The sequence below is a fragment of the Bos indicus x Bos taurus genome, chromosome 5, assembly GCF_003369695.1.
Source record: "Bos indicus x Bos taurus breed Angus x Brahman F1 hybrid chromosome 5, Bos_hybrid_MaternalHap_v2.0, whole genome shotgun sequence".
NCBI classification, from domain to species: Eukaryota; Metazoa; Chordata; class Mammalia; order Artiodactyla; family Bovidae; genus Bos; species Bos indicus x Bos taurus.
Genome location: NC_040080.1, coordinates 10606948 through 10660554, shown reverse-complemented (window position 1 = coordinate 10660554; position 53607 = coordinate 10606948). Strand labels below are relative to the sequence as shown.

The following is a 53607-nucleotide window of genomic DNA, read 5'->3' as shown; positions in this document are numbered from 1 at the left end:
ATATTATTCAGCCATGAAAGAGAGAAAGTGCTGATACATGCTTCAACATGGATGAACCTGGAAAACATGATGTGAAGTGAAAGAAGCTATACACAAAAGGTCATATGTTTCATGGTTCCAGTTCTATATATTTAAAGTCCAGAATAGGCACATCCAGGAGAAGGCGATGACACCCCACTCCAGTGCTCTTGCCTGGAAAATCCCATGGACGGGGGAGCCTGGTAGGCTGCAGTCCATGGCGTCGCTAGAGTAGGACATGACTGAGCGACTTCACTTTCACTTTTCACTTTCATGCATTGGAGAAGGAAATGGCAACCCACTCCAGTGTTCTTGCCTGGAGAGTCCCAAGGACGGGGGAGCCTGGTGGGCTGCCGTCTATGGGGTTGCACAGAGTCGGACACGACTGAAGCGACTTAGCAGCAGCATAGAGACAAAAAGAAATTAGCAGTTGCCGAGTTGAAGAAAGGGGCATGTAGAGAATGGCTGCCAGTGGGGATGGAGTTTCTTTGGGGAGTGATAAAAAATATTCTGGAATTAGACAGTGGTGATGATTGCACAATTTTGTAAATATACTTTAAAAAACACCCACTGAGTTGTACACGTTTTCACTTGCCACGCTACATGGCTCATGGGATTCTAGTTCTCCAACCAGGGACTTGAATCCAAGCCCTCAGCAGGTACAGTGCAGGATCCCAACCACAGGACCAACAGGGAATGCCTTGTACAACTTTTTTTTTTGGCCACACTAGGTCTTTGTTGCAACATGTGGGCTCTTCATTGCATGTGGGATCTTAATTCCCTGACCAGGGATTGAACCCATGTCCCTTGCAACAGAAGGCAGATTTGTAACCACTGGACTACCAGGCAAGTCCCACCCTATTTTAAATGAATGAATTTTTTGGTATGTGAATTATATCTCAATTTTTTATTTTTTATTAACATCATTATTTGAAATTAAATACAATCTAAATAAACCGAGAGCTATCTCATTTTCATGGACTAGAAGCCTCAATATTATAAACATTTCAATTCTTCTCAAATTAACTGCCAGATTTAACACAAGCCCAATTCAAAAATCCAAGAAGTTTTTCCCCTGAAGTTAACAAATTGATTCTAAAATGTGTATGGCGATGCAAAGGAAAAGCCACTGATACAAAAAGAAAGAATAAAGAACAAAACCACAGAACTTACTGTACCAGACATCAAGAACTATTGTAGGAACAGGAAGTTGAACAGTGTGGCCTTGGTACGAGAGCAGACAAACAGGCTGAGGGACGATCTTTTCAGGAAATGGCGCTGGGTCAGCTGGATAGAATACTGTGGGGAAATGCATCTGGACCCCTCTAATGGCTTCCTGTGGCTGCTGTAGAAATTACCTGAAACTTGTGGCTTAAACCCACAGAACTTTATACCTTCAGTCCTGGAGGTCCGACATTCAGAATCAGTATCACTGGGCCAAAATCAAGATGTTAGCAGAGCCAACACCTTGGGGGCCGTCAGAGGGAATCTGTTTTTTGCCTTTTTCCACCTCTGGAGCTGCCGGCACTGCCTGGTATGTGGCTACATCAATCCAGTCACAAGGCAAGCAACTTCCAATCTATCTGTGTCTGCTCCATCTTCATAGGGCCTTCCGTGTGTGTGTGTGAAATCTCCCTCTGCTTTCCTCCTACAAGAATGCATGTGGTTGTATTTGGGACCCAGCTAGATAATCCAGGATAATCTTTCTTGCTCAAGCTAACCCTAACCCTAACTTAATCACTCTGTAGACACTTTGACGTAGAAGGTAACAGTTCCAGGAATTAGGAGGTGCGTGTCGTTGGGAGACCATGTTTCAGCCTAACGTAACCCCTACCTCACACCATCCACCGCTGCCGCTAAGTCGCTTCAGTCGTGTCCGACTCTGTGCGACCCCGTAGAGTGCGGCAGCCCACCAGGCTCCCCCATCCCTGGGATTCTCCAGGCAAGAATACTGGAGTGGGTTGCCATTTCCTTCTCCAAAGCATGAAAGTGGAAAGTGAAAGTGAAGTCGTTCAGTCGTGTTCGACTCTTAGCGACCCCATGGACTGCAGCCCACCAGGCCCCTCCGTCCATGGGATTTTCCAGGCAAGAGTACTGGAGTGGGGTGCCATTGCCTTCTCCAACCATAAACGGAAGTAAATTCCAGACCTAAATGTGAAAGAGTAAAACAATAAAGACTTAGAAGAAAGCATTAAGAGAACATCTTCATGACTTTGAAACAGGCAGGCTCTTCTTAAACAATAAACAGAGGAGCTAATAATTTTTTAATGGACTATATCAGAATTAAGAACTCTTCTTTAACAAAAAATACATTTTGAAGAGTTAAAAGATGACCCAAAAAGTGGAAGAGGATATTTCTAATGAAAATATACAGCAAAAAACTTATGCTTGAAATATACATAGAATTCCTACAAATCAATACAAAAACACCCAACATGAAAAGACATCCTAATAGCAAAATAAATCAGCTATACTGCTACTGCTAAGTCGCTTCAGTCGTGTCTGACTCTGTGCGACCGCAGAGACGGCAGCCCACCAGACTTCCCCGTCCCTAAGATTCTCCAGGCAAGAACACTGGAGTGGGTTGCCATTTCCTTCTCCAATGCATGAAAGTGAAAAGTGAAAGTGAAGTCGCTCAGTCGTGTCCGACTCTAGTGACCTCATGGACTGCAGCCTACCAAGCTCCTCCGTCCATGGGATTAAATCAACTATACTCCAACAAAAATTTTTAAAAAGAAAAATAGGCAAAAGACTTGAACAGATCAAAGAGGATACCCAATTGGCCAATAAATACATGAAAAGGTGTTCTACTTTATTAGTAATCAGGGAAATGCAAATTAAAAGCACAATGCCATAGCACTATACACCCACCAGAATGGCTAAAATGAAAAAGGCAGAAATATCAAGGGTGAGAGAAGATATGGAGTAATCAGAACTGGTGGGAACTTCAACTGTTACCATCACTTTGGAAAACCTTTTGGCAGCTTCTGCTAAAACAGAAGGTGTGTGGGTGCATGCTTCAGTCGCTCAGTCGTGTCCAACTCTTTGCTGTCCCATGAACTGTAGCCCACCAGGCTCCTCTGTTCATGGGGGTTTTTTCCAAGCAAGAATACTGGAGTGGGTTGCCATTTCCTCCTCCAGGGGATTTTCCTGACCCAGGGATAGAACTCGGGTTCAAGTCTCTTGGGTCTCCTGCATCTGCAGGTGGATTCTTTTACCACTGAGCCACCTGGGAAGCCGAAACAGAACATATGTAGACCACTGACCTAGAAATTCTGCCTCTAAGTATAGATCCAAGACGTTCACCAAAAAGACACAGACTACGCTAGAATATTCAGAGCACACGATGTGTGATGGGCAAAACCTGGAGACTATCCAAATGTCCGTCGACAGGAGAACAGACGAAATAAAGCGTGGTGTAGTCACACAGTGCAACATTACACAGTCGTGAGGATAAATAATGTGCAACACAGGCAACAACATGACTGGCTCCCACAAACAGAAGGTTGAGTGAAAGGAGCCGCCGACAAAAGAGACATGATGCCATTTACACGGAGAATAAAGACATCAAAATCTCAGAGGTCAGAACAGTTAGTTGCGGGGAGTCGGAAGAGGGCACTGAGGAGACTCATGGGGAGCTGGTTGTGTTGTGTGTGTGTGTGTGTTCATGTATTTATCTTTGCACTGGCTGCCTGTTGTGTTCACCCTGTATACACTTATGACATAGATGCAGCTATCTGGTGGTTCAGATGGTAAAGAATCTGCCTGCAATGCGGGAGATCCTGGTTCCACCCCTGGGTCTGGAAGATCTCCTGGAGAAGGGAATGGATACCCACTTCAGTGTTCTTACCTGGTGAATTCCATGCATAACGGAGCCTGGCAGGCTACAGTCCATGGGGTGGCGAAGAGTTGGACACGAGTGAATGACTCACTCACACACACACACACAATCCTGTGGATCAAATGTGAAAGTGTCATTAAGTGACAAAAGAAATGCAGAATGTTGATTGCTTGCCACTGTTTTTTTTTAAATGGGAGTGTGTGAATATACATGCAAGGGCGTGCACATGTGTATGTAGACATACATATATATATATATGCATATGCAGGGGTCATTCCTGGAAGCATGTGAAAGAAACTGCTGCCAGCTTATTGCCTTTCAGAGGGGAACTGGAAGCCTGCATTAAGTTTTTAATACAGTAAGTATATTTTTTAAACTATTAAATAGTTCACACATGTGAAAATGTTTAGAGAAAAACAATAAACACCTAATTGTTTTGCTTTGTTTTTTAAGACCAATGTTTGGAAAGCATGAAGCAGCAGCGAGGTCCACAGACTATCTCAGCAAAAGGCTGAGTTCTGGGTTCTTTGGGTTTCTCTGCAAGGGGCTGCCTGGGGGGCTCAAGTGCATCCTCGCCCCTCTTACATTTGGGCAAAAGAAGACCCTGAAAAGCCTCGCAGCCGCCGGGGTGGACAGGTCCCGACCCCAGGCCGGTGCATTTGTCTAGTTTGTGCGGTGCAGCTTTGGAGTCAGACGGGGTTGGAAATTATGAGACCTTAGCAAGTCACAGCCTCTCTGAGCCGAGGTCTCCTAGTCTGGAGGATGGGGTTTGTCCCCCACTTCACACTGAGGCTAGCAGAACCCACGTGTGAGGAGCTGGGGGACCTCCAGAGCGCTGTAAGTGGCCACACGCTCCACTTGTCTGCAGTGCAGGGACTGCACTGCTCCAAAATGAACACAGGGTGGCGCTCACCTCCCACAGGTCCAGCCAGGTCCCCACCTCTGAGGGCGTTGGCCGCTGAAAGAAGTGAGGCGGGTAGGCAGCTACTTCTGCACACGTGTCCCTACACTTCTGGGCCCTGGGGATGGAAGGGTAAACAGTGGGGCGTCCTGCCTGATCCAGGAGGCACGACTGGAGGGACCGGGAGCCCCGAAGCAGGGGAAAGAGGAAAGATTCTCCATCTGGGAGGAAGCACTGAAATTAGAGTTTAGGACCTTGTGGTGTGTTGAATGGTAACCCGCACGCCCCAAAAGATAAGACCACCTGGAACCTGTGGGTGACTTTATTTGGAAAAAGAGTCCTTGCAGATGTAATTAAGATAAGGATCTTGAGGTGAGATTATCCCGGATTATCCAGGTGGGCCCTGAATCCAACGACAAGCGTCCTCATAAGAAAAGATGCTGACACAGAGAAGGTCATGTGGAAACAGACGCAGAGTTTGGACTCTTGCAGCCACAAGTAAGGAACACCTGGAGCCACTGGAAGCTGGAAGGCTTGTGAGGGATCACAGCCTTGCCAACACAGCAGTGAGAGAATAAGTCACTACTGTTTTAAAGCAGAGTAACTTAAGGCACCCAGGTTGTGGTCATTTGTTTCAACAGCCACGAGAAGCTAACAGAGATGATGAAATCTCTTTCCACCGCTCTGCCTTCTGACTCTCCCCCAACCCCAGTAGCCTACAGATGACACCCAAGGCCCCCCAACTCCTGAACCCCACTCTTTCCTCCCCAAACCCACTGCTTTCACACCTTCTGCTTTTGGTTCCACCTGTCTGGGCAGCCCTTCCCTCATGGGTCCCCTGGGCAACTCCTATGCACCCTTCAAGGCCCTCCTTAGGTACCCTCTCCTAAGTATATTAGTATATTCTGAATCAGTGGCTCCCAACACGCCTGGACTCCTCCATTCCCCCAGCCCACAGTGTCTATTCACTCACTGTATTGATGATGCGTGTGTTACTCGCTTAGTCGTGTCTGACTCTTTGCAACCCCGTAGACTGTAACCCACCAGGCTCCTCTGTCCATGGGATTTCCCAGGCAAGAATACTGGAGTGGGTTGTCATTTTGTTCTCCAGGGGATCTTCCCAACCCAGGGAGATCGAACGTGGGTCTCCCGCATTGCAGGCAGATTCCTTACCATCTGAGCCACCAGGGAAGATTGATGATGTTAGATGTCATGGAAGAACCCAAGTGAACTTTCTGGTCAACCCAATGTCATCGCATCAGTTCAGCTATGAGTCCCCCTGACACTAGTCCTCATCTCCAGGTTTTTCCATCCCCACAGCTACTGTGCTCATTCAGGCTTCCCTGTGTCTCACCAAGACCCTGGTGCCACCTCCTCACTGGTCTCCCTGCCCCAGTCTGGCCTTCCAGCCCATCACCACTCTGCAGTGCTCAGATCTGCCATGTCACTCCTCTGCTCAAAAACCATCTGTAGCTCCCCGCTGCCCTAAGGAAGGTGTCCACAGGGAAGGACAGTACTTCCAACGATCCTTCCCACCTCTCACTCCACCCAAGAGATGTCCCTCACACCCAGGTGCACCACACCCCTGGGCCTTTGCATAGACAGGGTCCTTCACCAGAAAGCCCTCTCCCTGTCTGCCAGGCATGCTGTGACCTGTGTGCTGACCACACACCAGGGTCTGTTCTAAGTGCTTTACATGAGTGAAACCCTTTAACTCTTAAAACAGCCGCAAGAGAAAGGCTCCATCGCTGTGTCCAAGTCACAGATAGGAAAACAGAGGCCCAGATGGGAGAGGAACCATTCAGAGGTGGCAGAAGGATCTGATCACAGCCCACACTGTCATTTCCCTGGCGTGGGCTTCAGAACTGCCAATATCTCACCCCACCCTCCTCCCCATCCATGCCACAACCACGCACCCCCAGATTAATGGCTCTCTCCTCTGTGGATTCTGAGTTTGGTAAACCCGCACCTCACTGCGCTGTGCAGGAATTAGCCGATCTTACGGTAATCTCCGTACCAGGAAGCTTCTGGATAACTTCACTTTATTTCTCTGGGCCAGTGGTAACTGGCGAAGAGTAAGGGGTTCAGTAAACTAGAATGAGTGAATGGTTTCCAGGGATGTCAGGTCCTGAGGCTTTCTCACCCTCCTCAAAGAAAAGAATACATTATGCAAAGTTTCTGATGCCAGACCTCTTCCTTCTCTCTCCCCTGCTCCCTCCTCCTGCCCCCCTCCCCAGTTTCTGGGAGGGCATTGAGCTCTCCAGAAAATGCCCCAGGCTCTCTAGTGGTGTGTTTCCTGATTACTGATGAAACCAGGGCTTAAAGCTGATGAATCATGAGCCGCAGCCAGCCAGGGCATGTTGGAGTGCCAAGCGGGAAGGGAGAAGCCAGGCTCCCCACCAACCTCTCTTCCCCTGTGGCCTCCCCCAGCCTCTGGAGTCCTGGTGACACTGGCTGGAAAAGGACTACCCCTGGGGACTTCCCTGGTGGTCCAGTGGCTAAGACTCTGCAGTGCCAGTGCAGGGGGCGTGGGTTTGGTCCCTGGTCGGGGAACTAAGATCCCACATGCCATGTGAGCAGCCAAAAGATTTAAAAAAAAGAAGAAAGGAAAGGAAAGGGCTAGCCCTGGAGGTAGGTGACTTGAGCAACTCCTAGATTGTCCCCACTCCCCCCACACCCCCACCTTGGCCACTCCCAGGTCCAAAAGAACCCACAGCCCAACAGTTCACAAACCCCTCCCCGTCCTTGATCTCCTGACTTGTTGACGATACCTAGGGAGGTGCTGCAACCCCCTTTAGAGGTAGCAGAACCAGCTCAGGGAAATAGAACTACCAGAGACCCCCCAGAGGAAGTAAGCCATGCACAGGAAGTTGAATCCCAGTTTTCTGCTTCCCAAGGTGGTTTGAAGCAGGACTGGCCATTTCTTGATTCAAAGGTCACACCCTTAGAGCAGGGGTTTCCAACTTCCAGGATCTAATGCCTGATGATCTGAGGTGGAGCTGATGTAATAATCATGGAAATAAAGGGTACAATAAATGAATGTGCTTGAAGCATCCCCAAACGATCCCCATTCTTCAACCCCATCTGCGGAAAAACTGTCTTCCACAGAATCAGTCCCTGGTGCCAAAAAGGTTAGGGACTGCTATCTTAGAGGATAAAGGAGCAAAAAGTATGAACCCCCAGCTCTGACCCAAGACACCTGGAGGAATCTTATCAAACGGCCCAGGGGCTGGAGGCAGGTGGGGAAACTACACCCCAGTGGTTAAGGGCTTAAGTCCAGGTTCAAGTCCCAATCTGACTCGTAACAAGTCACAGAGTTCCTGCAACCTTGGACAAGTTTCCCAGTTTCTGTAGGCCTCAGTTTCCCCATCAGTAAGATGGGAGCAATTCTGAGTACCTGCACATCACAGGATTGCTGTGAGGATTGTCTGAGTTAACACAGAAAAGGCTTAGAACAAGTGAGGCATACTCGATAGACAGCACAGGTTTTTTAAAGGATGTTTTGAAGGAACTGTCTCCCCGAGGAGGAAGCACTTGGACTGAATCCTTGTCACCAGAGAGGAATGTTCCCCACATGCCTGATAGAAGATCCAGGCCTGGGGCCTCCTTACAAACCCCAGGGCCTGTCTCACCCCAGACCTGGCAGGTCAGGGACTAGGGGCGGGAAGCCGGGGTTTTTAAATAAGAGGCCCTGGGGGTGCTTGGCTCCCGAAAGCCTGGGAATCCCAGGGGCTGAGTTCCATGTCTTTTTTTGTGGACTCTTCTGGTAAAACACCTTCCACCCACCTGTCATCAAGTCCTTGGGAGAAAACCGATTTTCTCTTTTTCCCAATTAGTAATAATATTTAGCTTGCAGTAAAGACTCACGGGGGACTTCCCTGGTGGCTCAGTGGTAAAGAATCCACCTTCCAATGCAGGGGACTTGGGTTCAAACCCTGGTTGAGGAACTAAGATTCTACTTGCTGCAGGGCAACTACTGAGCCCACACACTGCAAATAAGACCTGATGCAACCAAATAAATTCTTAGTTAAAAACAAAAGATTAACGAGTGTCAGGTCCTGTGTTGGGCTTCCTAGGTGGCGCTAGTGGTAAAGAACCCACCTGCCAATGCAATAGACAGAAGAGATGTGGGTTTGATCCCTGGGTCAGGAAGATCCCCTGGAGAAGGAAATGCTAACCCACTCCAGTATTCTTGCAGGGAAAACCCCATGGACAGAGGAGCCTGGCGGGCTATAGTCCATGCGGTCTGAGAGGCGGACACAACTGAAGCGACTTAGCACACAGCACCCACAGTATCAGGTGCTCTGCTGTATGTGATGCTCAGTCATGTCCGACTCTTTTCGACCCCATGGATTGTAGCCTGCCAGGCTCCTCTGTCCATGGGACTCTCCAGGCAAGAGTACTGGAGTGGGGTGCCATTTTCTCCTCCAGGGGATCTTCCCGACCCAGGGTTCAAGTCTCCTGCATTGGCAGGCAGGTTCTTTACCACTGGCGCCACCTAGGTGCTATGCTAAATTAATTCCATTCACCAACGGCCCTCTGAGGCAGGTCCTCTCTTTAGCCCCATTTTATAGAGCCCAAAACTGAGGCCAAGGAAGTTAATAACTTGCCCAAGGCCGCCACTGTGGGCAAGTGCCTAGATGCTCTGGCTCAGAGCAGGCCTATCAGGAACTGGAAAGTCTTCAGTCTTTTTTGGGCAGCTTTGCAGAGCTGAGGCCAGGGTCCCTGCCCCAGGCCCCAGCCCTTTGCCCTCACCACATAACAACACTGAATCTATCTCAGTGGTTCCTTTGCCTGATTCCCTTCCACCTCCTGACCTGGGGCAAAAGAGGGTGCTCCAGAGCCACAGAAAGTCCAGGCTTTGAGGCCCTGAAGACTGATCTCATCCCCCACCCCACCCATAATCTCCCCCTGGCTCACTCATCTGCACCTTTTTCCAGGTCCATCATGTGGTTAGCATTTCTCTGGAAATGTCATGCCTTTGGTCAAGCTGTTTCCATGGCCAGGCACAGGCTTCCGTGTAGAGAGGGTAGCCTCCTCCAGGAAGCCCTCCCTGACTGCCTTCTCTGGGTCAGCTGGCTCCTGGGGCCCCCACTGCCCACTAGGGGATGGCTGCCTCCAGCACTAAGGATGTTGTGTCCTTTAGGTCTGTCTCCAGTTTCTCTGAGTGAGAGAGTGGGATGTGGGGGAGGCGAGATAGAGGACAGGTGTCATTGACCTCCTTCTGGGTTTGGTGAGAGAAGAGGACAAAGTCAGGTCTCCCTCTGCCCAGCCTCTTCCCTGGCCATGACCCTCAGGCCCTCGATCAGTACCTCCTATTGGGCAACCACAGGGTGGATTGGCTGGGACTGCCTGGAGGTGAGGAGGGCAGGAGCTATTTGCTTCCCCACCCAGAACGCTTTGGCCGGGCCCCACCTCTGTCTGCCCTCACTTTCAGCTCCTCAGACCGGGGGCTTTGAACAGAGGGTGATACCTCTGAAGGTGTGAAGTGACATCTTGGTCCCATTTTTCTCTGGCTGGTCCCAAGCCCCCTGGGGGCCCTGCCCCATCCTCCCCACATGGAGGACACAGGGGAAAACATGGTGCATGCAAGATGAAGCTGATGGAGTTACTGGCCCATCACCCCCACCCAGAAATGGGGACTGAGGCCACCAGAGCCAGGTCCAACCAGAGCCGAAGCCTTGTGGCCCCGCTGGGGCAGGATAAGACCTAGCCTCCTTCTTCCCCAGCTCTTTCAGGCCTTCCCACCGTCAAAGCAGGGGAGGGCCTTGGAGATGGGGAGGAGAATGGGGTGGGGCATTCAGGCAGGGAGGAGCGGGGCTGGGTCCTGGAGCCAGGGATGCTTCCTGTGGACACTGGACACTCGACTCCCACATTCCTGGCTATTCCAAAGACTCAGTCCTCCTTCCTTCTGGCCCTCCCCAGCAAGCGGGGGAGGGCAGTGCCTGGGTCTGAGCTGGCTGTTTGGGGGCCCCTGCAGGGAGAGACTGGAGATCTAGACCAGAGGGGCTGCCCGGGCCGCCTGTCCAAGGCACCTCCCTGGGGGTCCTTCGGATTCTCATAAACAGGAAGTCCACCTCCCCCACCCCGCCTCCCTGTCGACAGGCCCCTGTGTATGCAGACACTGGACTCTGGAGGCCCAGTGCCCCTTGACCTCTCCGGCTGCTTCCTGTTAGCCTGGCCAGAGGAGAGAGAGGCAGAGAGAAATGGCCTGAGATCGGGGAGAGGCCTGGGAGAGTGTGAGCGCAGAGGAGAAGAGCCCAGAGAGGCTGAAAGGAAGGAGGCCAGCACAGGCCTGGCACATAGTAGGCACTCAATAAATCATCTGGCTTGAGGTCAGAGACGGAGGAGAGAGTAGCGCCAGGGAGAGCGGCACGGCTGGGAGAAAGAGAGGCTGGGGCTTCTCAGCCCACGGTCCCTGAGGCCTGGCACATAGTGGGCGCTCAGTAAACATCTGGGTCGATGTTTAGGATAGGCGTGGAGGAAGTGTCCTCGGGAGGGCAGCACGTTGAGGGGGGCAGGGAACGGCGGGCGCCCCTGGCCCGGTTGCTCTCTGTGGGCGGACAGCCCCCGAGAATCGGCATCCCATTGTCCCTGTCTGGCCCCCACCCCGCCCCATGGCCGGCTGGGCCAGACCACTGTCTCAAGGCCCTTTATTTTTAAAATCCCTGCGGTGTTCCCACCCCAGCCCGAAGGAGCAGTGCCAGCCACAGATCCGCCTGCGGCCTGGGCTTGGGGCCCGGAGGCGCCGGGGGTGGGGCTTCCGGCCACCCCACAGCTGCCGCTGCAATTCTGGGAGGGCTACGAGGCCAGGCTGGCCGGCCAAGCTGCCGCTGCAATTCTGGGGGGGCTACGAGGCCAGGCCGGCCGGCCAGCCAGCCACTCCGGGTAAGGAGGCCCCGGCATGCCCCGGACACTGGCCCAAAGGTGTTAGGTGTTAGGCCAGGGGCCTGCTGGAGGAGCAGCCGGAGGTATACGCTGCATCCAGTGGCCTGGGCTTCCCAGGGGGCTCAGTGGTAAAGAACCCGCCTGCCAAGCGAGTTCGATCCCTGGGTTGGGAAGATACCCTGGAGGAGGAAATGGCAACCCACTCCAGTACTCTTGCCTGGGTAATTCCACGGACAGAGGAGCCCGGTGGGCTACAGCCCAGGGGGTGGAAGAATCAGACACGACTTGGCAACTAAACGACAAAAACAACCCAGTGGCTTAGTCTCCGTAAAGAGAATCAAAAGCTTCAATTTTACAGACTCTTTAGAATCTTTCCCCACATCTCACCGAACAAATAAGTGCGCAGCACCCACCGTGCATAAGGAGGGAGGCTGGGGTCGACCTCATGGGAGTGACCGACTCGGAGGAGACAGGCAGTGCAGTTGTGGGGCCAGTTCTGGAAAGAGCGCCCTGACCAGCTCCACTTCTTCCAGGCTGTGTGACCTGAGACACACCATTTGACATCTCTGAGGCTCAGGGGTCTCCCCTGTAAGAATGGACAATAACAGCCACCACGGAAGGCTGTGGTCTGTCTCCTGACACTGTGGTGAACAAGGCTGCTCACTGCCCCTGCCCTCATGCAGCCAAATGTTCTAGGGGAAGATGACCCCCATGTGAACAAGGTCATGGTGGCTGTGAAAGACACAGAGGGGAAGGGCGGGTGCTGGTGGGGCGAGGGGCTGGTGTGGGCTAAGTCACCTCCGTCGTGGCTGACTCTTTGTGACCCTGTGGATAGTAGCCCGCCAGGCTCCTCTGTCCATGGGATTTTCCACGCAAGAATACTGGAGTGGGTTGCCACTTCCTTCCCCAGGGCATCTTCCCGACCCAGGGATGGAACCCATGTCTCCTGCTTTGGCAGGCGAATTCTTTATCACTAGCTCCACCTGGGAAGCCCAAGTGGGTCAGGGAGAAGTTAATTTAAATGAGTGTTTGATTGACTCCTGCAGAGGTGACATTGCAGCTGAGAGGGAGGCAGCCTTTCACTCATCTGGGAAGAGTGTTCCGGGCAGAAGGCACAGCAGTGCAAAGGCCCTGAGGCGGGAGGGTGGGGACCTGAGGGAAGGGATGGAAGAACTTGGTACACTCTGAAGGGCTGTGCGCTTGGGAGGAGGGGTCACTCCTGTGACTGTCATTATGTCAGGGCTGGGGAGGAGACAGGGATGTCAGGCAGACATGCCCCAGCTGAGAGCTGCCCTGCATCGCTTCCTGTTCATGCAATCCACCTCAAGAATGCCCGGCCAGCTGGCCAGCCAACATGCCCAAGTCCTTGGGCCGCAAAGGGTGTTCACTCCGGCCAGACTCGTTTGTTTCTTTGACCCTCCCAGTAGCCGTGTGGTAGGCTGGCCAGGCTTATCGTCGTTGCGTCCATTCGGTGGACAGGGAAACTGGGGCAGGGATGCACACGGGATGGTGGCAGTGGCTTGCTGAGGTCACCCCGCTCAGGCACGGTGACGCTAAACCGCACACACGCTCAAGGAGCTGGTTCTCGGGCTGGTCCATACTCCGGCCTCACCCCAGCATCTGGCCCAGCACCCACAGACCAGCACACAGCCTCCACCAGGAGGTGCCAGCCACCCCCCTACCCAGGCTCTAGCCCAAGAAGAATGCAGCCTGACCCTCCCCGTGGGAGCTCTGGTCAGTAGGCCTTGGCAGGAGAGAGGCCGGCTGAGTCAACAAGAGGCTGGCAGGGGCTCAAGCTGCCCACCGAGGTGGAGTCAGGGTCCTGGAGGGGGCGGCCCACTCCCACCCCTCACTGTCCGGGAGACCCTCCCTCCTGCTGTGCTCCAGCCCTGTTAACCCCTGCAGGCCTGGCAGGGGAAATGGCCTGTTGAGAATCAATTGATCAATTACCCTGCAGAAAGCTGCTGTGGGACCTCAAGTAGGTCACTTCACCTCTCTGGGCCAATTTCCTCACCTGTGAGATCCTTTACTTACCCATGAGGATGGTGTCAGAGTCTTTATGAATTAATAAATTACTCTGCACAAGACCCTGCTGCTGGGAAGGATTGAAGGCAGGAAGAGAAGGGGACAACAGAGGATGAGATGGTTGAATGGCATCACTGACACGATGGACATGAGTTTGAGCAAGCTCTAGGAGTTGGTGATGGACAGGGAAGCCTGGTGTGCTGCAGTCCATGGAGTCACAAAGAGTCAGACACGATTGAGCGACTGAACTGAACTGAACTTTGCACATAGGGCTTCCCAGGTGGCACTAGTGGTAAAGAACCCGCCTGCCAGTGCAGGAGATGCAAGAGACCCCTGGATTGGGAAGATCCCCTGGAGGAGGAAATGGTAACCCACTCCAGTATTCTTGCCTGGAGAATCCCACAGACAGAGGAGCCTGGAGGGCTAGAGTCAATGGGGTTGCAAAGAGTCAGACATGAGTGAAGCGACTGAGCACACACTCACGCACTCTGCACATAAAACTATACAAGCCATTGCATCCCCCCTCTGCAAGCTGGGGTGCAAAGTCCTCAGTCCAGAGGCAATGGCTGTGCCCTATTGCCAGGTGCTGAGGAGTTACTTAAAGAGTGCTTGCCATGACATGACAGTTCAGTTCATGAAACATCCCAGAACAATACGAACAGCCTAAACATCTGCAATCATTATGACACACCCCCAACCTGTTTGTAGAGCTTCTTTCCTAGCCATCTTCTTTGATCTCAGGGGTTATTATTCCCATGTTACAGGTGAGAACACTGAGGCACAGCGAGGCCAAAGAACGTACCGAAGATCCACAGCTGGGACTGGTTGGAGCCGGGTCTCCTGATTCCCGGCAGACATTTGGAAAGGGGAACTTTGGGGGCATCTGGGTGCAGCCCCAGGAGGTGAGGGACGAGCAGTGTGCAGAGCTTATGGGGAGCTGATTTCTGCTTCACTTTAGGAGGGACCTCCCAGTCACCAAAGAGAGATAAGTGGAGGCAACATCCATCAGTCAGGGAGGCTTCCGAACAACCCAGCGCCAGGAGGATGTGCGTGCGACATGCAGGGTTCCTCCCCAGGTCCTCACACTGGGAGGACAGCCCCCCTTGATGGGCAGCAGGGAACTATGGACGCCGCAGACCGAGGCTCATATCCAGTGGGGCTGCTTCCGAGCCATGAGAGGTTGAAGAGGTAACGTTACATCGTTGGCGTCAGTTTCCTTATCTGTATAATGGTGTTGTGAGGATTAAGGCCAATGCCAGTAAAGCACCAAGCCGAGTTCAAGCTCGCATCTGGCACTAAGCGGGGGGCTTCATTACCACTCCCTTCAATTCTGTGTTTTTTTTTTTTTTTAATAATTCTATTTATTTTTGGCTGTGCTGGTTCTTTGTTGCTGTGCAGGCTTTGCCCTTGTTGCAGCCAGCAGGGCCTACTCTCTAGCTGTGGTGCACCGGCTTCTCACTGTGGTGGCTTCGTTTTTGGAGCCCAGGCTCTAGGGCCTGCGGGCTTCAGTTGTTGCAGCACGTGAGCTCAGTAGTTAGGGTTCCCGGGCTCTAGAGCACAAGCGCAATAGCTGTGGCACACGGGCTTAGTTGCTCCGTGGCATGTGGGATCTTCCCAGATCGAGCTCGTGTCTCCTGCATTGGCAAGCAGATTCTTTACCACTGAGCCACCTTCGGGAAGCCCTCCTCTCCCTTCAGATCATCCTTCTCTTATCATCCGTGCAGGAAAGAGAGGAGGAAACCAGGAGCTAAGAAGCACTGTGGGAAGGGGATCATGGGATGAACCCAGGATTCAGTGCCCAGGGTACCGGGTTCGACTCCAGCTCTACAGACAACAGGCAGGGGCCACAGGCCAGTGGGAAGGGCTTTCCTCCTCCATTTCTGCATCCATCACACAAAGGAGATCATGTTTGTACAAGCCCCGCATCCACCAAAGTGGGCCGGCTTCTGTTAGAATAAAATAGATGGACCCATGGATCCAGGAATGAGTCCGTAGTTGTGGGGGTGAGGAAGGAGCCCCAAGGGCGGGGCTGGGCTGGAGGAGGCCATGCTGGAGATGGTCAGGACAAGGCAGGGCTGGCCTCCAGCCCACCGGCCTATCTCTCAGGCCAGGCGGGGCAGCAGAGAATAGGCCATTGTTTCTGCTCCTCAAATACTTTTCCTGTCTCCCCACCCGCCTCTCCTTTCTCCATACCCACCCCTCCTCATGTTGAGAACAAAGGTCTCCTGGAGGACCCCACCCCCACCCCAACACTGCCCTTCCAACCAGGTCTCCAGCCACCTGGTCCAGCTTTGAAGAAGCCACCCCATCACCCCTGAGATGACAGGGGCACCCGGCCTGGGCCCCTCTGCTATCCCTCGCCACCCCCTGCAGCTCCAGGCACCTCAGATGCCCACGCCCCCTTCCATCCATCCATCTGACTGTCTTCCTCAGGGGTGGGGCTGGAGGAACTGACCCCACATCCTTCCTTAGCTCCCCCCCTCCTCCAACTTCTTGTCCTGTTCTCCAGGAGAAAGGGAGCCTGTGGGGGGAAGGGGCTTCCCCTCCCCCATTTCCCTGTGGAGCAGTGAATAAGGAACCAGAGCTGAGTTGGCCTGGAAAGCTCCGGCTGAGAAAAGTCTTCCATGCGGCCAGTGCTTTTTCCAGAGCCTGGAATTCCAGAGGCGTTTCCGGCCCTGACAGCTGCCTGCCTCTGGGAGCCATGCTCTCCCTGTAGGCCTCACAGTCCCGCCCTCTAAAATACCCTTGGGATTAACTCCCATCCTGACCCTGCTGCTCCCAAGAAGCCACTGCCACCCAGGCATCACCTCAAGAAGCAACCCAGCAGGGACAGCCAGGGACTCATCTGTCATCACCCAGCCCCCAGGCCGGTCCCTGGCACCCCAGCAACTCAGTCATCACTCCAGTTGACACCCTCATAGCACACACACCCATGCCAGACACACACACTCGGTGTACCCACCCCGCCTCTCACACCTTCTGGTTTGCACAGCTTCACACATCTGCGTAGAGCCGCGTCCCACCTCCTCCAGGCAGCCTTCCTGGAGCCCTGCCAAGTGTGTGCTCTGTCTGAGCCTTGCTCTCTGTGACCCTGTCTGCTTTGTCCTATTAGGCTGGGCGCGGGCACACAGTAGGAACTCAGCAGATGCTCCCTCACGCTGAAGGCAGCCGTGGGGTCTGTGGTGGCCGGGGACTCCAGTCCCATTGCTGACTCGCTGTGCAGCCCTGGCAAGTCTCTGGGCTTCAGTGTCCTCAGAAGCCCACTGAGGCCCCGAAACTTCCCACCAAGTGTTGACTCTTGGGGGTCTGAGTAGGAGGAAGGAACTAGAACGGAAGGGCTTAAGCTTCCTTCCAGGAGGGTCTCCGTCCCCTGACTTCCCTCAGAGCACATTCCTATCCTCAAGGTCAGCCAGGAAAAAAAAAAAAACAAAACATGGGGCCAGCTTGCTGCAGACCTCTGCTAATGAGAAAGCCCAGGAAGGATCCCAAGACACCCCAGGGTCTGTGACACCCGAGGGCAGCCACTGCTGGGGAAAGGGCAGAAGCCCAGCCCAGCCCACACGCAGAGGGCCAAGCGCAGTATTCAAGGCCTCTCTCCCATCCTCCACAGCAGACCATCCCCAGCTCATCTGCTCCCTTCGTGAGACCAACTCTCTCCCAAGCTCACCTGTGGGCACTCTTATCCCAAAACACAAGGTCCAGATCAAATGCCACCTCCTCCAGGAAGTTTCCCTGGACCTCCTCAATCAGTCCTCTGCCTGCCTGGCCCCTTCTACTGCTGTTTTGGCCCTTCAGCCCCCACCAATTCCTGGCCTTGATCTTTCCCACCAGACCAGACAGATCGCTGATAACAAGGAGTGCATGTGGCCTGGCCCACAGCAGGCACTTACTTAATGTGTGTTAAGTGAAACTGTCTCCTGGGGAAAGAAAATTCTAACAATAGTAATAACTATAGCTACCCTTCCTTGACCATCAGCTACAAGTCAGGTCGTGAACTTGACAGCTCATCACAAATGAAGCCCAGGTAAGGAAGTGGCTCATCCAAGGTCACTCTGCTAGGGCAGAGGTCCCCAACCTTTTGGCAACAGGGACCAGTTTCATGGAAGACAATTTTCCCCTGGAATTGGGGTGGGGAGTGGTTTCAGAATGATTTAAGTGCATTATATTTATTGTGCACTTTATTTCTATTATTATTATATCAGCTCCACCTCAGATAATCAGGCATTAGATCCCAGAGGTTGGGGACCCCTGTGCTAGTGAGAGGCAAAGCCAGGATTTGAACTTGGGTTGGTCTGATTTGGAAATGCATGCTGGATGCTAGAATTGAGAAACATGGGGATGGCACCCTTGGCCCCACTGCCAGTCTCCCCAGGCTGGGGAACTAACCCACAGCATAGATCACTTGGAGAACGCAATGCCGCCCACTTCCCTGCAATGCCGCCCACTTCCCTGCAATGCCCAGGTCTGTCTGAGCCCCTGCCAGGAGTCCAGCCCATAGAGAGTGTTCCTGGAGAGGTCCAAGGAGGGGTGTACCTGCCCTCGTGACGGTGCAGACAAGTTGGGGTGACAAGGACCTGCTTCTTATGCTGGCCATGGGGAGATGATATTGCAAAGCAGTTTTCAAGGATGTTTTGCCTAAGGGTGACCCATTGATGAAGGTGAGGGAGGTGTGTGCCTGTGAGAAAAATAAGGACATGCTCAGAAACTCATGCTGGTCAGCAGAGGCCAGGTGTGAGTTGATATAAGGTTATCATAGGATGGACAGGCAAACGAGTGCATGAGACCATGGAGGGACAAGCAAGGGGTAGACAGTGGGGGTTGTTGGCAGTAGAACAAGGATACTGGATGGAAAGGTGGGGGAAGATATATGGGTGGGTAAATGGATAGGGGTGGGAAGAGGGGTGGGCGGGTAGATGGATGGATCGGTGGGGGTAGATAGATAATGAGTAAGGGTGTAGGCAGTGGGTCAACTGAAGATTAGTAAGTAGTTAGGTGACTGGATGGGTGTGAGTGGTAGGTTAACAGATGGATGGGTAAATTGGTGGTTAAACAGATGGGTAGAAGGATAAGTAGATGGATGGATAGGAGTGTGGGTGGTGGATAGATGAGTGGACACTCAAAAGGCAGTCCTCACTGGGAATTCCCTGGCAGTCCAGTGGTTAGGACTCTGAGCTTCCACTGCAGGGGGCACAGGTTAGAACCCTATCTGGCTGCAGAACTAAGATCCCACATACTGCATGGCATCTCCAAAAAAAAAAAAAAAAAAGACAGAAGACTGAGAAGACCAATCGAATCGGTCAATGAGCATGTGCATAAGCTGACCAAAAGCCAAGCCAGACTTCGGGATGGAAAGGATGCACCCTCTAGGGAGTGGCTGGGATGCAGGCTGAAATATGTGGCCAACTCCCTCAGCTCAAGGCTCCCCCGCCAAACCTCACTGGAGCCTGGTGGGCAGCCACTGGTATTCCTGGGTCCCCAAAGGGGAGGCAACCCCGTTAGCTGTGCCCTGCCTCCTCCACTTGAGCGCCAGAGAGGACTCCCTGCCCAGAGACCGCCTCCTTCCCATAAGCCCCGTGCCTCAGCCCACCCAGCCTGCAGGGTGAACTGAGGGAGCAGCTGAGCTCTGTGATTACAGTCCAAGGGGCCTGGTTCCTCAGGACAGGGGAGGAGGGGGCCTTCTAAACTCCAGGCAGCCAGTCCCACCTAGCAGCTCTCAGTCCCCAGCTGGGAGGCATTTGTTCTGCATTCTGCACGGTGATTATAGCTCTGCCAGGGTTAACCCCTGCACTCCTGGGCACAGTCCCTTGACAAGGTAAAGAAGAGGACCACAGGAAATTGGGAGAGGAGAAAACCACGGGAAATGAGGACTGTCCATCCCTGCATCTTTCACGAGGATGCCCAGACTCCTCCCTTTCTCCCATTTCCAGAAAAAAAAAACTGAGTTGGATCCTTCAATCAGGAGTGGAGCCAGGAACAGGAATGCAGCCTACATAGAGAAGTACTTCTATCTGGAGGGAGGCTTAGAAAGAGGGGAAGTGCCTCTGGCCTCAGTTTACCTATCTGTAAAATGAGGTGCAGAATTTCTGACTCACAGAGTGCCTTACAATGAGCTAGCAGAGACAAAGTGACTGGCACAAAGTAGGAAGTTCGCTAAGTCGTGTCCAACTCTTTGTGACCCCATGGACGGCAGCACGCCAGGCTTCCCTGTCTTTCACTGTCTCCCAGTTTGCTCAGATTCATGTGCATTGAGTTGGTGACGCTATCTAACCATCTCATCCTCTGCCACCCTCTTCTCCTTTTGCCTTCAGTCTTCCCCAGCATCAGGGGCTTTTCTAATGAGTCGGCTCTTCACATCAGGTGGTCAAAGTATTGGAGGTTCAGCTTCAGCATCAGTACTTCCAGTGAATATTCAGGGTCAATTTCCTTTAGGATTGACTGGTTTGATCTCCTTGCAGTCCAAGGGACTCTCAAGAGTCTTCTCCAGCACCACAATTCAAAAGTGTCCATTTTTCGGCGTTCAACCTTCTTTATGGTCCAACTCCCATATCCATACATAACGTCTGGAAAAGCCAAACCTTTACTATACAGACCTTTGTCGGTGAAATGATGTCTCTGCTTTTTAATACGCTGTCTAGGTTTGTCATAGCTTTTCTTCCAAGGAGCAAGTGTCTTTTAATTTCAAGGCTGCATTCACCATAAGCAGTGATTTCGGAGTCCAAGAAAACAAAATCTGTCACTGCTTCCACTTTGTCCCTTCTATTTGCCATGAAGTGATGGGACCTGATGCCATGATCTTAGTTTTTTTAATTCATTGAGGGCCTCTGACATCACACCAAACTGCTTCCTTTGCCAGATGCTCTGGACAATCTTCTGACTAAAGTGATGTATAATTTATTGTCCAACCAGGTCATCTTTGAGAGTGAAAGGAAGTCTTATTAATAATTATGCTGGGATATTGGGCATCATGTGGGACTCTCCTGGGCAAACCAGGACATAAGGACAACTTGCCACAGCTGGAGGCTTTGGGAAAGTCATTTTGCTTCTCTGCAAAATGGACATGATGGCAGTATTGTCCCTACAGGGATCTCATATGGATTCAATGATGAGCAGGTGAGGGGCGATAGGGCCTGGTTATTGTTCTGATGTTGTTTAGTTGCTAAGTCATGTCCAACTCTCAGTCCTGCTGTTACCTCAGTAAGTGCTGGAATTATCTAAACCTCAGTTTCCCCATCTGTCCTGCTGGGGAAATAACCTCCTCCCTTGGTGGCTAGCATGTGCATTCTGGGAGCCCAAGTGGCACTAGTGGTAAAGAATCTACCTACCAAGGTAGGGGGCTTCCCTTGTGGCTCAGCTGGTAAAGAATCTGACTGCAATGTGGGAGATCTGGGTTCGATCCCCAGTATTATGGCCTGGAGAATTCCATGGACTGTATAGTCCATGGGGTTGCAAAGAGTCAGACAGGACTGAGTGACTTTCACTTTCACTTCACTTTCACCAAGACAGGAGGCATAAGAGACTCCATCCCGGGGTTGGAAAGATCCCTGGAGGAAGTGGCAACCTACTCCGGTATTCTTGCCTGGAGAATCCCATGGACAGAGGAGCCTGGTGGACTACAGTCATGGGGTCGCAAAGAGTCAGACACAACTGAAGCGACTGAGCACACACATGAAGGAGGTGCAGCCAAAAAAGCTCCTCTTTCCATGTGTGTGTAAATACGGCCCCTCCTCCTCCAGCCACACCTGCCTCCTGCAAGCGGATCCTTAGTTCTAAGCCTTTGCTTGTTCTGTCTCTTGCCAGGTGTGTGCACATTCCCACTGCCCTTCCCTCTGCCTGTGTGTCCTTTACAGCTTAACTCAGGTATCACCTCTTCCAGGACACCTTGCTGAGCCCCGCCCCTCTCTTGTGGACTATGTTATGGGGCTGTGTGCAAGAACAGCCCCCAGATCTTCCCGCTTGTCCTTAGGAGGCTCACGGTCCAAGAGGAATATTGTTCCTGCTGTTTAGTCTCTAAGTTGTGTCCAACTCTTAGGGAACATTGAAACAGCATAAGCTGGGGATCAGAGAGAGATCCATCTCCCCTCCTTGAGGACAGCACAGAGTCCTGTGCCTGGCTGATTCCCTGACCCTCATGGGTGGAGTTGAGGAGTGCTCAATGAAGCTTCGGGAACCCACCCATCGGAGATGTGACCTCATGTAATTAATTGTTCAGCAAGTCTGCTAGGTGCTGACACAGCAGAGAACACTGAGCCACATAACATCTTATGCCTGCTGTTATTATCCCATTTTACAGATGGGAAAACCAAGGCACCGAAAGGCTAAGCAGAGAGCAGCACAGGATAGGAAACCAGGCTGTTGGGTTCCAGCCTCCACAGCCTTGACCACAACACCACACCACTCGACCAGTGGCCTGGCCCCAGTGTGGCTCATGTCTGTGTTCTGGTAACCGCGGGGTGGGGGTGGGGGTGGGGGAGCTGTACTGGAGTAAAAAGGAAAGGGGGGTTAGGAGAAAGGGAGTGGGTATCCCAGCTTATAGAACTTAAGGTTTAAGCAGGAGTCGGGAGTACAGGGCCTCGCAGATCTGGCTTCCAGGTTCCCCAGACTCCCACAGGGAGCGGCTGGAGAGCCCAGCAAGCGAAGTTGTCACGTCAGTCACCCCAAGGCCCTGCGAGGAGACGGTGGGAGAGGGTTTGGGAGCTGGGGACCCGAGTCACCTCGCCCGGGCAACCCGCACGTTCCTGGTTCCCCCTGGCCTAAAAGAGCCTGACCTGGCGCCCCCTCCAGCTTTCGCAGTCGCCGCTCGGGGCGGCCCGATCGGTGCCCGGGACTGGGGGCCCCGCCCCGCCCGCGGCCTGGAGCAGAGAGGCGGGAGGAGGGAGCGCGCCCACACCCCGCCCCCGCCCCCGGAGCCAGCCCGCGGAGCCCGCGGCCAGGGCGGCGCAGACCGGCCCAGCCACTCGCCAGGGCTGCGCGCGGGGACACGCTGCCGCCGCCGCCGCGTCCGCCCTTCACCCCCGGCTCCCGGGGCGCGCGGAGAGAAGGTAACCGCGAGCTGGCCCGCTGGTCGTCCAGCCCAGGGTGGGCGTGGACGCGGGCAGGGGGATCGCGGCGCCGAAAGGTCTTGGCACCCCCTAGGTTCTTGGGACCGGGGCGGGGGAGGGGGCCAGCCTGCCAAAGATCGCCCCGAGTGCCAAGGGACAGGCCGGGAGCGCCGGCCGCGGGAGCGGCACGGGGACGCTCCAAGTTTTCGGGTTGTTTCGCGCTGGTCCCGGCGAGTAGAGAGCGGCAGAGAATTGGAAGGTAAAGCGGGTTGCGGGAGGAGGGGGCGAGCAGAAGGCCGTCTACGCTCCTTCCTGCCCTGGGAAAAGAAGGGAAGGAACGGGGAGTGGGGCATGTGTCGGAATGTCGGGCCCCTTGGCGAGGCTGGCGGGGAGAGCGGGAAGTGGGGGGGACCGCCGGGGAGATGGTCCAGGCACCCTGCCCCCTCCCCAACCGCCGCATTCCAGGCCCCAGCGGCGGGTGAGGTCATCCCGTCCGGTTCCCCTCGGGCCAAGGCAGCCAGCTGCCCTCTTCCCCGCGGAGCGACGACCCTCCAACATTCTAACCTCGTTCCTCCCAAAGGGAATGTTTTCTGGCCAAAATCTTTCCGGGACTTCCCATCCCCACTGCCCTCGAGACTGTTCTGTTCTCGCCAAGCCAACCGAGACTCACGAAGTTTGAAGCCCCTTTTCTGGATCGGGAAACTGAGGCTCAGAGTGGCCAAAGGGCTGGCCCGCGGAGGCCACAGCTGGGCAAAACGCGGCGCAGGGTCTGGAGCCGAGGACTTGGGGAGACCCTGCCTTTAGGCCAATCAGCCTCGGCGTCAAAGGCTGATTCGGCTCTAACTTGGGGTCCATGTTGCTCCTTCCTACTGTCCCCCTTGACGGCCTGAGAACAGGGTCTCCGCTGCCACTGTGGACAACGTGCTGTCCTTTTTCTCGGCTCCGTTTCTGCCTCTTGAAATGGCTGGACTTTGAGGAGCATGAAAAGGCAGCCCCCAGAAAGTTAACCCCTTATTCGGGGAGGCTAGAACAGCCCTAACGGAGACAGGGTCCCTCCGTCCAGCGGTAAGGATGGTGTTACTACCCAGCTGGACACTGCGGGCGGGGTGCTGTGAGCAGGGAGTGGCTTCCAGGATGAGAGGTGGTGCCCCCTAGGGGCCTGCGGGTGACTCCCAGGTGAGCCCTAGGGTTCCGCCACCCCCACCCGCGTCTCACCCCTGCCTCTGCCCCCTCCCCCACAGCCATCAGACGGCCCTTGGCCTCCTCCAACCACATGCACTTCCACAGCGGCCCCTGTTGGCCTCTCCTAACCGCGAGGTCCCTAGTTCCGGCCCCAAACCTTGTCCTTGTGGTCACCACTGCTATTGAGTAAGCTCCTACCAAGTACCCAGGCCTGACTATCTGTAGGGTAAACTGAATCTGCAGGGCTGCGTCTCCTGCCTCCCTGGCCTGCCCTTCTGTGCTCAGCGGCTGGGCATCTGCTCAGCACTCCTGGAGCCTTCACCCACTCTCCTGGCATTTACTGTTGAGGTTGGTAGACTCCTGACTTCCCCAATGGCTCAACAGGTAAAGAATGCACCTGCAATGCAGGAGACCCAGGAGATGCAGGTTTGATCCCTAGGTCGGGAAGAGCCCCTGGAGGAGGAAATGACAACTCATTCCATTTTTCTTCCCTGGAAAATCCCAGGGACCAAGGAGTCTGGTGGGCTACAGTCCATGGGGCCACAAAGAATCAGACAAGGCTGAGCAACTAACAACAGTAGAATCCTGAGGAGATTCCTGGCTACGCCTCGTTTTGCTCTCCAACCTGGGACAAGTCAGTTTCCTTTTCATGTCTCGTTTTTTCCGTCTGTAAAATGGGTGTTTGTGAGCATTAGCAGGTAGTATTCCTGGGTTGGGGAGCAAAGAGAGGCCACATACCTGGACAGCCAGAGCCCTGCTTACTCCAGGGCCAGGTGGGGCACACCTAATCACCAGTGATACCTGATGATCAGCTTCAAGGGCCAAATAGGCTACATCAAGGTTGGAGCCTCTCCTTCTGTCTCTCCAGAATGAGAGACATGATTAGTGTAAGAATGTTGGCTTTGAACCCAGCCCTGCTTCAGGATCCAAGGGTTTAATTATAGCGCTTTCCACTCTTAAAACTCTCCTGGGAGAGGACCAGCCTTGTTTTGCACATGGGAAAACAGGTCCCCAGTAGCAGTGTCCTGTCCTCGGCTGCACAGTGCCGCGGGTGTCCCTACAACAGTGGGCAGGGTGGAGACCTTCTGGAGGTGCCCAGAGGCATTTGAGACATGGGCTTATCATAAGACTCGGGCAGAAGCTGATGTCTCAAGTCCAAGTGGCCACAGTGGTGGGGTGGGGACCAGGACCCCTTTTGCTGAGAAAGGAGGGGCTGGGGAGAAGTAGGTGTGGCCACATGATGGACATAGTGACCTCTCCTCGTGACATTTCAGAATGACACTCCGCCCCCCCCCCACCAGTTCCCTCCCCTCTGTCCCCAGATTCAGTCCTCAGCAGAGCAAGGAAATGGCCCATGCGAGGTACCTGCCACATGACCCTGGCCAAGTTCCTTCTCTCCAAGCCTTGGCTCTTCCTGTAAAATGGGCTAACCCTCCAGCTTCGGGGCTGTTGGAGAATCAGATGACATCATGCAGTGGTTGGCCAACTGCAGAGCACTTCATTACTTCGGCAAACATTCCATGAGGACATCTTGGTGCCGGGGGTGCCAGGGAAAGGAATGATTCAGATACCCCCCGCCCCCCGCTGTGGGGGAGGAGTCAGGGTTGGGGGAGGATCCCATGGTGGGAAGGAAAGAGAATGCAGTCAGAAAACAAAGCAAGCTTTGTCTTCTTGCCTCCTTTGTTTTTATCTTGTTATTTAACCTATTTTGAATTTCAAATAACATTTGAAGGGCAGTATTGAGATTTTTATGCTTGGAGGTGGCAGCAATTTTTTTTTTTTAAGTTGACGCTCAGATCTAGGTGTTAAGAATCATTATCAACTTTTATCAGCTCAGGTCCCAGGTCTGGGCAGGTAAATGACTTGCCCAAGGTCACACTGTGAGGCCACTAAATCCTCTACCTGCCCTCACTCGGACGGTGGCAAGGGTGAGCCTTTGGCATGAAGGTATCACAGAGAATTCCTGGTACTGATTGGGCACTTGGCCGTGTGCAGAGCCCAAGCTGAGCGCTGGAGGGAGGGAGGCAGGAAAATCCAGGCCCCACCCTTAGAGTGTGTTGCGATCTGGAGAGACAAGACAGGGCTCCACGAGCCACTAAAAGCCACGTGAGTCAGAGGCTCTGAAATGACATCCCTACTGGTTCTCTTGACGTGACCTTGAAGAAGCTTGGCCTCTCCGGGCCACAGGAAAACCAAATATGGGAGCATAGGTTCATAGGTGTCCTCCAGTGTATACTCTTAGGGTACTAGAAGGGGTGATGTCAAACCAAGGGAAGCTTAGAGAAGATTGGGATGGGGGAGGAGGGTGAGGAAGAGATCAGGACAGAAGGGAGTAGGCAAAGAACAGCTTTTGGCACCAGCTGAGCTTTTTCCAAAACTTGTTCCCTGGTAACAAGGCCTTGACATCAGTTCGAAAAAAATATAATGTTCTTCCTGCGGGCCTTCTCAGAGCCTTGAGTGTGCTCAGACATGTAATAAGCAGCTGGAAAAACCACTTTTGACCACAGGATCCTTTTTCCAGGAAGCATCAGAAAGTGAAGGGTTCTGCTGGTTACACAGCAGTTCATAAAGCCTTTGGCCGTCACCTCCTAGCCTCTGTGAGGGGAAGACAGTTTAACCCAAGAAGGAAGGTGACTTAACTCCACCCGCCAGCAGGAGGCAGTGTAGCTTGGGGCTCAAGGGCTCTGGGGTTGGAGGCTCTGCTTCACCATTGCCTACTGTGTAGCCTCAGGCAAATCCCTTCATTTCTTTGGGCTTCCGTGTCTCCTCTGAAGCCTATAGTGCCTCCCTCGAGGTTAAATGAGTGATGAACGTAAGTCATTGGCACTCAGTAGGTGCTTCATCAATGGGGACCATATAATGACCATTCATAGGTTTTAACCAGTATACAGTTGAAGAAGAGCACAGCTCCGTGAATTTTTTGTGCCCCCTCCCAGTCTATATCTGTTCAAAGGCAATCACAATTCCGATTTCTATCACTGTTGTTTTGTTTTGTTGTTGTTGGTTGCTAAGCCCTGCCCGACCCCATGGACTGTAGCCCGCCAGGCTCTTCTGTCATGGGACTGTTTCACCTGCTCTTAAATTTCCTGGATGAGGAATCATGACACATGGCCTCCTCTGCGGGTCTGTTCAGCATTTTCTCCATGATCCTCATTTATTCTCTTTAGCTGTTATTATTTGGACCAAGATGCCCCCAGGCCCTCCACTACCTTCTTTCTCTTAGGTCTCCACTCCTGGGCAGAAGAAGGACTGTCTACGTCTGAGGCACGTTTGGTGCCATCTATGTCCTTGGCCAGAACATCTGCAGCTCTTTCCACGGGACTGGGAGCCAGGCCTCGGGGCAGACAAGCCATGGACCCCCCACAGCCTCAGCATGTAGGGGCAGCACCTTAGCACAGAGGGGCAGCCTCTGTCCACCCCCTCCCACCAAGAAGGAGGGAGCTGAGAAGTGGACCCTTCACCTAGCCTAGCACTCTCCCCAGGCCCCGGTGAGCATGGACCAGCAGCTGTGAACAGCCAGAGCCGATGCCGGGCCCCCAGGGGGCCGGAGGAGCCCCGGCCATGAACCTGGGCAAGCTCTCACCCGTGGGCTGGGTGTCCAGCTCGCAGGGGAAGAAGCGGCTGACCGCGGACATGATCAGCCCCCCGCTTGGGGATTTCCGCCACACCATGCACGTGGGCCGCGGCGGGGATGTCTTCGGTGACACCTCCTTCCTCAGCAACCATGGTGGCGGCTCAGGGAGCACCCACCGCTCGCCCCGGGGCTTCCTGGCCAAGAAGCTGCAGCTGGTGCGGAGGGTGGGGGCCCCGCCCCGGAGGATGGCTTCTCCGCCCGCACCCTCGCCTGCTCCACCGGCCATCTCCCCCATCATCAAGAACGCCATCTCCCTGCCTCAGCTCAACCAGGCGGCCTACGACAGCCTCGTGGTGGGCAAGCTCAGTTTTGACCGCAGCCCTGCCAGCTCCACGGACGGCCACTCTGCTTACGGTGAGGCCCTGCGCTGTCTGCCCATTTTTCAGGGGCTGAGGTGCAGCGGGTTTGAAGGTTCAGCCAACCCTCCCAAGTGAGCTCTTCCCCACAGTAGTTTGGTCTCCATGGAAGTCAGACCCAAACCTGAGATCGTGAATGGCAAGGGTGGGTCACAGGGCGGGAACCAGTTCACTCCCCAAAACACTGAGGTTGAGAGGTGATGAGGTGGGGGTTGAGTTCTGCCTGCCCCTAAGCTGCCTCCCCTTCTCTGGGCCCTCGGCTAAGCCAGCCCACCACCCTCCTTCCCCTATCCCTTGCCTGCTTCAATGGAAGCAGCTCCCTTGTGTCAGAACAATACAGTGGAGAGGTGGAGAGCCAGGGCCCTGGATTCAAATCCTGGTTCTGCCTGATTCTCAGTGAGCACATTGACCTCTGTGAAGTCAAGTCCTGGCCTATATAATGGGCACATAGGGTCACTGCTAAGATTCAGTGAAATGATAACACATATTCGATTGTGGCCTATAATCTCACACACAGTAGGTGCTCAGGACACGGGAGCTGTTGCTCTGTTGTTATTTGAACAGAGGTTCCTGTAATTTGACAGATTTGGAAAACCCCTCAGAAGCCCTTCCTGCCAGCATGGGGTGGGGTGGGTGTCACCTGGGCTCCTCCTGGACAGCTCACTTGAGAACTGGGGCCCCTGCTGCCACCTGGTGACCGTTCCCTGCCCTGCAGCTTTGCCCGCCACCAGAGGCTTCCTGTGGTGCTCCCTGTCCAGGGGTGATGCTCAGAATCCCACTGAGGACTGGTCTGCGGTCCCACTACTATGTCCCAGGCCTGGTAGTCCTGGAACCAGGGTCTGAGACAGAGGGCATTTAGAAGGCATTTGCCTGTCCTTTGGGTCTTGATTTCTATGTTGTCACACCGGCTGCTGGTTCTATCCTGTGCCCACAAACCAGTACATGTGCTTGGGTTCACAGAAGGGGACCAGGGGTCATTCAAGTTCAGTGTTGGGCTTGAGAGTCAGGAGGTTTGAGCTCCGGGCTCAGCTCCAGCCCATCAGACTTTGTGGCCCTGGGCGAGCCTTTCCCCTCGTCCCAAACTGAGCCTCACTTTCTTCATCTGCAAAATGGGAATGAGGATTATGTCAATTTCCAGGGTTGACAGGAAGATTACTCAAGAGACTGTGGGGTTCACTGTATTGGAAAGATGGAGGAAGCTGCAGTCAGATTGGGGGGTGGTTTGTTAAAGGCCACATCGCAAGCAGGTGTTGGTCCTGGCTCTGCCTTCCCCAATTCCTGGTTAGGGCCCCCAGCTCTGACCCTGGTCCCTATTTCTCTTCTAGGCCTGGACTCCGGGTTCTGCACCATCTCCCGCCTGCCTCGCCCAGAAAAGCCTCGTGACCGAGACCGTGATAGCTCCTTCCCCGCTGAGCCTGAGCTCCGCCGCTCTGACTCCCTCCTGTCCTTCCGCCTGGACCTCGACCTTGGGCCCTCTCTCCTCACTGAGCTCCTGGGGGCCATGAGCCTCTCAGAAGGCTCTGCAGCTGAGACCCCAGCCCCGGCTCCTGCTGCAAGTCCCCCAGCCTCTGTTGCAAACCCCCCGGCCCCTGCCTCAAGCCCCTCACTTCGTGGACGCTGCCCCAATGGGGTAACCACCAGGTTGGGCCCAGTGGCCGAGGCGAGGGCCAGCGTGGTGGGAGAGGGCCCCCGTGCGCCTGCTGATGAGGGCCCCGGCAAGCACTGGGGTGCTGTCTCGGGTGGCAGCCAAAGCCGCCGCCACTACACTGAGGTGGATGCTCGGGCCGAGGGGTTGGGGGCGCTGTCCCAGGCTCGGGCCTCCTGGGGGAGCCTGGATGAAGAGTGGGGGGCATCCCAGGCAGGCAGCAGGACCCCCGTGCCCAGCACAGTGCAGGCCAACACCTTCGAGTTTGCTGATGCTGAGGAGGATGACGAGGTGAAGGTGTGATTGGCTGGGCACAGGCTGAGAACCCTGGTCAGCCTCCGGGCACCACCTGCAAGGAGCCCAGATGCAGCCCCAGCCCCTGGCGGCTGGGTCTTGCCAACGACAGACGGGAGAACCCAAGTTGTCCCCAGACCTGTCCACACCTCTGCTGGACAGACATGGGAGGGAGGCCAGGGAAGACCAGGCTTGTTCTGGAACCCAGGTGTTCCCCTGGACCCTGCTCAGCCACCCCGCCTCCCTCCACTGCCACTCTGGACCTCCAGACCCAGTAGCCATTCCCTGGGCCCACCCTCCACCCCAGGCCCCCAACCCGCTGGAGGGCCCAGCCTCACAGTGCAGCCTTTGTGTTGGGAAAAATGCCCTTGCTGGGTGGGGGTGGGGAGCCTACCACATAGAGCCTTTGTCTCCTCTCCTGAAGAGACCCTCGGCCCCAGCTCATCCTGGAGTTGCCCCCAGCAGGGTCCCTCCTGCCTTTCTGAGAGCCCCCACGGCTGCCTCCCCAACATTCCCATCGCCAGCCCCATGTCCCAGAAGCCTCAGAAACGTCAGGTGTGACCTCACTGGGAGGGGGGAGGGTCCCACCTTCCCGTGCACCCCAGACCTGCCTCTGGGTCCTGATTAAAAAGGTTTTTTTGATAAAACGTGTCCAGTGAGATGCTTGAGGACCTGGGATGACCGTGTCTGCGCCACCTGCTCGAGTACATTCAGCACTGGGTTTGGAAAGCCAAGGACTCCCCCCACCACCCAACCAGGGCCCCCAGTGAGGGGAGGGACCGAGGCAGGGGGTAATGAGTAACCAGACTGGAATGAATAGCCCTGAGATAAGAAGCCCAGGTGGGAGCCCTTATCTGCAGTTCCGGGAACAGCCCCTGGCCCAGGTGCCTGGAACTGTAATCCCACAGAGCAACTTGGCACTTGTCCTGGTGACAAAAGGGGACTCGCAGGCAGGACTAGTGGCTCAGGGGTGTTTGGAGCTCATCCCCCACTGGGCAGCCTCAGTTTCCTTGTCTGTATCAGGAGGACGCTAGGAGCATCAAGATAGTGGAAAACACCACAGTTGGAAAGACTATAAAGGTGGATTCTTTTGTTGGTTCTGAGCCTCAGGGGATGAGGGCGGAGGATTAGGAACAGTAGGTGCATCGCAAGGGTCACTGATCCCACATGAAAGGACAGCTCTGGGTCAGGAATCTGCTTGCAGGGACGGGTCTTGCTCTCTGGTGAGGTGCTGCCTCACTCTAGCTTGAAGGAGGAGACGAGGAAGTTCTGCACACCCAGGTAGCTCAGGTGGCTGTGGCCCAGCCTGTTGGGAAAGGTCAACTGGTGGCCATCTGGCAGCTTCACCTTGAATTCATTGTTCTCGAAGGTCACGATGAGCTGCAGTGGGAGGGAGGGCATCAGGGAGGCAGGAGGCGCCCTGGAAATGGGCCGGGGCCATGCCTGGTGACTCAAACAGTCCCAGCACGTGTCTAGGCCAGGGTGCCCCCACCATCTGTTCTCCCCCCTTGAGATCTGTTTTCAGGCCCCTTTCCCCTTTGACCTCACCTTGACTTCTGACCCTGGGCTGAAGCACATGTGATTGTCCCGTTGCTCCGCCCCCCAGCTGTTGCCATCTCGTGAGTTGCAGACGATGGTGGATTCAGCAAAGCGTGGGTTGAAATGCAGGTTCAGTTTATCTGTCCCCTGGCCCAAATTAATCACAAAGCTGCCAGAGAAGGAGTAAGAAGTGAGAATAAGGGGCCAGCCCTGGGTATAACAGCTTGGGTGGCAGCGTCTTGACCATAAAATTGGTAGAATCATCAAAGGTTGTGTTAATTGAGGTTTGTGCCTTAAAACAAGGGAGGTGACAATTTGATTGGACTTGGCACTGGAGTATCACATTCCATTTAGAGCACAGACTAAGGCTCCTGACAAGTTAACTAATAGTGACATTTCAGGAAATGAAGGTGTCTATCCTTGGGGAAAACTGCCGTTCTTAACTATTTGTTGTATGCCTAAGGTGGTGAGCTCCCTGTCATTGGAGGTATGCCCTCAGGAGTTGTGTGATCTTTTAGAAAGGGGTCTTGGTTAGACCTTCACGGTTCCTGAGAGTGGGACATTCTGAGTCACAGGGTGTCTCCACTGGGAGGACTCAGGCCAGAGGTATCCCACATTTCTGCAACCTTGAGGGACCCAAGTAGGAGAAAGAGGTGATTTTTCTCTTGGCTCCTACCCGATGCTTCTGCCTGCCCCTCCCCAATCAAAAACTGATTGAGATCAGTCTCAAGAAATGCTGACCCTTGTCCTGCACCCGGGACAGCCTAACGCTGACCTGTAGCCCCTGAGGTGAGAAAGGTCTCAGATTCCAATGGAGAGGATGCAAACGAGACCACTAGGCGCCCCCTGGTGGGTGCCCCTGGTTTGGTGCTGGTTGTAGTCGCTGAGTCTGACTTTTGTGACATCATGGACTGCACGGCTAGGCGGCTAGGCTCCCTGGTCAAGAATTCTGGAGTGGGTTGCCATTTCCTTCTTCAGGAGATCTTCCCGACCCAGGGATTGAACCCTGGTCTCCTGCATCGCAGGTGGATTCTTTACCAACTGAGCTATCCCTGGTTTAATGCATGTGAAAGGCCAGTCCCTGGTCCTTCAGCAGTATCAAGAGGGTAGTGTCCCCGGGGGTTGGGGCTTTCAGTAGAGGCATCTGACTCGCAGAGGCCTGGCCAAAGACTCAGGGATTTCTCACTTGCCCCTTCCGTGTCGTTGGGGCCAAGGAATTGAGCCATGGCGTCCAATGTGAATTCTGCAGGTCCCCGAACCTGGCCTCAGATGTGAAAGCAGCCCAAATGGAGCCAGCAAGGGTGAGGGAGGGGTGCGAGAGGAGCAGAATGTACAAACGGCCCTGGCCAGAGGTCACTCTCACTGTCCCAACATCTCACAAGGCTGCCTTGCCTGCCCCCACCTTCCCAGCCAATGCCAGCTCTGTGGCCGGCCCCGTCCCTGTCCTGCCCCACCTGCCCTCCCCTGGGCTTACCCGTTAGCGCCGTCAGCGATCTTGCCCTTGATCTTCAGGCTTGACCCCATCTTCATGTCCATGTTCACAATCTCAAATTTCCCCTGCGCCAACAGAGAAACATCCCACACAAATCAATCACACTCTTCTGCTGGTAAAGCCCACTCGCCAGCATCCTCCCATCCCAACCAGGCCCCAGGCCCCCCTCTCCTTCTCCCCATGTGAGGCCTTGGAGCCAGGAAGGGAAAAAGCCGGAGAGCTCAGATAAAAGATTCCTGGAGCCCCCTCTTGCCCATTTTGCTTCACTCTCATCCACCCCAGCCTGAAGAATAGCTGGATCTGGAGACATAGGGCCCAGCTGAGGGAACCTCAGTTTGCCCATCTATAAAATGGGTAGAGTGACCCCTGCCAACCTCACTGTTCCTAAATGCGTTCAAGTGATGAGGCACAATGCCCTCGGCAAAATCCCACGAACAAGGGTACGTTTATTTCCTGCACGAACTTGGGAGTCATTTTATGGATAGAAAATGACTGTATTAGGACTTCCCTAGTGGTCCAGTGGCTAAGACTCCACATTCCCAATGCAGGGGGCCCAGGTTCTATCCCTGGTCAGGGAACTAGATGCCACATGCTGCAACTAAGAGTTCGAAAGCCCCAGCTAAAAGATCCCACGTGCTGAAACTAAGAAAGATCCCATGTACCGCCATTAAGACACATTGTAGACAAATCTTTTTTTATTTTTTTTTAAATAACTGTATGACAGGCAAGTCTAGGCCCATCCCAAACAGAGAACCTATAAAACTCCATCAGTCACATGTCTGAACATGTCCATCAAAGTCCCTCTGTAAACCGCACACTCCTCATCTGTAAAATGGGCTGATCTGATTTATTCATTCAAGCCCAGTTCCCAAGCACCCTTGTGACAGATGCTGTCGGATGCCCTGAGGTTAACAGCACCTTCTTCACCCTGATTTGGAGGATGAGACCTTCCATTTGTGAAGCCCCTCAAATAGGACTTGGCACAGACTAAAAGCAAATCGAGGGGCTGTGGTCATTAGGCTTACTTACTGCTACTGTGGCATCCTTCTGCTCCTATTTTCCCACAGGACCTGGGCAGCGCCTGAATTTGTATAGTTAGAAGGGAGGTTCTCGAAGCTGGGTTTTCAAACCTCATGATCCAAGCCTGAGAAAATGTCCAGTTATCCATGATTGGAGGGTGTGAGGCTGGGCCAGACAGGATTCAGCAGCCACAAAAGACTTAGAACACTTAATAGGAGAACACATTTATATTATAGGATTTCTGTTCACTGATGTCTTTTTTTTTTTCTGGAGGGAGCTCACTTGGGAAGCCTTGAAACAACTTCCAGGACTGGAGTGCTTTGCTGAAGTCAAGGGCAGTGTCCGTAGGGGGTAGATTAGGACTCCCCTGCTGGCAGCTGCCTCCTTTCCACCAAGGGAAAAGGCAGTCCTCGGGTTCCTACATGGGTGTAGGGTTGCCCAGTTTTCTTGGTGGTGGTGGTTCAGTCGCTCAGTCGTGTCTGACTCTGGTGACCCCATGGACTGTAGTCTGCCAGGCTCCTCTGTCCATGGGATTCTCCAGGCAAGAATAATGGAGTGGGTTGCCATTTCCTTCTCCAGGGGATCTTCCTGACCCAGTGATCAAACCCGGGTCTCTTGCATCTCCTGCATTACAGGTGGATTCTTTACTGACTGAGCCACCAGAGAAGCCCTCTCTTGGAGTCAGTACATTTTAAAAGGAGGCCTGGGGACATCCTTGGTGGTCCAGTAGTTAAGACTCTGTGCGTCCATGCAGGGGCACAGTGTCCATTCCTGGTCGGGGAACTAAGATTCTGCCTGCCACAGGCCATGGCCAAAAATAAAGTAAATAAAAGGAAGGCATGAAAGAGGCCATGCCAAGCCCAGGAGGGTGGAGCATCATGGCACGTTGGACCCTACGATGCTTCAGAGCAGGGTTTTCCAGGCTCAGCGCCCTGGACTTTCCAACTGAATCATTCTCTGCTGTGGGGTTGTCATGTGTGTGTAGGAAGTAGAGCCTCAGGCCGGGTCTCTAACCACCGGATGCCAGTAGCACCCTCCCCCCAAGTAGTGACAACCAAAAATGCCTCCAGATGTCCCCTGTATGTTAGTCACTCACTCCTGTCTGACTCTTTGCGACCCCATGGACTGTAGCCCACCAGGCTCCTCTGTCCATGGGATTCTCCAGGCAAGGATACTGGAGTGGGTTGCCATTACCTCCTCCAGGGGATCTTCCCAACCCAGGGATCGCACCCAGGTCCTATCAGGTGGATTCTTTACCATCTGAGCCACCAGGGAAGCCCAGATGTCCCCAGGATAGGGGGCATTTCACTGCCTCTGAGAAAGTGGCGCTCAGAGGCCTAACCCCTCAGATGGGTGCTTAATGTAACACGTGGATCACCAGCCAAAATGGATTAAAATCCTCCTTCAGCCTCTCTTAGAAGGACAGAGAGCAGTCCCCTAGGAGAGGTTATCCCGTCCCTCCCAGAGGAGCATGGGTGACCTGCCAACGAGCAGCCCTTCACGGTGTGGGCCCTGCAGCATGCACAGTCCCCACCAGGCATCATGAGGAGTCTCTGGTCTCCTCCCTGGATGGTCAGGGTGAGACTGAGGTGGGGAGAAGCACCCTTGCCGCCCCCATAGCTCCTGGAGGCTGCCTGGCTCAGACAGAAAAATCTGGGCCCCTAGAGCTGCTGCAGGGTAGGGGCGAGAGGAAGGCCGGGCTTGGGGGTCCATCTGGGCAAACAGGGATCCCCGTGGGAGGGGGCAGGCCTAGTAACCTGTGCCCCCTCCGTAAGGTCTGGAGCACAGAGAGAGACGGGGATGCAAAGCTGGGTGGAGGCAGGTGTCAGTGGTCAGGTGACTAACCAAGTGACTAGGGGCCAACGGTGCCCCTTTATGGACCTTGGTTCCCCCATCCTTTTTTTCTTTTAATATTTTGGCCTCACCTCATGGCATGTAGGATCTTAGTCCCCCGACCAGGGTTTGAACATGTGCCCCCTGCATTGGCAGAGCAGAGTCTTCACGCCTGGTCCACCAGGGACGTCCCGCTACCCTCTCTTTAGTGTAAGAGATTTGGACTAGGAAGTCTCTTAAGAAGGAGGAGAGAAAGGGGAGGGTGAGGAGATCGGGGGAAGGAGAAGTCGGGCACAAAGGTCCTCCCTGAGAGGCAGAGGGTGGGGAGGGCACCATGCCATGCACGTTGGACCCTCTAGTCACATCCACGCCCACATCCCACCTGTGCTGACTCTCCCAGAAAACTATGTCCCCCTGGAGCCTGTGAATGAGGCCTATTTGGAAATAGGACCAAGTTGAGATGAGGTCGTAGTGGTTTAGGGTGGACCTCAAACTCCATATGACTGACATCCTTAGAAGAAGAGGAAATTTGGACCCAGAAACCCAGACACGCAGAGAAGCTCTGTGAAGACAGAGGCAGGGGTTGGAGGGAGACAGCTGCAAGCCCAGGAATACCACAGATTGCCGGCAACAAATAGAAGCTGGAAAAGGCAAGAAAGAACCCTCCCCTAGAGCCTTCGGAGAGAGAAAGTTCCCACCAACACCTGGATTTCAGACCTCAAGCCTCCAAAACTGTGAGAGACTAAATTTGTTACGCCAGCCGCAGGAAAGCAACACACCAGCCTCAGAAGATGCCATCTGTAACCCAGTTCTCCAAATACAGGAGACAGGCTCAGAGAGGAGCAGTGATTTCTCCAAGGCCACACAGCGGACTACGGCAGGGCAGAGTTTGGAATCAGAGAATCGGGGAGAGACCTTGAAGAAGATCCACTTGACCCCCTGCAATTTATAGATTTTGCTCTGGGGCAAGTTAACCTTCCAGTCTCAATTTCGTCATCTTTTAAAGCTCAGGAGGTGTTAGTGGTTATCATTGTTGCCGCGATTAATGTTATTGAGAGGAAATTCCCTGGCTGTCCAGAGGTTAGGACTCCAGTGCTTCCACTGAAGTTAGCCCATGTTTGATCCCTGGTTGGGGAAATAAGATCCTGTAAGCCGAAAGAGATAGGCAAAAAATAAACAAATAAATTACCGATGAGAAAACCAGGCTGGAGGGGGAAAGAGACAGACTCAGAATGGTGGTGGGGGGAACAGAGAGCCTTGATGCTAAAGGCCAGCGGAGTGATCTGTCCAACTTCCTCCCTACACAGATAAGGAAACTGAAGCTGGAGGGGCAGCGATGCTTTTTCTCCAGCATCCACCCCACCCCAACTCAGGTAAAGGTTCGGAGCCGGCGTTCTCACCGACATGGTAGCAGCTCCGGACAGCAGCTCTGGGTTGCTCCTGGAGGTCTGGGCTCAGGGTCTCACCTTGCAGTCCAGCTTATATCCTGGAATATTACACATTAACTCCCCCCAGGCCATAAATGGGGACTTTGGTCCATCCTGCCAGGGTGTCTCTCCACCCACACCTCCCGGTACCCAGAACAAACAGGCAGAAGGCTCATCGCCCCAGCCCAGCCTGCCCAGCCCAGAGCATCTTCCTGACATCTCTCCAGCTCAGCCTCCCGCCTCCTTCCTGAGCCCTAGGGGATGTGACCCTGGAAGCAACGCTGCACTGGGCGCCAGGAGCTGGCACAAACCGTGTGAGCGTGGCAGGCCACCCACCAACCCTGAGCCCCACTTTCTCGTCCTCAAACAGAGAGACTCACCTTGTAAAAACCTCTATGCTTCTATGATGTCCAGATTCACTTTGAGAATCTTTTGCTTTCTCTCCTCACCCCATGCTTTTTCTGATTGTACAAGTAAGGTTTTGGGGGGGGTTAAAAAATTTTTTTTGTACATCTAAGTTTTAAAAGCAATCCAAAAAAAATAAATAAATAAATAAAAGCAATCCATGGTGGATTTAAAGAAAACATCTAGAAATATCTACAACAAACTAAGTAAAGAAGGGAGTAGAGGGGCTGGGGGTGTGTGGTGGGTAATGGAATTTCAGTGCTTTGCTCTTTACTTCTACTACTTATATAATTGACATGCTTACCATATGCAATGGGAGCTATTAAATAAAAAGAAAAGCAGGGGGCTTCCTTGGTGGATCAGCGGTAAAGAATCCTGCTGCCAAAGCAGGAGATGCAGGTTTGGTCCCTGGTCCAGGAAGATCCCATAGGCTACTGAGCAACTAAGCCCGTGGGCCACAACTGTTAAGCCTGTGCTCTAAAACCCAGGAACCGCAACTACTGAGCCCTCATGCCACAAATACTGAAGCCCATGCACCTAGAGCCTGTGTTCCACAGCAAGAGAAGCCACTACAATGAAAAGCCAGAGCACAGCAACTGGAGAATAGCCCCTGCTCGCTGCAACTGGAGAAAAGCCGGTGCAGCAGAGAAGATCTAGCACAGTCAAAAAATTAAATAAGTAATTAATTAATTTAGAAAGAAACAAAAACAGGGCTTCCCTGGTGGCTCAGTGGTAAAGAATCTACCTGCCAACGCAGGAGACACAGTTTCGATCCCTGATATGGGACGATCCCGTATGTCCCAGAGCAGCTAAGCCCGTGCACCACAACTATTGAGCCTGTGCTCTGGAGCCCATGTGCCACAACTACGGAAGCCCCTGCTCCCTAGAGCGAGTGCTCCACAACGAGAGAAGCCACGACGATGAGAAACCCACGCACTGCAACTTGGAAGTAGCCCCTGCTCGCCACAAGTAGAGAAAAGCCTGTGCAGCAATGAAGACCCAGCACAACAGTTCCCCCCACCCCGCAAAAAAATTAATGAATGAATTAAAAAGTTATATTGCAAATATACCACCTAAAATGTCTGTTAAAAAAAAAAGAAAAGAATCACCCATAATCCCAGCTCCAGGACAGAATCTGCTTACTTTATTGACACATTTCCTTCCATGTGGTTTTCAATGAATTTATATCACAGACGCCCCTCTGTCTTACTCAAGTGCTGATTCTGCTTCAGCCTGTAAACTCCAAAGCCCATGAATCTATATTTCAGAATGATACCTTCAGTTTAGTTCAGTTCAGTCGCTCAGTCGTGTCTGACTCTTTGCGACCCCATGAATCGCAGCACGCCAGGCCTCCCTGTCCATCACCAACGCCCAGAGTTCACCCAGACTCACATCCATCGAGTCAGTGATGCCATCCAGCCATCTCATCCTCTGTCATCCCCTTCTCCTCCTGCCTCCAATCCCTCCCAGCATCAGAGTCTTTTCCAATGAGTCAACTCTTCGCATGAGGTGGCCAAAGTACTGGAGTTTCAGCTTTAGCATCAGTCCTTCCAAAGAAATCCCAGGGCTGATCTCCTTCAGAATGGACTGGTTGGATCTCCTTGCAGTCCAAGGGACTCTCAAGAGTCTTCTCCAACACCACAGTTCAAAAGCATCAATTCTTCAGCGCTCAGCCTTCTTCACAGTCTGACTCTTGCATCCATACACGACCACAGGAAAAACCATAGCCTTGACTAGACGGACCTTTGTTGGCAAAGTAATGTCTCTGGTTTTGAATATGCTATCTAGGTTGGTCATAACTTTTCTTCCAAGGAGTAAGCGTCTTTTAATTTCATGGCTGCAGTCACCATCTGCAGTGATTTTGGAGCCCCAAAAAATAAAGTCTGACACTGTTTCCATTGTTTCCCCATCTATTTCCCATGAAGTGGTGGGACCAGATGCCATGATCTTCGTTTTCTGAATGTTGAGCTTTAAGCCAACTTTTTCACTCTCCTCTTTCACTTTCATCAAGAGGCTTTTTAGTTCCTCTTCACTTTCTGCCATAAGGGTGGTGTATGGCAGTGAAATAGTCTGCCTTTCAATGACTAAATTTATTCAACTAATTTCCTTCTGCTGAACACTTACATTAATTCTAAGTGTCTGTTATTAAAAATGCTGCTGCATTCAATTATTTGCACATAAAGTTTGGCAGCATCATGAGAACTTATTTAAGGCGGATTCCCAGAAGTAGAATTTTTCTAGAGCCTTGGTTTGGCTAGCTGAAGGGTTTTCCATTAGAGCTGACAGTGGCCACTCTGGGTGGGGTGCTGGGGGACCAGCCTCCTGAAGGCTTTTCCGTGCCAGGAGCAGACAGGTGGCTCACTGCCCAGCACTCACAGAAAACACTGCCTTCAGTTCCCTTCCCTCCCCCATCCCCACCCCGAGAGGAGAGTGATTTCCTCATTTTACCCACAAGGAAATTGATCCTTGATCCTTTCTTGATCTTTTTCCCGTGGCCATTATAAAACTCAAACAAGATAAGGATTTGGCAAGTGCTTTATACACGGAAACTCTCTAATCAACAGAAGCTACACCTTGCAGAGGTGACATTCTTATGACGATAGTAGTAATTCTAGCTCACTGTGGAAGGTTTTGGAAAGTGCACAAAGTAAAAAGAACTTAAAAGCTCACTTGGTTTAGAAGAACGCTTAAACACAGGTGATCATGACCACATTTATGAATTGTGCACTTTTCTGTGGGCTTCCCTGATAGCTCAGTTGGTAAAGAATCCTCCTGCAATACAGGAGACCCAGGTTCGATTTCTGGGTCAGGAAGATCCACTGGAGAAGGGATAATCAGCTACCCACTCCAATATTCTTGGGCTTCCCCTTGGTGCTCAGCTGGTAAAAAACCTGCCTGCAATGTGGGAGACCTGGGTTCAATCCCTGGGTTGGGAAGATCCCCTGGAGAAGGGAAAGGCTACCCACTCCAGTATTCTGGCCTGGAGAATTTTTTCTGTGGGTATGTTTTACATCAATGAAAGATTTTTAAAATACTAATAAGAAGGAGGGGAAACAGTGGAAACAGTGTCAGACTTTATTTTTGGGGGCTCCAAAATCACTGCAGATGATGACTGCAGCCATGAAATTAACAGATGCTTACTCCTTGGAAGAAAAGTTATGACCAACCTAGATAGCATATTCAAAACCAGAGACATTACTTTGCCAACAAAGGTCCGTCTAGTCAAGGCTATGGTTTTTCCTGTGGTCATGTATGGATGCGAGAGTCAGACTGTGAAGAAGGCTGAGCGCTGAAGAATTGATGCTTTTGAACTGTGGTGTTGGAGAAGACTCTTGAGAGTCCCTTGGACTGCAAGGAGATCCAACCAGTCCATTCTGAAGGAGATCAGCCCTGGGATTTCTTTGGAAGGACTGATGCTAAAGCTGAAACTCCAGTACTTTGGCCACCTCATGCGAAGAGTTGACTCATTGGAAAAGACTCTGATGCTGGGAGGGATTGGAGGCAGGAGGAGAAGGGGATGACAGAGGATGAGATGGCTGGATGGCATCACTGACTCAATGGACATGAGTCTGGGTGAACTCCGGGAGTTGGTGATGGACAGGGAGGCCTGGCGTCCTGCAATTCATGGGGTCGCAAAGAGTCGGACATGACTGAGTGACTGAACTGAACTGAATAAGAAGGAGAAAAAAAAATCACAGACACTTGAATCTTCAACACTGTTCTCTTAATAATGCCTAACTTCTGAAGGATATTTTATACCCACCCCTCATCACAATAAACTCAATAAATTCTGAAGGTGATCTTTATTATGACCCCATTTTTCAGATGAGAACAAAGGTTCCCAGGCCTCACACAACCAATATGTAGCCGAACTTGCCTTTTCTACTAACCCATTGCTCAGATGACTGCCAAGGCAGTCACTTAGCAAAAAGAATATTTGACTTCCAGGAGGCATATGATCTTAAAACCTTTGTGTGGTGGCAGCTTCTTTGATGGCCCCAGTGATCCCTACTCCTGGTATTCATACTCGTGTATAATTGGCTACCCTTGACTGTGGCTGGACCCAGTGACTCAATTCTAACTAATAGCATACAGAATTCTAGAAGAGAATACTAGTAGATTAGGTTACAAAAAGCCTACTTACAAAAAGAAAGGTTACAAAAAGATTGTGCTCTCTCACTCTCTCTCTCTTTCCCCGACAGCTCTGGGAGAAGTGAGCCATACAATCAGCAGCCCTCTGGAGAAGCCCATGTGCTAGGGAATTGATGTCTCCAGCCAACCAGCGATGAAGACCTGAGCCCCGCCAATACCCATGTGAGTGAACTTGGCAGTGGGTCTTCTCCCCTTTGCGCCTTGGGATGGCTCGTGTTGCCAATACCTTGACTGAAGCCTTGTAAGAGACCCTGAGCCAAAAGGCACCCAGCTATATCCTATCTGGTTTCCTGGCCCCATGAGCTGTAAGAAATGTGTTTCTTACTTTAGGTCCCTAGATTTTGGTAAATTTGTTATACCACAATAGATAGCTAATACACTTTGCCAAGCTACTGTTATCAGAAGTTTGGTGGGAGAAATAATATTCATGAAAGCCTCCTGACTAAAGAATCTGCAGTTTGCACATATGTCCCTAGACCTTCTACTACCTTGGTCTTTTCAAAGAATCAGCTCTCGTTTTGTTTGCTTTATTATTTTCTGCTTTTATGCTAATTAACATTTACTTTTTCTTTTATTGCTCTTTTTCTAACTTCCTGAGTTAAATGCTTAGTTCATTGACTTTTCGTCTTTTCTTCTTATTAACTGGGGCTTCTGAGGTGGCACAGTGATAAAGAAGCCACTTGCCAATGCAGATGACACAAGAGACATGGGCTCCACCCCTGTATCCGGAAGATCCCCTGGAGTAGGAAATGGCAACCCACTCCAGTGTCCTTGCCCGGAAAATTCAAAGGACAGAGGAGCTTGGTAGGCTACAGTCCATGGAGTTGCAAAGAATTTTACATGACTGAACATACATACTTCTCATTAATAAATATATTTAAGGCTATAAATTTTCCTCTGCCTACTACTTTGACCAATTCTCATAGGTTTTCAAAAATTCCGCTCAGTACTCCAAATGTTGCCCTTAAATCAAGCCAGATGATCAGAAAATTGTTCTCAGCGCTTAGTACATCCTTAACAACAAGTATTTATTGACTGACTGAATAGCAAAAGTCATCATCACCATTAGGGAAGAATTAGAAAGTGAAACATCAATACTATGGGATTGGCTAAGTTTATGGTGCTACAAAAATATAAATGAACTATTATGTAGTCATCAAAAATCACATTTTTTGAAAAAAAAATCACATTTTTGGGAGACCCTTAATGGCTGTGGTTCCCTGCTCGTGGTACAATGTGAAGTGAATAAAGCAGCTACAGAAGCGAGTTCCCAGGACTTTGTGATGGGCCCTCACTGACCTGCTTGCTCTGACTTGTACAGCAGCCGCCAGGCTGCACTGAGGGGCTGCAGTGAGGAGCAAGGCCCCCAGGAGGACAGGCTTGGCTGGCCACACAGGGTCTCCCCTAGGAACACAAGCACAGAGGACTTGATTCAAGTGCATAGGAGCGAGGGCCTCCGTAGGAAAAGGGACGAAATAAAGCCAGGCCTTAAATGAGGCCAAGTCTCGTAGAGAGACAAGCTAGGGCACAGGAAATGACTGCAAAGAATTAATGACACCCCAGTGGAAAGCTTCAGAAAGTCCCAGATTCCTGGGGCCAGGGAGGGTTCTCGAATGTCATTTTGAAGCCAGTACAGCACTAGAATCCGAGTTCTAACCTGAGTTCTGTCTCCTCCCCTGTAAAATGAGAGCAATAATGTGGTAAGAATTAGGGAGATAAAGCCTGGCACTTCGTTAATAGTTAACAGACAATATTTGTTATTTTTATCAGGAGCCCGGTGCCCCACCCGTGTCAGCTGGAAAAAGGCCACTCACCCCCATCTGGTGGCCGAGTCTGAGCCCCAGGCTTGTGAGAAAGTTCTCCTTGCAAATTCCCAGGGCCCCATCGTGACTTTTGTGAGCCTGAGGTACTGCTGCCCTCACGGGCCCCTTCCTCCATTAGAAAACATGGATGATGTAGGTGCTAGTTGCTCAGTAGCATCCAACTCTTTGCAGCCCTTTGGCTGTAGCCTGCCAGGTTTCCTTGTCTGTGGAATTTCCCAGGCAAGAATACTGAAGTGGGTCGCCATTCCCTTCTTCAGGGGATCTTCCCAACTCAGGGATCGAACCCAAGTCTCCTATGTCTGCCTGCGTACGCTGAGCCATCGGGGAAGCCCATGTATTTATATATGGTGGTGGTGTAGTTGCTAAGACACGTCCAACTCTTTGCAACCCCACAGACTGTAGCCTGACATACTCCTCTGTCCATAGGATTTCCCAGGCAAGAATACTGGAATGGTTGCCATTTCCCTCTTCAGGGAATCTTCCCAATTCAGGGATCAAACCCAAGCCTCCTATGTCTGCCAGACTCTTTACCTCCTGAGCCATCGGGGAAGTCCATATATTATATATGGTGGTGGTTTAGTCGCTAAGTCATGTCCAACTCTTTGTGACCCCACAGACTGTGGCCACCTGCCAGACTCCTCTGTCCCTGGGATTTTCCAGACAAGAATACTGGAGTGGGTTGCCATTTCCTTCTCCAGGGGATCTTCCCCACCCAGGGATTGAATCTGGGTCTCCTGCACTGCAGGCAGATTCTTTACCAACTGAGCTACCAAGGAAGCCCCATATTATATATACACAGACATAAATACTACACATAGATATAATTCTAATTCATGTTTTAACACATAACATTGACCCATTTATTCAATGCAGCTATGGAATAGAATTATATCTATCTGTAGTATTTGTATTATCTATGCACAGGCATAAATGCTACACATAGATATAATTTCATGGCTGCACTGAAGAAATGGATCAATGTTATATATTGAAATATTTTCATCTACCTAAAAATTCACTTTTTTCTTCTGATTTTACATGATAGTAAAACATTTTGGTGGGCCCCTAGAGTGTCTGGGCCTGAGCCTCTGTGTCTGCTGCGCCTAAGGGAGAGTTTGGCTGGTGGCTTCCAGTAAGTATCAGCCATCAGCCTCCTGCTGTTGGGGGACTTTGGTCCTGAGGTCTGTGGTATCTCTGCTCATCTCCTCTCCTGTCCTTCTCCTCCCAGAGAACAAACAAATCAACTCATCCCTGATATCTCTCTGCACCCCACTCCTTGCTCGTCTCCTCCCCAGCACACTCTTTCCCAGATAGGGAAAGGTGCACGAAGTGTGGACATATGGGAAGCACTGAGATTGGGGCATCAAATGGGACAATGATGCATCCTAGTTCTGTCGCCTACAAGCTGGGAGCCACGTCCAGCCACTTCAAGCCTCAATTTCTTCATCTGTGAAAGGGAGCTAATAATATCTTCTTCACAAGCTGATTATAAGTTGTTTTGCTTGTTTGTTTGTTTTGGCTGAACCACACAGCATGGGGGATCTTAGTTCCCTGAGTAGGGATCAAACCCATGCCTTCTGCAGTGGAAGCGTAGGGGAATTCCCAATTGTGAGAATTTTAAAAGATCTTTTTAAATTAAAGAAATGAACCGCTATAGCATGTGGCGTGCATATTAGATGCTAAAGAATTAAATAAATAAGCAAATGCCTTCCTTTCTTGCTTTGAGGGAGGATCCTAAATGGGCAGAGGTTTCACCTGAGACAATGAAGCCAAGTATCCAGAGCAGTGGAGACAGCAGAAGTGAAGTGAAGTTGCTCAGTTGTGTCTCAGGAGCAGCATCCAACAGCTTGGACCCGGGCTGGTGAGCACATCCTTCTGTGCCCTGGAGGACAGGGCTCCTTAGGAAGGCAGTGTCCATCTTCCCAGAGTCCAGGGAGCCTGAGACCAGAGCCCGGTGAGTGAGGAAGATGCTGAGACAGGCAGATGAACCATCTCAAGGAGCCAAATTATCACATCAGCAAGTTAGGGGCCCTATTGCTACTGAACATATCTGGAAACCCATGATTTGTGATTTCCAGTCTCTTCCCAGAGAAAAATCCCTCTTATTCCCACAGTTGTTTTTTTTTTTTTCCAGGTGGGTTAGTCTCAGGCACAGGGAGGTCTGTCTATAGCTGTGTGACACTGGGTGAGTCACGTAACCTCTCTGAGCTTCCGCTGGCCCATTGGCAAAATGGGAACTGTAACTGTCACAGCTTATAGGGTAGATGCGAACTTTAAGGGAGAATATGTGCAGTGTTAAGTACAGTGCTGACCTCTGTTCAGTGCTGAATAAATAAATGTTTGCTGTTATGAAATATTATCAGGCCTGCTTGGCTGTCCCACCATGCTTCTCCATCTCTGACCAGCTGACTACCTGTTCTTCGAGGGACATCCACAGAGCTCTTACCTTGTCTGGTCCAGGGATCTTCCTTGTCTAACCTGATTGCCAGGTTCTGTGGCCTCACCCTGAGCCCCAGCTGCCGGCTACACCGGGCAGCACTCTCAGTGGGCATCGTTCCAGGGCCGCCTAGATCCGCTGGAGCTCTTGGGTCATCCTCACCTCACCTGGAATTAGGGAGGGTCCTTGAGGGAGGACGGGATGGGTCGCTGTCTCTTAGCTACCCCCGTTGTCTGCTCCTGCCCCCACAATCCTTTCACCACTCACTGCAGTCTTGGTGAAATGGAAATAACAACACCCCACTGTCCTGCTCAAAACCCTCCAGTGACTTCTCACACTTGAAACAAATCCAAAATCCCCCGTTGGCTGACCAAGTCCACCTGATCTGGTCCCATCCACCTTGCAGCCTCATCTCATCCCAGCTGCTCCCTGGCCAGGCTGACCTGTAGATTCACCAAGCTCATTCCAGCCTCAACCCTATGTCCTTGCTCTTCCCTCCACCTAGAACTCCTCCTCAGCTCTTGGCTGGACCTTTTCAGGTTGGCCTTAATTCAAAAGGTGGAAAGAAAGATGGATGGATGGATGGCTCAGTGAACGGAAGGATGACAAGGTGAGTAGGTGGTTGGCCGGGTAGGGAAGGGATGTATGGATGGATGGGTGGTTGTATGATGGAGCAACAGCTGGAACCACTCATCACAGAGCTCAGAAGGGGATATTTTCAGGGGCTTCAATCCAGAGATGCATTGCCTCTTCACTTCCTCTTCCCTCTGCCCCTCCCAGGATGTTACCCCAGCCCTTTGGACTGGGGAGACTCAGGGGCACACCCACCTACGCACATGTTGGTACTGGGTGTATTTACCTAAGAGACCATGATGTCCTATAATGATGATATAAGAGACCATGATGACATAAGAGACCATGATGTCCTACCTCTTATAAGTGGCAAAAGGAACATTTTCCCATAGAGAACATCTCTCTAGAAATGAAACAATACAGTAAGCTGTTTCTGTTACTTGGATGGTCCTCAAGTACCCTTCTGGGGGAAAGGAGACCCCAGCCCTGAGCCTGGTTGGTCCTCTCGGGTCCAGGACACCCCAATCTTCCTGTGGACAGTGGGGTCTCAGATGCCTTAATGGCCTGGTCACAGCTGATAAGGGAGATGCATGGGGCACGGAATCAACACCTGTATTACAATCCCCAGCTGAGAATTCCCACCGGCTCCCAGCTCCTGATCAGCATGTTAATTCTGTCCCAGTAAAGCTATTTTAAAATCAAAGATTCCATAAGGTCTTAGAGTCCATAATGACAACTTATTTTCACTTATTTTCCTTTTAAGACTCCACTTGGAGTCTGGGTTCCAGCCACAGGGCACAGCCACAGTGTTTCCTTTTTTATTTTATTTTTTAATTTTAATTGGAGGATGATTAAATTTTGGAGGATAATTAAATTTTGGAGGATAATTAACTTTGCAATATTGTGATGGTTTTGGACACGGTATTTTCTGAAGATTGTAGAAGAGGAAAACTCTCCCCAAGAGAGAGAAAGCATTTGCCTCCTCCTGCTGGCCACGAGGAGAACAGTCTAAATTAGGAAGAAAAATAGCTTGTCAACTGCTATAAACATTTATCTCAGAAAAGAAAGAAAAGAAAAATTGACACGTATGTGATTTAAAAAACACTTCATAAAGCTCAAAAGGGTTTTACTTGGAAAAGCAAGCTCCTCATCCACTCCAGTCTCCACAGCAGCTCAGAGGCGAATAACCTTCTCCTGCTTCCTTCCAGAGATACCCTACGCATCGCACAGGTACAAGTGTGCTATGCTCACCGTCCTGTAGCTTGGTTTTATTCCCTTAATGTTTCTGGGAGATTGTTCACATCAGTAAGACATTTTTGTCTTTCCGAAGGCTGTGTCTGACTAGTATGAGATGCAACTAATGGGAAACTGAGCTGGGCATACATTTAGTTTGAGCTTACTGGGTTACGGTTCTAAGGTTCACAGTCAACTTCTAGAATATTTAGATGATTGCTAGTATCCTAGTGTAGGGAATGGTTCCCAGAAACACTCCAATTACCCACACTCACTCACCATGCCGATTTACTTGGTGCCCTGACCTAAAGGTGGAGGGACACAGGTCAATCACTATGTCACCATGACATAGGTCCTAGGCACCAGACATGGGAAGATGTGGGCAGTGGAGGAGAACCAAGATCTGCATTGTACAGAGCCAGCAGCTCGTCTATGGAAGATTCTCCCAATCCTCAGACGTGTAAAATTACACGTGGAAGATTTAATCCCCACTGATCTAGTTACAGCAGATGTCCATGCCATTGGGGATACAATTAATAACATAGCATACTTAACTATAAATACTCCATATGCTATTTTCTGTTTTTGGTGGATGTTGGGGATCACATGCAGTAGAACTGATCAGGACACCTCTGTTGCAGGACACCAACTCCTAACAGTACTGAAGTAGCAAGAACAGCTGTGTATGACTTTGAACGTTTCATATGTCATGACACATGGAGTTCTATCTCACGTGCAACATGCTTTTTTCTGACGAAATCTGCCATTCCTGGCGAAACAATATAGAAAATTTGTCTTTCTCAGATCTGACAAAATTAAACATTTCAAAAAAAAAAAATTAAACATTTCAGGTTTACATGACATCACCAATAACAGATTGTGAAGCTGAGAAAAATTTTTCTAAAATAACAAAATAAAAAAGACTTTTGATCAAACCTGCTAGAAGGCTGACTTTTCTTTCTCCTTATAGAAAAGAATAGAAGAAAGTCACTGCTGTATGAAAATCATGCAGCCTAAAATTACCTAAAAAATTACAAATAAAGGTATTAAAGTGACATGTCAGGTAGTTAAGTAAAAATTTCTTGTTGTCCTGACTTTATGATTATGGTATTTGTTGGATTTTGAAGTTTGTAATTTATAGGAATTCATTTTCTAACACTAAATAAATACCTGATTTTGCCTACAAAATTTTACACATATATTTTTAAGAAGTCCCCCAATTTTACAAACTGCAGCCTCCGCAAAACTTGAGTTCACCTGGTCCTGGTGTAAAGCACATTTCTCACATTGTATTTCTGTCCCCTCTCCCCAAATAAAAAAGGTTGAAAAGCTCTGGACTTGATGTTATCTCGAAGCTTTCTTCCAGCTCTGGAATTTTCTATATCAGTAGGAAGTGTATCCAGTTCCCTCCCCCCAGCAGCTGCAACTCTGACAGAAAGACAAGAAGTCCTTTCTTGGAGTTTATCCAAGTCTTTCCTGCTGTACTTGGAGTCCTTGTCCCCTGAGGCAGGGAGTCAAAATGCCAGTGGGCAAAGCTCCAAGGGAGAGAGAAGGGAAGACAGAAAGTCTGAAGCTATAAGCTTTGGGGAAAAGGGAAGAGAGAGGTGTAGGACCAAAATTCTAAATCTAGGGAACAGAATTGAGGGACTCTCCCAATATGACAATTATGGTCACCACTCGGAACTTTCTTCAACATTTACTGAGTGCACATACATACTATGTAGTCTTCCCAGGTGGCAATAGCTGTAAAGAACCCACCTGCCAATGCGGGTTCTCCTACATAAGAGACGCAGGTTCCATCCCGGGATCGGGAAGATCCTCTGGAGGAGGAAATGGCAACCCACTCCAGTATTCTTGCCTGGAGAATTCCATGGACAGAGGAGCCTGATGGGTTACCGTCCATGCGGTCAGAGTCAGACAGGACTGAGCGATTAACACACATCAGTTTACTAGAATGTAAGTGCCACAAGGGCGGTGCCTGCCCCTGTTATTCGCCTCGCTATTCCCTGACTCAGGACTTGGCACAACAAGGTGGGAGCTCAATAATTGCTTCCATGTGTAACCTCTACCTCAAAGCTGCGCTCCAAGCCGCACCTCAGAACTCAAGAATGAATGGTACGTATCTGTCCATCAACCAATTAACGTAGGGCAATATTTGCATATTGCCTCCCTATTGGTGAAATCCACGGTCCCTAGTTTCCTTCCAGCCAGTGGAGGGAGGGTCATAATATCGGCCTCTGTGGCCACAGTTCAGTTGCGACCCCATAGACTGCAGCACACCAGGCTTCCCTGTCCATCGCCAACTCCCGGAGTTTACTCAAATTCATGTCCATTGAGTCGGTGATGCCATCCAGCCATCTCATCCTCTGTTGTCCCCTTCTCCTCCCGCCTTCAATCTTTCCCAGCATCAGGGGCTTTTCAAATCAGTCAGTTCTTCCCATCAGGTGGCCAAAGTATTGGCGTTTCAGCTTCAGCATCAGTCCTTCCAATGAATATTCAGTACTGATTTCCTTTAGGATGGGCTGATTGGATCTCCTTGCAGTCCAAGGGACTCTCAAGAGTCTTCTCCAACACCACAGTTCAAAAGCATCAATTCTTCGGTCCTCAGCTTTCTTTATAAGTCCAACTCTCATCCATACATGACTACTGGAAAAACCATAGCTTTGACTAGACAGAACTTTGTTGGCAAAGTAATGTTTCTGCTTTTTAATATGCTGTCTAGGTTGGTCATAACTTTTCTTCCAAGGAGTAAGCCTCTTTTAATTTCATGGCTGCAATCAACATCTGCAGTGGTTTTGGAGCCCCCAAAAATAAAGTCTGCCACTGTTTCCATTGTTTCCCCATCTATTTGCCATGAAGTGATGGGACCAGATGATATGATCTTACTTTTCTGAATGTTGAGCTTTAAGCCAACTTTTTGCTCTGCTCTTTCACTTTCGTCAAGAGGCTCCTTAGTTCTTCTCTTTCTGCCATAAGGGTGGTGTCATCTGCATATCTGAGGTTATTGAGATTTCTCCCGGAAATCTTGATTTCAGTTTGTGCTTCATCCAGCCCAGCGTTTCTCATGATGTACTCTGCATATAAGTTAAATAAGCAGGGTGATAATATACATACAGCCTTGACGTACTCCTTTTCCTATTTGGAAACAGTCTTTTGTTCTATGTCCAGTTCTAACTGTTGCTTCCTGACCTGCATACAGATTTCTCAAGAAGCAGGTCAGGTAGTCTGGTATTCCCATCTCTTTCAAAATTTTCCACAGATTGTTGTGGTCCACACAGTCAAAGGCTTTGGCATAGTCAATAAAGCAGAAGTAGATGTTTTTCTGGAACTCTCTTGCTTTTTCCATGATCCAGCAGATGTTGGCAATTTGATCTCTGGTTCCTCTGCCTTTTCTAAATCCAGCTTGGACATCTGGAAGTTCATGGTTCACATACTGTTGAAGCCTGGCTTGGAGAATTTTGAGCATTACTTTACTAGCATGTGAGATGAGTGCAATTGTGCAGTAATTTGAACATTTTTTTGGCATTGCCTTTCTTTGGGATTGGAGTGAAAACTGACTTTTTTCCAGTCCTGTGGCCACTGTTGAGTTTTCCAAATTTTCTGGCATATTGAGTGCAGCACTTTCATAGCATCATCTTTTAGGATTTGAAATAGCTCAACTGGAATTCCATCACCTCCACTAGCTTTGTTTGTAGCGATGCTTCTTCAGGCCCACTTGACTTCATACTCCAGGATGTCTGGCTCTAGGCTGATGATCACACCATTGTGATTATCTGGGTTGTGAAGATCTTTTTTGTATAGTTCTTCTGTGTATCTTTGCCACTTGTTCTTAATATCTTCTGCTTCTGTTAGGTCTATATCATTTCTGTCCTTTATTGTGCCCATCTTTGCATGAAATTTTCCCAAGTTATCTCTAAGTTTCTTGAAGAGATCTCTAGACTTTCCCATTTTGAGATTGCATCCAACTACTGCATTTCAGACTCTTTTGTTGACTATGATGGCTACACCATTTCTTCTAAGGGATTCTTGCCCACAGTAGTAAATATAATGGTCATTTGAGTTAAATTCACCCATTCCACACCCTCCTTAAAAACCCATTCCACACCCTCCTGTAAAAACCAGTTCTTCCTACCCGCTAGTAAAGGGTATGGGTTTAGAGGGATGGGAGCGGGGATGGGGTTGCTCAGAACTTTCAGTCCCCAGTCCCTTATTCTCCAAACTTGTTGGCACACAACTCAGTCACACAGCAAGTGTGACCCTACCTGGTATATCTGAGCTCTGAGCTGGGAGAGGCTGATGTTACCAAGAACTGGGGCGGGGGGCTGTAGGGGACCAGAGTCTCACTAAGTTGCAGCTGATTGTCCACACTGCAAAGTCAGACCATCGGGATGGGTCTGTGTTACCCTAGACGGGCACATCTTAGATCTAAGGTCCTTGAGGAACCAGAGCAGGCAAAGGGGGTTCAGGGAACAGGGGGTGAACTGAGCATACGATAAGACTAACTTTGGAGTGCAGATTCCTGGGCCACACACCCAGAGTCCTACTTAAACTGCCCAGGAGCCTGAATGCTACATTAGCTCCTCGGGGGATTTTGACACAGGCAGTCACCTCAGGGAAAACCACAGTTGGGTTAGTTGGTTATAGCTGCTTCATGGACAACTCATGTCTACTTGCCCATCCACTCTTAGGGATTCCCCAAGTCACTTAGAGGAACACATTTGCAAACGGCGAAGATGAGAACAGCTGCCAAAGGCCCCATTGCTGCATTTCCTGTCTCCTGTGTTGGTCCTCCTTCCTTTCACCATCCTCAGATCCTTCCTTCCACACCTATCCTGATCCCCACCCCACCCCCGAGTCTGGGCCCAGGCTTTTCCTTCACAGTCACTTCCTGTCTCCCTCGCCAATTCTTGCTCTCCAGGACTTAGTGAGGCAAGCCTAGAGCCTTCATTAAAAGTAGGATCTGGCTCCCCTCACACACACACACACACACACATACACAACACAACACACCCTCCCTGGGCAATGTAGAGCACATTCCTGCACCCTTCCATCCATAAAGCTTATGAATAATAGTTTCAACTCATTCACTTATTCAATGGGTGTTGATTGAACACGTATGTGTCAGCTACTCTTTCAAGCCTTGAGGATACATGGGTGAACCACATAGCTGAGATTCCTCATCCTCACAGAGCTGACATTCCAGTGGGGAAGAAAGACAGAAAACACAACGAGAAAAAGGAGATAGACGGTGGAAATAAGTGCTAAGGAGAAAAGTTCAGCAGAGAAAGTGGATGGAGAGCATGTACTGGGGACTCACTTTGCAGACACCCATCCATTGAATTCTCACAACCAAGTTTCAGATGAGAAGCCTGAGATCTAGGGAGTCTATGTGACTTGTCCTAGGTTTAGAAAGCAATCAAGTCAGAATCTGAACCTTGGTCAGATCTATGCCATCTTTAAAAAGTGAGTCTTGACAGTGTGCTCAGTTCAGTTCAGTTGCTCAGTCATGTCCGACTCTTTGCGACCCCATGAATCGCAGCACACCAGGCCTTCCTGTCCATCACCAACTCCCAGAGTTCACTCAGACTCACGTCCATTGAGTCAGTGATGCCATTCAGCCATCTCATCCTCTGTTATCCCCTTCTCCTCCTGCCCCCAATCCCTCCCAGCATCAGGGTCTTTTCCAATGAGTCAACTCTTCGCATGAGGTGGCCAAAGTACTGGAGTTTCAGCTTCAGCATCATTCCCTCCAAAGAAATCCCAGGGCTGATCTCCTTCAGAATGGACTGGTTGAATCTCCTTGCAGTCCAAGGGACTCTCAAGAGTCTTCTCCAACACCACAGTTCAAAAG

The 53607-nt window shown here is 51.3% G+C and overlaps 2 protein-coding genes across 6 annotated transcripts; one reads left to right on the top strand and one right to left on the bottom strand.

The window, feature by feature from the left end:
* The first annotated feature begins 22614 nt into the window (after positions 1–22614).
* Positions 22615–30469, top strand: CDC42EP1 (CDC42 effector protein 1). 3 transcript variants are annotated; one of them, XM_027540853.1, is made up of 3 exons: positions 22615–22711; positions 27117–27881; positions 29209–30469. In XM_027540853.1, the coding sequence occupies exons 2-3, from the start codon at positions 27419–27421 to the stop codon at positions 29829–29831; spliced, it is 1086 nt and encodes a 361-aa protein (XP_027396654.1). In that variant the 5' UTR covers positions 22615–22711; positions 27117–27418; the 3' UTR covers positions 29832–30469. The 3 variants fall into 3 exon arrangements, with proteins under 3 accessions (XP_027396654.1, XP_027396656.1, XP_027396655.1); XM_027540855.1 differs by having other exon boundaries at positions 22617–22970; XM_027540854.1 differs by lacking the exon at positions 22615–22711 and having other exon boundaries at positions 22991–27881.
* Positions 30470–30885: 416 nt separating this feature from the next.
* Positions 30886–37213, bottom strand: LGALS2 (galectin 2). Of its 3 annotated transcripts, none has more exons than XM_027540856.1 (4): positions 37107–37213; positions 32836–32918; positions 31371–31530; positions 30886–31202 (listed from the first exon to the last, which is right to left on the bottom strand). In XM_027540856.1, the coding sequence occupies exons 1-4, from the start codon at positions 37110–37112 to the stop codon at positions 31059–31061; spliced, it is 393 nt and encodes a 130-aa protein (XP_027396657.1). In that variant the 5' UTR covers positions 37113–37213; the 3' UTR covers positions 30886–31058. The 3 variants fall into 3 exon arrangements, with proteins under 3 accessions (XP_027396657.1, XP_027396658.1, XP_027396659.1); XM_027540857.1 differs by lacking the exon at positions 37107–37213 and adding an exon at positions 33883–34006; XM_027540858.1 differs by having other exon boundaries at positions 31153–31242.
* Between the last annotated feature and the right edge of the window lie 16394 nt (positions 37214–53607).

Coding starts and splice junctions, on each gene's coding strand:
- CDC42EP1 (XM_027540853.1), top strand. CDS start 27,419: ATGCCGGGCCCCCAGGGGGCCGGAGGAGCCCCGGCCATGAACCTGGGC. Junction 27,882..29,208: donor GGACGGCCACTCTGCTTACG/GTGAGGCCCTGC, acceptor TTTCTCTTCTAG/GCCTGGACTCCGGGTTCTGC.
- LGALS2 (XM_027540856.1), bottom strand. Junction 31,531..32,835: donor ATCGCTGACGGCGCTAACGG/GTAAGCCCAGGG, acceptor CTTCTCTGGCAG/CTTTGTGATTAATTTGGGCC. Junction 31,203..31,370: donor GCCCAGGGTCAGAAGTCAAG/GTGAGGTCAAAG, acceptor CTCCCACTGCAG/CTCATCGTGACCTTCGAGAA.